This window comes from Chlorocebus sabaeus, chromosome 1, assembly GCF_047675955.1.
Source record: "Chlorocebus sabaeus isolate Y175 chromosome 1, mChlSab1.0.hap1, whole genome shotgun sequence".
NCBI classification, from domain to species: domain Eukaryota; kingdom Metazoa; phylum Chordata; class Mammalia; order Primates; family Cercopithecidae; genus Chlorocebus; species Chlorocebus sabaeus.
Genome location: NC_132904.1, coordinates 99,409,115 through 99,481,203, shown reverse-complemented (window position 1 = coordinate 99,481,203; position 72,089 = coordinate 99,409,115). Strand labels below are relative to the sequence as shown.

The following is a 72,089-nucleotide window of genomic DNA, read 5'->3' as shown; positions in this document are numbered from 1 at the left end:
AGGGACTGGTGGGACGAAGCATGGGGAATGACACATTTTTTTGTGCAGTGAAGATTAAAAGGTTTTGGAATTCAATATACATGGCAATTCAGTGTAGATGGTAAACATTGTAAATGCACTAAATGCCCCAGAACTTTAAAATGATTAATTTTATGTGAGCTTCACCTCAATAAAAAAAGTTGGTTAAAGACAATCTGTACATTTCTTTACTTTGAGAAACCTTGTAGTGTTTTCACTTGGGCTTTGTAAAAGGACACAATTTATCCTAGTGCCAGCAAGGTACAAGAATTCCAGTTTTATTATATACCAACAGTATTCTTTGCAAATAACACTCCAGTTAAAAATTCATTGGTTATTTGTATCTCAGCCACATTTTCTCTTCTAAAAATTGTTTCTTTTTGTCTTTTACTTCTTTGTACTGAAGTCTGATGCTTCTATGATAATTCCTTATGTCCTTTGTAAAATAAACACAGTATCTCTTTTTCTGTTTTCTGTATCATCATGCCTGCTTGTCTTTTTTCATTGTGATTTATTCTTTTACCTCTAAGCTGAGAGAGTCATCCTTTTCAGGAAGTCTAGTTAATATTTAATTGCTTTTTTTCCTAGCTTTTGTATGGTTTGATCCATCAGGAATTCATTTTTAATAGTTAAAAAATTCTTTATAAGGTTTCCTCCATTTTTTTTTTTGAGACTGAGTCTCACAAAAAAGACTCAGCCTCCCGAGTTGCTGAGATTACAGGTGTGCACCACCATGCCCAACTAATTTTTGTATTTTTAGCAGAGACAGGGTTTCGCCATGTTGGCCAGGTTGGTCTTGAACTCCTGGCCTCAAATGATCCATCCACCTCGGCTACCCAAAGTGCTGGGATTACAGGCGTGAACCACCGTGCCTGGCCCAAAAATTCTTTATAAGGTTTTCTATAGGCAGATGAGAAGTTCTAATTTCTTGTTTTTATGAGAACAATATCATTTTGAGCATAGTTTCTTAAAATTGAGCAATATGCAGACCCCTTTTTAAAAAAGAATATTGTAGTCTTCAATGATAAAAAAATTATTATGTAAATAAATTCCTGTTATGGGTTGAATTGTGTCTGCCCCCAATTTTTATGCTAAGGTCCTAACCCCCAGAATCTCCGAATGTGGTCTTGTTTAGATATATGGTCATTGCAGAGGCAATTAGTTAAGATGAGCTCACACCGGAATAGGCCTCTGATTCAATATGACTCACTGGTATGCTTATAAAAGGGGAAATTTGGACACAGACATACGCACAGGGAGAATGCCATGTGAAGATTAGAGCTATGCTGCCACAACCAAGAAACTACCAGAATCTAGGACAGAGGGCTGGAACAGATCCTTCCCTAGCTCCTCAGAGGATGCATGGCCCTGTCAATCTTGGACTTCTAGCCTATAAAACTGTGAGATAATACATGTACATTGTTTAAGCCACCCTGTTTTTGGTACTTTGTTAGAGCTGCCCTAGCAAACTAATACACTTACATACGCACAAACTAATACTAGTTATACACACCATGAACCTATAACTCTTTTACAGCATCAAAGCAAAGTACATTTACAAAATACATAAGGCCAAGTTGAAATGAACTCCATTAAGTTGACATGACGTTCAGTGCAATTTGCTGAAACTAGATTATGGCTCCCAATATGAACATGTTTCTGACTTTCCTTATTCACGTATGGGTGTAATGCAATTCTCCCACCCTTTCTCTACCCTAGAATCTTCCTTCACACAATGCTTATCACATCATTTAGTTTTTACTTTGCCTAGTCAGTTCTCTTCCGTTCTTTCTTCAGTCATCCTCAATAATTTTTAAACGTAACAGTAATAAACATGGACCCTGAAATTATGTCATAGTTCCTAGTTACAAGGTGGTCATCCGGACAATTTAGGTTATACGTATGTTGATTACTTTTAGCTGATCATTAAAATGAAAATGTAAAATAAAAAATTATCATGGGAACATTGCAGACCCCTAAGAATACATGCACAAATTCCCAAGCATTCAGAAACCTGGATTTGGGAAAAGTGCAAACCTGAGAGATCCTTTTATTTGGTGAAATTTACCCTGGGAACACTCTCTCTACTCTTCTTTTCAATAATCAACTGGATTATTGGGGCAGAGAGATTTCCTGCATGTTCTCACCCTGGTTTGCTTTTCTATGTTATGGTTGATGACTTGAAGTCCCACCTCCCTCTCAGAGAATTCTGAAGATGCTGTAATTGCTTCCTCAAAGCCAGCTTTTTTGCCACCACAAGGCAGTAAACACCTAAGCTGTGAATAGGGTTCAATACAGTGTTCTCATGACCTAATGCAAAGGCCTATTTAAAAATAAATAAATAAATATATTAACTTCAGGCCAGCCAAGAATGTGAGCTGAAAACAAACCAGTCAAAGACCAACAGGAAAAGATGAATTCATATAAGCATTTACTGAAAAAAAAATTAAAATCCCAACAATGTAAATCTAGACTGCTGTGGTCTCACTTCCCAAAACACCCAGGGCAGGAACCGGAAAGCCAGCAAACCACTTCTCATGCTCTGTAATTTGGAAGAGGAGAGAACTAGATTTCACAGCATTTGGACACCTTTGCTCAACTGTACTATAAGCACTTTTTTTCCTCTTCAAATTTCTGGGAAAACTAGCATTTCTCTAAAATAAATGCCAGATTTTACCCAAACCTGGGCCAAAAGAAATAATAATAATAATAAAAAAAAACACTTGAAGAATTTATTCAAGGCTTCTTGTAGAAATAAGCATCACAATCATTAAAACATTCTAAGTTAATTTCACCAATGCTGGCTAATGGGATCAGTAGACATGGGATGTGCTGACTTATTCCTTTGTGTGGTGCCACATCCTGGGGCAGGATGAGAGAAGTGATATCTTTAAGCTTGAGAACATTTAGCTGATTGCTTCCCAAGGCAGCTTTGAAGTTGACATGATTCAGCCAATCAAATAGTTTGCATCATGGGGAGACTAGAGAGAGTATGTGGCATGGAAAGGAAATCTAAATTTGAATCCTGGAGGACTTTAGATAGATAAGTTCTTATATTTTCTTAGCTCTTGCTTTTACATGTGTAACTTGAAGAAACTGACCTCCTTTATAGGATATTATAAACATTAATTGAAGTAAAATATGTAAACTACTTTGATCTCACACACACACATTATATACATTATATACTAAAACACAAATATTAGGTAGAACCATTAGAAATGGATATTAGTCATTGTTGACCTACAAAGCAATTTCATGTGGTTTGACTTAATATGTATGTAAAGAATTACAGGCAGTAGCAAAAAAGTAAGGAACATCACCTCTTTGAGTTACACATGATGTTTAAAATATGAAGCACCCATACTTTAAGACATAATGGATAGTGCAATAAGACATATAGGTGCTGCAGTGGGAGAAGAGAAAACAAAAGGGCAGAACAATAGCCATGTGTCCATTCCTAGTGCATGTCGAAGAAAGGGCATAGCAAGAGAACTGAACTAGGCCTAGGCCCATTTTGGCATATATATGCTGTGCTAACATCAACTCTTCAAAAAAAAGTAATTTATGAGCTGAAAAAATAGAATATGCCCAATACACAAGGCAAATTAAAAATACACTTTGATTTGTCTTGATACTTATTTTTTAATTCAATTAACCCTGCGGCGTTGTTTAATGTTGATGCATGTTGATGCCAGGATGTGAGTCATAATATTTTGCTCATTAGCCCTTATTTGCTATCCTAATGGAATGGGCTAGCCCTGAGACATGCAAGATTACAGTTGTTTTTCAGCTTTTCAGACTAGTAATGAACAATGTTCTACCAATTTGCCACCCCCACATTTGGTCTCCTGGAAATAACTTGCCCCTCTCAAGTTTTGTTTCCAGATTAGTGGTTCAGATCTTGACTTTTCAATTAGGTGACTTTCCTACCTGGTGACCGGATGAACCCTGTGGCTTTTTCCAGTTAGGAGACAGGGTGACCACTAACAGGAACTGGGTCAAAATGGTGAGAGAGAGTATGTGGCATGGAAAGGAAATCTTATTTATGGCAGACAGCAAAACTAAAATGAGGTCAGAAGGTCAGTTTAGTAGCTGACTGGGAGTCTTACCTTTTGGGCTTAAGAAAAGTTCAAAAAAATGTAGCTTCATGGGAGCTGGAATAGGGGATGATCTATTAGAACGAAGAACTCAAGAGTGGTTTACATCCCTATATTCATTAAATTCATGAGTTCTTCTGGAATTATGAGTTCAGGGAAACCCTCCAACAGTTTAGAAAATACAGAGATTTCATCACGTTTCCCACCAGACAAGTACAGACCGATGCATTGCTCAATGTCTGTATGGTAAAATTATATGGTGTGGTATATGTAAAAGAGGAAAAGCCGTAAGTGGAGGACATTTTATTCCCCAGTAGAGTGGTGCCAATTTTGGTTGGTAGCACCACTGTGGCTTCCAGGAATCTAAAGAAAAATAAAAATATTATTTTAAATGGTTTCCCTAATGTGACACATTTACTCAGAACAGAAACAGTAAAATATTTGACTCAATAATGATATTCTAGACCTTATAATGGAATCTTGATGAACTTTTAATTATTATAAAATTATTCTCTAATTATTTTTGCTTATTTTCTCTTCTTTTCTCCTGATTGGCTTATTATGGGGTTTTTGTTTTTTGTTTTTTCAAGACAGAGTCTCACTCTGTTGCCCAGACTGGAGTGCAGTGGCAACCTCTGCCTCCCAGGTTCAAACAATTCTCCTGCCTCAGCCTTCGGAGTAGTTGGGACTATAGGCATGAACCACCACACCCAGCTAATTTTTCGTTTTGCTAGAGATGGGGTTTCACCATGTTGGCAGGCTGGTCTTGAACTCCTGACCTCAGGTGATCTGCCCACCTTGGCCTCCCAAAGTGCTGGGATTACAGGCCTGAGCCACTGCGCCAGCCTTATTGCAAGTTGTTTTATGAGAATGAGATCTGGGTAACAAGCCATCTTTATTTCGACTTGGAATTTTTTTCTGCCCAAGATTTGAGAAACTCTGCCCCAGTAATTATTTAGGATACGTTTACCCAGAGGTTGATTAGAAGTATTGTGTGGAGATAACATGTCAAATATAAATGAGTATCCACTTTGGCATGTTATTTATTTATTTTATTGATTTTGAGACAGAGACTCAAGGTGTTGCCCATGCTGGAATGCAGTGGTGCAATCTCAGCTCACTGCAACCTTTGCCTCCTGGGTTCAAGTGATTGTCCTGCCTCAGTCTCCCAAGTAGCTGGTACTACAGATGCCTGCCACCATGCCTGGCTAATTTTTGTATTTTTAGTAGAGATGGGGTTTCACCATGTTGGGCAGGCTGTTCTTGAACTCCTGACCTAAATAATCTGCCCACCTCAGCCTCCCAAAATGCTGGGATTACAGGCGTTAGCCACTGTATCTGGCCTGGGATGTTACTTTTTATCTAAACAAATTGGCTACTCCATAAGACAAAATCTGTAGTAGTAGTAGAAGTAGTAGTAGTAGTAGCAGTAGTAGTAGTAGTTAGTAGTAGTAAAGACATGGTCAATTTCAGAAATATGTAATACAATTAAATGCACACTTTATTTTCAAGATGCCTATTGGTGATTATTATAAAATGTTTTACTGTGTATCAGTAGGTGAAAAGCATTGGAGTAACACCTTACTTAGGAAGTTGCCTGAGCCCAGGACAACTTTCTTTTTCCTCTAGCTTGGTCCTTGGGATCATTTGTTATTTGCTGGTGAAGGGCAGCAAGGTATGCCACACCGAAATATGCCACTTTGACATAAAGATTATTTTTAGCTAAAGGCAGTTGAAAAGAAGCAGACACAAGAAAGGTCTCTGCCTTTCTCCTATCTGCTTAAAAGTGGGATATAAATTTGTCAAGGTGTTTCCCCATACCTCTCTACCAGGAAAGACAGAAGTTAATCACCAGAGACCACTCTAGGCCTTTATCATCCTGAAGACTGCACCCAGAGTAGTCTACATAGCAAACCTTACTAACCAGCCTTTTTCTGTAATTAATTTCCCTATATATTTGCTCTCCCACAATTTGCCACCCCAGAAACTCAAAGTACTTTTCCTTTGTTTTGTCACTTCTCTACAAATTGTTCTTTTGTTAAGATGTGATCTAACCCCAGTTGTAATCACCTCTTTGAATTACTCATCACTGACTGCTCCTTTGGGTACATACAATGCGCATGCTAGCAAACTTCTGCTTGTTTTTCTTTTGCTAATCCGTCAATTGCTAGTCTAACTTACAGGGCGCCATTCTCCCCTTCATTGGTCTGGGACTCTCTAAGCAAACAACTCCATTGAGTTATCTGTATGAATTGTTAACAACAAGCAGAAAGTGATTTGGCTGACTTTTGTCCCCAGATGGGTTAAGAGCACCAACCAAATGTTATATACAGATCTGAATCTTTCAGTCTTGAGTGTTTACTTCTTGATATTTTCCCCCTTTTGACCTTTAGTTTCACGTTCTTTCTGTGGGATATGCCCCTCTCTCTCTCTTTTTCTCCTCAAACTCTGAATTTCAGTTTCCTTATCTGTAAGAAGGAAATAATAATATTTAATCACACCCATTAAGTATTATTATATAACTAAATGAGGTTATTCAAGTTACAAAATAAGCATTAGCTATTATAACCATTCCTCTTATTTAATGTCTATGTCAGTGTATATAATGCAGAGTAGTGGTAGAGGGACAAATTCGCCAAAAAGAAACTTTCTTAAAATAAAAGTGATTGATTTAAGGACTATTCTTCTGGTCAATTTCAGAAAATATGTAATACAATGTACACTTTGTTTTCAAGATGCCTACTGGTGATTATTGTAAAACATTTTAGTGTGGATCAGTAAGTGAAAAGTGTTGGAGTAATACCTTACTTAGGAAATCAACCTAAGTGATTTGGGAATTGTTAACTTTGACTTTCTCCCTCTTTGTTCATCCTGCATTATCTTTTATATTCTTTTTTTGATATATTTTAAGTCCTGGGATACATGTGCAGAACATGCAGGTTTGTTACATAGGTATACATGGGTCACGGTGGTTTGCTGCACCCATCAACCCGTCATCTACATTAGGTATTTCTCCTAATGCTATGCCTCTCATTGCCCCGGCTCCCCGACCAGGCCTCAGTGTGTGATGTTCCCCTCCCTGTATCCATGTGTTCTCATTGTTCAACTCCCACTTATAAGTGAGAACATGTGGTGTTTGGTTTCCTCTTCCTGTGTTAGTTTGCTGAGAATGATGGTTTCCAGCTTCATCCATATCCCCGTAAAGGACATGAACTCATTCTTTTGTATGGTTGCATAGTATTCCATGGTATATGTGTGCCACATTTTCCTTATCCAGTCTATCATTGATGGACATTTGGGTTGGTTCCATGTCTTTGCTATTGTGAATAGTGCTGCAATAAACATATGTGTGCATGTGTCTTTATAGTAGAATGATTTATAATCTTTTGGGTATATACCCAGTAATGGGATTGCTGGTTCCCATTAATGGTATTTCTGGTTCTAGATCCTTGAGGAATTGCCACACTGTCTTCCACAATGGATGAACTAATTTATACTCCCATCAACAGTGTAAAAGTGTTCCTATTTCTCCACATCCTCTCCAGCATCTGTTGTTTCCTGATGTTTTAATAATCACCATTCTGACTGGCATGAGATGGTATCTCATTGTGGTTTTGATTTTGCATCTCTAATGAACAGAGATGATGAGCTTTTTTTCATATGTTTGTTGGCCACATAAATGTCCTCTTTTGAGAATTGTCTGTACATGTCCTTTGCCCACTTTTTGATGGGGTTGTTTTTTTCCTGTAAATTTGTTTAAGTTCCTTGTAGATTCTGGATATTAACCCTTCGTGAGATGGGTAGATTGCAAAAATTTTCTCCCATTCTATAGGTTGCCTGTTCACTCTAATGATAGTTTTTGCTGTGTAGAAACTGTTTAGTTTAATTAGATCCCATTTGCCAAGTTTAGCTTTTGTTGCAATTGCTGTTGGTGTTTTAGTCATGAAGTTTTTGCCCATGCCTATGTCCTGAATGGTATTGCCTGGGTTTTCTTCTAGGGTTTTTATAGTTTTAAGTCTTACATTTAAGTTTTTAATCCATCTTGAATAAATTTTCATATAAGGTGTAAGGAAGGGGTCCAGTTTCAATTTTCTGCATATGGCTAGCCAGTTTCTTCAACACCATTTATTAAATAAGGAATCCTTTCCCCATTGCTTGTTTTTGTTAAGTTTGTCAAAGATCAGACGGTTGTGAGGGAAGAGAGAGACCCTTTCATATTGTTTTATACTCAGAAAAGGAAAGAGAAGCAAAACTAAAGGCAGGTATTCCCGCGCCTAGGAACCAGACCAGAAACGAGGCCTCGGTCTGCCTGACCTAAGCCTGATAGTTAAAATTCCACCCCTGACCTAGCAACTGATGTTATCTATAGATTCCAGACATTGTATGGAAGGACATTGTGAAACCTCCTGTTCTGTTCTGCTTCACTCTGACCACCGGTGCTCGGTGCTCACAGCCCCTGTCACATACCCCCGGCTTGCTCAATCGATCATGACCCTCTCATGCGGACCCCCTTAGAGTTTTGAGCCCTTAAAAGGGACAGAAGTTGAGCACCTGAGGAGCTTGGCTCTTGAGACAGGAGTTGTGCCGATGCCCCTGGCCAAATAAACCACTTCCTTCTTTAACTTGGTGTCTGAGGAGTTTTGTCTGCAGCTCGTCCTGCTACATTTCTTGGTTCCCTGACTGGGAAGCAAGGTGATTAATGGACGGTCAAAGCAGCTCCTTAGGCGGCTTTAGCCTGCCCTGTGAAACATCCCTGTGGGGGATTTCAACCAGCCGGAGCGACACGGATCCTGACAGTGCTCCCGGTAGACATTTGCCCCGTGGGAAGCCTTGCCAGAGCAGGCCCCCGTGGAGGATCAACGCAGTGGCTGAACACCGGGAAGAAACTGGCACTTGGAGTCCCGACATCTGAAACTTACTAAGACTAGTCTTTGGAACCTGCCCACTCCATTTGAGTGGAAGTGTGGCCTGATCACCCATGGTGTGCCTTTATCGGCACTTTGGTTTTGGTTTTGACTTGGTTTGAATTGCTTGACAGGACTGGTCTTAGGAACCTGCCTACTCCATTTGAATGGAAGCGTGGCCTGATCACCCACGGTGTGCCTGTACACTTTGGTTTTTGTTTTTGACTTGACTTGGATTGCTTGATACTTTGGTTTTGGTTTTGACCTGGCTTAGATTTCTTGATACTCTGATTTTGGTTCTGATTCTGGTTTGTCGTAAACTGTAAAAGTGTGTGTGTGCCCTTTTTACGTGTTCTTTCTTTTGTAGGGTGCGTGTGGCGTGAGCGTGGTGTTTTGTCTCGAGGAGACATGGGTCAAGCACAAAGTAAGCCCACCCCACTAGGAACTATGTTGAAAAATTTCAAGAAAGGATTTAAGGGAGATTACGGTGTTACTATGACACCAGGAAAACTTAGAACTGTGTGTGAAATAGACTGGCCAGCATTAGAGGCAGGTTGGCCACAGGAGGAAGCCTAGACAGGTCCCTTGTTTCAAAGGTATGGCACAAGGTAACCTGTAAGCCAAGGCACCCAGACCCGTTTCAGTACATAGACAGTTACAGCTGGTTTTAGACCCCTTCCCCCGCCACAGTAGTTAAGAGACACAGAGAGGAAGAGACAGAGAAACAAAGAAGGAGTCAAGAAAAGAGAGAGAGAGAGAGAGAAAGAGAGAGGCAGAAAGAGAGGAAGAGACAGAGGCAAAAGGAAAGTCAAAGAGAGAGAGACAGAACATCAAAGAGAGAAAGAAAAAGAGAAAGAGAGAATTACAAGTAGTTAAGAAAAAAACAGTATATACCCTATTCCTTTAAAAGCCAAGGTAAATTTAAAACCTGTAATTGATAATTAAAGGTATTCTCAGTAACCCTGTAACACTCTAATACCACTTTGTTGTCATTGTAAACAAGGGCATATGCCGAAAGCACTGAGGCCTTCCTATAAAAAATCCTTAACCAAGTAACCCACGGATGGCCCAGATGCATTCAATCTTTAGTGGTAGCTGCTTTGCTAACAGAAAAAAGAAAAAAAAAAAAAAAAACCAGGGGAGGCAGAATTTATGTAAAAAGAGTATTATATGGTAAATTCTTGTCCTGACATAAATTAACTGGTTGTTTAAGGAAAGAAATGTTTGTAATAAATCAGAAAGTTCAGACATGTCAAAGAATTGTCTGCGAAAGTCGTGAAAGAAAAAATGTTACAAAAAAAATTTTATGCCAAAAATGTTGCATAATTTAAAAGTAATAAGGCCTCCTGAGTACTATTGAAGGAACAGTTTATGTGCAAGGTGTATAAGGAAAGTAAAATACACCTTTGGTAAAATAATTATAAGGAGGCATAAGAATGTGGATTTTTACCTACATTAAAATGTTTTAAAAAAGTATTCCTTTGAAAGTTTAAGCAAGTTTTAAAACGTTCATGGTAAAGAAAATTCTGTGTTAAAGTTAAAAAGGTATGATCCATTTTTTCTGTGAACTGGACATTAAAGTAAAACGCAACAGGTTTTTCTTAAAGCACTAACCTGCTCTTTAACAAAGATTAAGGGAGCCACAGTGGCTCAGGCCGGTTGTCCTGGCACTCGGGGAGGCGAGGCTACATGTTCACAGCCAACCTGATTGGAAAAAAAAAAAAGATTAAAAAAGGTTAGAAAGAGTCTATGAATATCTTACCTTGTAGTCCAACATTAAAAATTGAATAAATGTGTATACAAAGTTTTATTAAAACTAACATTAACCGGGGCGGAGCAAGATGGCCGAATAGGAACAGCTCCAGTCTCCAACTCCCAGCGCGAGCGACACAGAAGACCGGTGATTTCTGCATTTTCAACTGAGGTACTGGGTTCATCTCACTGGGGAGTGCCGGACAGTCGGTGCTGGTCAGCTGCCGCAGCCCGACCCGCGAGAGCTGAAGCAGGGCGAGGCATCGCCTCACCTGGGAAGCGCAAGGGGGAAGGGAATCCCTTTTCCTAGCCAGGGGAATTGAGACACACAACACCTGGAAAATCGGTTAACTCCCACCCCAATACTGCGCTTTAAGGTAACAGGCACACCAGGAGATTATATCCCACACCTGGCCGGGAGGGTCCCACGCCCACGGAGCATCCCTCATTGCTAGCACAGCAGTCTGTGATCTACCGGCAAGGCAGCAGCCAGGCTGGGGGAGGGGCGCCCGCCATTGCTGAGGCTTAAGTAGGTAAACAAAGCCGCTGGGAAGCTCGAACTGGGTGGAGCTCACAGCAGCTCAAGGAAACCTGCCTGTCTCTGTAGACTCCACCTCTGGGGGCAGGGCACAGTAAACAAAAGCAGCAGAAACCTCTGCAGATGCAAACGACTCTGTCTGACAGCTTTGAAGAGAGCAGTGGATCTCCCAACACAGAGGTTGAGATCTGAGAAGGGACAGACTGCCTGCTCAAGTGGGTCCCTGACCCCTGAGTAGCCTAACTGGGAATCATCCCCCACTAGGGGCAGTCTGACACCCCACACCTCACAGGGTGGAGTACATCCCTGAGAGGAAGCCTCCAAAGCAAGAATCAGACAGGTACACTCGCTGTTCAGTATTCTTCATGGATAGGAAGAATCAATATCATGAAAATGGCCATACTGCCCAAGGTTATTTATAGATTCAATGCCATCCCCATCAAGCTACCAATGAGTTTCTTCACAGAATTGGAAAAAACTGCTTTAAAGTTCATATGGAACCAAAAAAGAGCCCGCATCTCCAAGACAATCCTAAGTCAAAAGAACAAAGCTGGAGGCATCACGCTACCTGACTTCAAACTATACTACAAGGCTACAGTAACCAAAACAGCGTGGTACTGGTACCAAAACAGAGATATAGACCAATGGAACAGAACAGAGTCCTCAGAAATAATACCACACATCTACAGCCATCTGATCTTTGACAAACCTGAGAGAAACAAGAAATGGGGAAAGGATTCCCTATTTAATAAATGGTGCTGGGAAAATTGGCTAGCCATAAGTAGAAAGCTGAAACTGGATCCTTTCCTTACTCCTTAATGAAAATTAAGTCAAGATGGATTAGAGACTTAAATGTTAGACCTAATACCATAAAAATCCTAGAGGAAAACCTAGGTAGTACCATTCAGGACATAGGCATGGGCAAAGACTTCATGTCTAAAACACCAAAAGCAACGGCAGCAAAAGCCAAAATTGACAAATGGGATCTCATTAAACTAAAGAGCTTCTGCACAGCAAAAGAAACTACCATCAGAGTGAACAGGCAACCTACAGAATGGGAGAACATTTTTGCAATCTACTCATCTGACAAAGGGCTAATATCCAGAACCTACAAAGAACTCAAACAAATTTACAAGAAAAAAACAAACAACCCCATCAAAAAGTGGGCAAAGGATATGAACAGACATTTCTCAAAAGAAGACATTCATACAGCCAACAGACACATGAAAAAATGCTCATCATCACTGGCCATCAGAGAAATGCAAATCAAAACCACAATGAGATACCATCTCACGCCAGTTAGAATGGCGATCATTCAAAAGTCAGGAAACAACAGGTGCTGGAGAGGATGTGGAGAAATAGGAACACTTTTACACTGTTGGTGGGATTGTAAACTAGTTCAACCATTATGGAAAACAGTATGGCGATTCCTCAAGGATCTAGAACTAGATGTACCATATGACCCAGCCATCCCATTACTGGGTATATACCCAAAGGATTATAAGTCATGCTGCTATAAAGACACATGCACACGTATGTTTATTGCGGCAGTATTCACAATAGCAAAGACTTGGAATCAACCCAAATGTCCATCAGTTACAGACTGGATTAAGAAAATGTGGCACATATACACCATGGAATACTATGCAGCCATAAAAAAGGATGAGTTTGTGTCCTTTGTAGGGACATGGATGCAGCTGGAAACCATCATTCTTAGCAAACTATCACAAGAACAGAAAACCAAACACTGCATGTTCTCTCTCATAGATGGGAACTAAACAATGAGATCACTTGGACTCGGGAAGGGGAACATCACACACCGGGGCCTATCATGGGGAGGGGGGTAGGGGGGAGGGATTGCATTGGGAGTTATACCTGATGTAAACGACAAGTTGATGGGTGCTGACGAGTTGATGGCTGCAGCACACCAACATGGCACAAGTATACATATGTAACAAACCTGCACGTTATGCACATGTACCCTAGAACTCAAAGTATAATAATAAAAAAATAAATAAAAAAATTAAAAAAAAAAAAAAAGAAAACCAACCCAAAAAAAAAAAAAAAAAAAAAACTAACATTAACCTTAATAGCACACTAATATAAAGGTGAAATTTAGCTTATCTGGTATAAAAATCATACAAGAAGCCATATTAAATATAAAATGGTGTTTAGCTTTCTTTGGTCTAAAAATTAATAAAAATAGGTGCTAAAGAAAATATTCATTTTACTAGAGGATCATAGAAGTTAAAGACTTGAAACAAACTTTGGCAATTAAGAGAGCATACCAAGATGCAAATGCCTGGTTGGAATGTATCAAATATTCCATCTACACGTTAAATAAAAGCAATTATTATGCCCATGCACATGGCAGGCCAGAGGCCCAGATTGTCCCCTTTCCACTAAGGTGGTCCTCCAGTCGTCCAAGCGTGGGCTCCATGGTAACTCTTTTCCAGGATTCTACAGCCTGGTGTAATAAGTCATGCCAAGCTCTCTCTGCTATATCCCAAAGTCCGGCACCCTGCGGGTCACCCCCAAAGGCCATCCAGCCCATTCCATCTCCCAACACTAAGTTCACTTTGTGTCTCTCATGACAGGGAGGAAACTTAGCATTACTTGGAGACCTGAAGGAATGCAATGAGCTTAAGAATTTTCAAGAGCTTATCAATCAGTCAGCCCTTGTTCATCCCTGAGTGGATGTGGTGGTATTGTGGTAGACCTTTACTTGGCACTCTGCTGAATAACTAGAGGGGCACTTGTGCTTTAGTCCATTTAGCTATCCCTTTCACCCTGGCATTTAATCAACCAGAGGGAGAAAAAATAGGACATCGTAGAGCGAGAGAAGCCCCTTATGGGTCTTTCAACTCTCACATCTATTTAGATGCAATTAGAGCCCCGCAAGGAATACCAGATCAAGTTAAAGCTTGAAATCAAATAGTTACAGGATTTAAGTCATTATTTTAGTAGGTGACAGTTAATAAAAATGTAGATTAAATAAACTACATCTATTACAACCAACAGCAACAAACTTTTCATGAGTTAAAAGAAAAACTCATGTCGGCTCCAGCCCTGGAGCCCACTAATAAAAAGTGACAGTCTCAAAGAGGGGAAATGAGGGAAGAGAGAGACCTCTCATATTGTTTTATATTGTTGTATACTCAGAAAAGGAAAGAGAAGCGAAACTAAAGGCAGGTAGCCCGGCGCCTAGGAACCAGACCCAAAACCAGGCTTGGGCCTGCCTGACCTAAGTCTGGTAGTTAAAATTCCACGCCTGACCTAGCAACCGATGTTATCTATAGATTCTAGACATTGTATGGAAGGACACTGTGAAAGCTCCCGTTCTGTTCTGTTTCACTCTGACCACCAGTGCTTGCAGCCCCTGTCACGTACCCCCTGGCTTGCTCAATCGATCATGACCCTCTCACATGGACCCCCTTAGAGTCATGAGCCCTTAAAAGGGACAGAAGTTGAGCACCTGAAGAGCTCGGCTCTTGAGACAGGAGTCTTGCCCGATGCCCTCAGCCGAATAAACCACTTCCTTCTTTAACTCGGTGTCTGAGGAGTTTTGTCTGTGGCTTGTCCTGCTACAGTTGTAGATGTTTGGTGTTATTTCTGAGGCCTCTGTTTTGTTCCATTGGTCTACATATCTGTTTTGGTACCAGTAACATACTGTTTTTATTACTGTAGACTTGTAGTATAGTTTGAAGTCAGGTAGTGTGATGCCTCCAGCTTTGTTCTTTTTGCTTAGGATTTTCTTGGCTATACGGTCTATTTTTTTGGTTCTATATGAAATTTAAAGTAGTTTTTTCTAATTCTGTGAAGAAAGTCAATGGTAGCTTAATGGGAATAGAATTGAATCTATAAATTACTTTCAGCAGTATGGCCATTTTCACGATATTGATTCTTCCTAACCATCAGCATGGAATGTTTTTCCTTTGGATTGTGCCCTCTGTTATTTCCTTGAGCTGTGGTTTGTAGTTTTCCTTGAGGTCCTTCACACTCCTTGTAAGTTAATCCAGGAGCTGATATTTTGAAAAGATTAACAAAATACATAGACCGCTAGCCAGACTAATAATGAAAAGAGAGAAGAATCAAATAGACACAACAAAAAATGATAAATGGGAGATCACCACTGATCCCATAAAAATACAAACTACCATCAGAGAATTCTATAAACACCTCTAAGCAAATAAACTATAAAATCTAGAAGAAATGGATAAATTCCTAGACACATACACCCTCCCAAGTCTAAACCAGAAAGAAGTCAAATCCCTGAATAGACGAATAATAAGTTCTGAAGTTGAGGCTATAATTAATAGCCTACCAACCATAGAAAGCCCAGAACCAGACAGATTCACAGCTGAATTCTACCAGAGGTACAAAGAAGAGTTGGTACCATTCCTTCTGAAACTATTCCAAATAATAGAAGAAGAGGGACTTCTCCCAAACTCATTTTATGAGGCCAGCATCATCCTGATCCCAAAACTTGGCAGAGACACAACAGAAAAAGAAACTTTCAGGTCAATATCCTTGATGAACATCAGTGCAAAAATCCTCAATAAAATACTGGCAAACCGAATCCAGCAGCACATCAAAAAGCTTATCCACCATGATCAAGTTGGCTTCTTCCCTGGGACGCAAGGCTGATTCAACGTTTGCAAATCAATAAATGTAATCCATCACATAAACAGAGCCAATGACAAAAATCACATGATTATCTCAATAGATGCAGAAAAGGGAAAAGGCCTTTGATAAAATGTAGACAACCCCTTCATGCTAAAATCACTCAATAAACTAGGTATTGATATTTCAAAATAATAAGAGTTATTTATGACAAACCCACAGCCAATGTCATACTAATTGGGCAAAAGTTGGAAGCATTCCCTTCGAAAACCGGCATAAGACAAGGATGTCCTCTCACCCCTCCTATTCAATATAGTATTGGAAGTTCTGGCCAGGGCAATTAGGCAAGAGAAAGAAACAAAGTGTATTCAGATAGGAAGAGAGGAAGTCAAATTGTCTCTGTTTACAGATGACATGATTATATATTTAGAAAATCCCATCGTCTCAGCCCAAAATCTCCTTAAGCTGATAAGCAACTTCAGCAAAGTCTCAGGATACAAAATTAATGTGCAAAAATCACAAGCATTCCTATACACCAACAACAGACAAACAGAGAGCCAAATCACGAGTGAACTCCCATTCATAAGTGCTACAAAGAGAATAAAATACCTAGGAATATCTTTTATATTCTAATTAGCCAACCCTAGTGGAGGCTGTGAAGCAGCTGAGTATTTTGGGGAAGTTAATGATTTGCTCAGCACATACCATGCCTGCAGCCCCCTTTCCAGGAGTGACTCCTTAAACGCTGGCTTTACATGTCTATTGACCACTGTAACGTCATCCTGGCCACCTAATTTAACCAGTACCCCTGACCCAAAGGTAACCATTATAGGCTTGCCAGAAAGCTTTATGCAAGAAGAACAATTCTGTATTGGAGAGCATCTAAATTGAATTAATCAGATTCTTTGTGTTAGAGCACATCACACACACATACACACACACACACACACACACACACACCAGAATAGGTAGAAACAGAAAGGCTGAAAAGCATATATCTAAAAAGGTTTTACAAGCAGACACTTTGAAGCAATAGAAAGCATAAATAAACAGAAACCAAGAATGAAGGAAAACTAGGACAGTCAGGGGTCAATTCAGGCAGTAGAGAGTTAAGCAGGAACAAAGAAACAGAAGAAAAGAGGCATGAGTGCAGCAGTGACTCTAGGCTAGTCTTGGGCTTTGGTGGGAATATCAACCAGAGCTGATTGGACAATGAGAATTGCTAGGGCATTGGGAAAGAACTTTTAATTTTCCATGAGGACTACCTAGATGGTGTAAATATTTTAAAGGTAATGAGGCCTTCGTAACTCCTTTCAAGTATTCCCAGATAGCAGCCACTTGGTCAATCTTTGGGATAAGCTGGCCCTTACAGGCGACCCTACACCTCACATTCTGACTTCTTTCTCTCCCTTTTCTTCCTTTCTTTTCAGCTAGCAGATAACCTGCCAACACTTAGTGGTGCCTGTACCTGAGCATCCCAGCAGCACTCATAGCTTAAACATGTGTCACATCTTCAGGTACCTGTCAGGTTGGCCTTTACCATAAAACCTCAATGCACTGTGTACTCAGAGGTAAAGCCTGATGAGGAGAAAGGTTAAAGAGAGGACTCCTGTGAATATGTCAAAACAAGGAAGAATATGATTTATCAACTGGAAAACAACTTGTTTATCTCTGTATATTTACCATATATGCCATTTTCTCTACTCAGATGTTATTCATCCTTTTTCTGCTAGTCAAAGTCCCTCACCGTTGTTAGTGGCACAATGTCAGATGTAATCAAGTTCATGCACGTCTGTGTGTTTTTACAAGGTCAAGTTTTCATCGATGCTGTTTTCATCATTAAAGTCATGAGCTGCATGAAATTCCCAAGGAGGCAATTTTCCTTAGAGCTGCAGGCACTCAAGCCGATCCACCAAGTCAGTCAATATTGTAAACCATACATAGTAGTGTATTTAATCTATATATAAATATTATACATTAAATAGTTCACATTAAACAAAGTGATATTTAACATAAAGAGAAAAGGGGAAAGGAAAAAGCATTTAATGAACCAACCCAAGGAGAGTAACATGAACAAGAAGAGTGTCTTGGACTGATCCGAATGGTCCTTAGCATCTTGCAAGGAAGAGTCTTTGATTTGGTGACAGCCTTTGGCGGCACAGGCCGGGTTTTGATCATGAGAGACAGCAAAACAGTGTCTGTTAACATGGCCATCTTGAGTTGGTGAAGTCCTGTTTTTTCCTAAATAACCCTGGAGTCCTCTGGTGAGGACTAATAGTAAAGAATGTGTGTAGTTATATCCTTCTCTGGTTGGGTGCAGTCTCTATTGATTAGATGAACATTTGGTCCCTGTTGGCATAATGTCTTTTGAAATGTAAAATTGATTCTTTTTCTAAGATAGAGTTACTTATATCAAGGGTGCTCTATACACTCATGAAATCCCTGCAGTAGTAATTAAAATTCACTACCTCCAGGAAGTGTTTCCCAGTTCACTGATTTCTACCTCTTCTGCCCTTAGCTCTTGATTATTTCTATTGCCTTATATTAGAATGTGTAAGAGAAACACTGTTTGGTAGAAAGGATTCTGATCATTTTTTTCCCCTTGTTTTGTGTCTGAAAGATTATGTCTCCTATTTCTTGCATGTCTCCTAAAACTTTAAGTACTCTGTGCATAGTTAATGCTCAGTAAATATTAACTCATCTTCAGTAATAAACAACAGCAGCAAGTACTGATACCAATGAAAATTATTGAGAACCTATTTTGTGTCAGGTGAGGTATTTTTGCTTGACTTATATTATCTCTATTCCTCATATTGATATTAAAGGTAAATAGTTTTCATTCCTAGTTTACAGATGAGAAAAACGAAACTCAGAAAAAGGTTAAACAATTTGCCAAAGTCACACAGGTTTTAAGTCATGCCATCAAGATTAAACTCAGTGTTTCTTTCCATTACACTACTGGTTAACATTTTCAGGTATTCTCTTCTACTTAAGGTGACTCAGTGTCTCAAGGACTAGTATTACCTATAGCCTAAAACATGAGTTTTCACATTAGTCTACTTTATTTTGAAAATATTTTGTATATCTGAATTAAGAATTTTCTTCCTTAAATGACTTTTGAGGAAACAAGTCACTTATTTATTTTTTATCTATAGTTTTTTTTTTCTTTCTTTCTTTTGTGGTTGTGGAAAATCCAGTGGTGATTCATGAACACAAAATAAATTTCAAAGCTTTTATTAAAGGTATGCAGCACCCTTCGCCCTGCCTCGAGGGCATGACTCACAAACTCTCCTTATCATTTATATTTTAATTTAATGTAGGCCACAAATATTGTCTAGAGTTGAAGCCAGGGAACATGACTCACATTATTCGGTGACTCTTTGTACCTTAAAATCTTTTGAATGTAAAAAATATTGTAAACAGCTCCTTGAAATTGTATGTATTAACGTTAATGGTATAATAATATTTAGCTTACTAATATTTTAATTGAATGAGGCTTCTTACTGTTTAAACTGGATTTGGGTCTAGGTGACTTTTCTGTTTAATCCATCCACCAATCAAGTAATCTTTGAGCACTGACTTCATAAATTCAAGAGTTAAAAATATAATTGTAAGTAACACGTGGCTCACAGAAAAAACAGTTAAGAGGAGGTTAGGTTCACAGAGAACTCTCTTCAGACAGACAATTAAAAATAAATCTTTAGAGCCTCCTCTATATATATTCTCCTCTCTATATATTCTGATTAGAGAGTTGCTTGTGTCATACTACTGTACTTGTTTTCCTGGGACTCAAATATGTGCATACCAAAAAAAGCAATTACATTTGTATTATGAGGCAAAGAGCAGATAAGAGCACGTTGTAACAGGTAATCAGGGTTAGTCTGGTTTAGGATGGCAGAGAAGTTACATAGCTGAACTAGGTTAGCACCATTTGTCTTCTTATATCTCTACCACTCTAATATCCTTTACCCTAAATATCATCTTTAGATCATGGCAATTCAATATAGACCAGAGCTATTTACAAGAAACTGACAAATCAGTGTTCCAATGGTCATTTGGATTGAAAAACACACTGCTAGGCAAAAATATGATTATTAAAGAATCATATCCAATGATATATCTATTCTTTGCCATTGAAAGAAATGTATTAAATATATGATAATCAAGAGCAGGGCTTCTCTTAGTTTATTTGAAGGCAGAATGAAGGGTTATGGGTGATTTTAAAGGGTGGTTCTCTTAGGCCTGCTGTGTTACTCTTTCCTCCCTTACAGGCCAGATATTCCAGGGAGAGCATGCTAGGTATTGCTGCAGACAAATCTGTCTGTATGTCAATCCTTAGTCTGCTTAAATTATAGAAAACAAATAAAAATTGTAAAACCCTGCAAAAAACAAGAGAATGAGAGAGTTCATTATTACTTGAGAGATTCCAATACTTTTCTGAAACAAACAAAATGATAATATTGATGTTTCAGAGTTGATTTCATAAAAATCTGTGTTTAGTACTGATTTTATTTATTTATTTATTTATTTATTTATTTATTTATTTAAGACAGAGTCTCACTCTGTCGCTCAGGCTAGAGGGCAGTGGCATGATCTCGGCTTATTGAAACCTCCACCTCCCGGGTTCAAGTGATTCTCCTGCCTCCATCTCCCAAGTAGCTGGGACTACAGGCATCCTCCACAACACCCAGCTAATTTTTGAAGTTTTACTAGAGATGGGGTTTCTCGATGTGGACAGGCTGGTCTTGAACGCCTGGCCTCAAGTGATCTGCCCACCTCGGCCTCCCAAAGTGCTAGGATTACAGGCATGAGCCACCGCGCCCAGCCCTGGTCTTTTATTTTTAAAAACACTTTCAGGGTTTATAACATTAAAAAAAAATCATTGAAATTCAGTAGTTAATACATTGCAAATAAAGAATATGAATGCATTATAGAATATCAAATTTATGAACATTTGTTAAATATGTATTATCTTTCTCAATAATTTGTTAAATGTGTATCATCTCTTCTACATTTGTTAAATATGTAATATTTTTCTTAAAATTAGTCATTAAAAGGTATTATTAAAATAAGAAAAATATAACATGAAGAAAATGGAATTATAAAAAATTAAAATAAAATAATAATATTAGATTATTTTTAAAGGCTATTTAAAAAAATCAATTCAAAGGTTTTATGCCTGAGTCATGAAAACTGATAAACTTTCCAGTGCTGAAATAGCTCTTTCAGATTCTACACCAGTTTGGGAACAATTGAGGAGATAGCTATAAGCTGACTCCAGATATTTTCCTCTGATACTCTGAGCTTAAAAAAAACCACTATTTATTTCATAACTTTGAAGATATCTCTATTTATTTTAGTTGAGACTGGGTCTTGCTATGTTGCTGAAGCTGGTCTCAAATTGCTATCTGTGATTACAGGCATAAGCCACCATGCCTGGCACAGGTATCTTTTAAATTAACCTACCCCAGCTGAGATTGCAATTTTTTCACTGTAGTTTTGCTTTCAAAGAAAGTACTTTATGTTCACTTTCATAGTCTTTGATTCATCTACAGATGAAGATTTAGTATATCTAGTTTTCTGTATTAATTTCAATACTACCATGTTCATGCTTTACATTTTTGGAAAATTTTCTACTTTGCTATCATAATTCAATAAAGTGTCTCCACTAATTGTGTAAGATCAGTTATGAGGAATAATAACAAAGTGTTGACTTATCTTAGTAATTTACATTTTAACATTTATTTCAGATTCTAGTTTTTTTTTTTTTTTTTTAAATAAAGTCACTCTCACTCCTTTCTAGTATGTTTTCTTAGAGAGAAAGAGGTAGAACGACAGCTGGTGCCCTGTTCAGTTCAAAGACGTGCGCACATGTCCCATCACCTGGGACAGCAGAAAATAGGTTGAAAATGAATGAGCTTACTTAGATCTCATTGGAAAACTATCTTTGGTCACCAGTGGTTTCTGGGACCCATTTCTTGAGTTAATGCTTAAGTTTTGAGGGGCTTCATCTTAGTTTTTGGATTGTGATGTGCCTCAAACCCCATCAAGTGACTGGATTTTCTAGAAAATGAGTAATGGTAGAGCAAACAGATTCAAAGTCATTAATTCAATTTGGATATGACAAAATACCCTGAGAGCAAATGAAAATTAACATAAATGTCTCAATTTCTAACAGTTATGCAATATTCTTACATCTTCAAGCTGAAAGCACTCTGAAGTCAGCACAAACTGACAGGTGTAGGACTTTCCAAAATGTGTAAAGCATTTCCTCCTGGAGGAAGAATGGATCAAATTCTACCCCTTGCTTGATCAGATTCATCAATTTGCATATTTGTACAAGAGGGGATCCAATCTGCCTAATCATTTCTGTTTGCCGATGTTTTGGAAAGTTGCGAAATAATTTTGGTTTTGAAAAAATGTAACACAAATCCTCAGTGACGATTTACCAGGCCATGACTGAATTCCCACATCTGGATTATATTATCCCACTTGGGATTAGACTAATGATTAAAATCATCCTGGCAGCAAGGTAAATAGACGAGTTCCCACACTGAGGCAAACTCATAGCAAAGGCCCTTGGGTCATGACTTTTTTGGGGAAAATTCTTCCTAGTCTTATAGCCCTGTCTAGTTCTGTACATATTCGTATCTAGGTGTCTCACTGTAGTAAATAAGAGCGAAAACACAAGGACAGTGTCTGGCCCGTCAGTGACTTGATAATAAATGCCACTTCCCTTCTAAACCATCTCCCTTCCTCCCTTCCTCCCTTCCTCCCTTCCTTTCCTTCCTCTTTCTTTTTCTGTTCTTTCCTTCCCTGCCTCCTTTGCTCTCTCCCTCCCTCCTTTGCTCTCTCCCTTCCTCCTTTCCTCTCTCCCTTCCTCCTTTCCTCTCTCCCTCCCTCCTCCCTTCTCTTTCTCTCTGTCTTTCTTCCTTCTATGTCAAGGGACAAATTACAAGCTGCCTGATGCTAGCCAGTTTTAGAGATGAAATCCTCAAAAAGGCAAAACTTACATTCTACATTTAAGGACATTAACCAAGGAATGAAGCCTTTGTTTTTAACCTATAAAAACTTTTACTTTGGACAAAAGAGTGTGCTGCACATGCTCTGTACTTGAACAAAAATTAGTGCAAATAAAGTAAGGATAAGAAATGAATCTTGTGCCAACCCCTTTGACCCTGTAAAAGCATCTCAGTGAGGCAGATGCCCATATTATCACCCTCCAAGCACTCACCTCCAAATGAAGGTATCTGCTGACCACTAAGTGGCAGAGAAAATTGCCTCTGTGCTCTGGAATCTCATTGTCTGCTGGCTGCTACCAGTTCCCTTATGTACTTCTAGAGAATGAGATATCCTAACCAATGTGGAGTGGAATTGCATCTTGCAGAGGTAACAGGTCCTTCCTATTGGTGTTTCCCTAATTGAGCATGTAGGTTTTTCATTTAACGGCCATGATCGTGTGCTTTCTTTCTAGCATTATTTGAAAGCCTTTTATCAACTTCCTTTGAGATCAACACACAGGCAGAGGAGAAACTCCAAGCTCCTGCAGAACAGACCCCAGCCTATGGCAGGCCTTCTTTGGTCTAGAATCAAATGGCCAACTGGATGATGAAACTTTAGCCCTGGTGACGAAGCCAAAGTGTGAAACTCCTGATGCAGTGGAGTATAATTTTTTTTCCCTCAGAAAATGAAGCAGCTAACTGGTATCTTGACCTACAGGTGAATGTGTTACTCATAATTTTTTCTCTATACAATGTGTCATGTTGCTATAGCTGCCAGGGTTCGCTTTTGCAGATCGCATCTTCATGTGTTAAGAAGTAGTTTGGGGTAATACAGAGCATTCTGGGCTATCCTAGCCAGGTGGCTGTGATTTTAATTCCTGCACCAAGTTTATCACTTTGTGTAATTTTAAGGAAGCTTCTCAATGTCTTTTAACTGTTTTTCAATGTAATATAAAGGAATTAAGCTAGATGATCTCTGGGGGTATTTTGAGGATCTACAAGTCTATATCATCCTCTAATCACTTCTGTGTATTCCATATCAGGCTATATCTCTGCTACTTGAATCCTGAGTTACTAAGTCATTTCTAGGTGGCTGAAAATACCTTTAAAATAAAAATTTTAAATTACAAAATATGACAGAGTACTAATGGTTTTATTTTTTTTCTTGTGTAATAATTATCAGTGAGAATTGAACCTTAGGAAAAAGCTAAAATTAGTTGTCTCTTTACTGTAGTAGCTAGGTACAACAAATCATCTTCCAAATTTAGAAAGTTCAGAATCAACAAATATTAGCCCATATCATTGAGTGGAGCTGATGCTTTCTCAAGTGAGATTCTATAACAACTCAAATGAAGTGAAGGATTAAGACATGAGCTAATTCTAGTAAAAAAAAAAAAAAAAAAAAAAAAAAAAAATCTGTAGATAATCTTCTTGAGCCTTTCCTTTGTCTCCATTTATTTGTTCATTTGTTTATTCATTCAGCACATTTTAATATAGTGCCTGATATGCAATAGGCCTAGGGCTAATCTCTAGGGATATACAGATGAACAAGAAACATTTTTGCACTCAACTTCAAGTACATCTGAAAGATATTTCTCTACTAGTGAATGTCTTTTAAAGAAAAATCTCATTGATTTAAAGGCTGCTAATAGAGTTGAATATTTTATATACTATGCATAAAACTCATTTAGCAAAATGTTGGAGAAAGGATACACTTTAAAGTCTTTCTGTGTTAATGCTTAATTTTACTCAAAAAGCAAATCAAAGAGAGTGAAAACTAATTCTTTCTAAGGGTTTATGAACTTAATGATTCTTTTACCTTTTTTACAACAATTTTTTTTTAATGTTGTGTCTAAGAACTCGGAATACCAATTCAACCTTTTAGTATATCACTAGTTGGTCTGTAGTACAGACTGAATGTTCATTTATTAGTTATACTCAATTATCTCTTGCCTTGTACTTCAATATAATTTAAAATACATTCAAACATTTTATAATAAATGGAATTGTACAACCTTTTTTAAAATTACTAATGACTTATTAAGTTTTTCAACCTTGGGTGATTATAGAACAGTTTAGATTTTCTTAAGCCAAGGACAATCATGAACACATAAAAAATAAGGCTGTCTCTTAAGAAACTAATATATCATGGTGTACCTTAGATTTCTGATTCCCTAAGGAACAAAAATAATCATCAAAAGAATTTATTTTTAAAAATGCAACAATATTTAAAATGTCATATTTGAGGCTTACTGAAATGCCTCTCATGTGTATGTATGTGGGTCAGAATAGTGAATTACATGCCAGATTTACCCTCTGAAACTGTGGACCGCATCGTCCAAGCAGCATTCAAGGTTTGGAGTGATGAGACCTTACTTTCAATAGACTTTTCTGGGACACTGCTGACATCATGATCTTCTTCAGAAGCAGAGATAACAATGAAGAAACGATTTTCTTTATTGAAGATATCCCGAATACCCTCTAGGTGAAGTGATAGGCTTTGTTATTGTCTTGATGATTTTCCCACAGTTATTTTCTGAGTTCTTTCCCTTTTAGAACATGGTGATCTCTCCCCATTTGATGGACCATTTTAGACAGCCAGCTCATGCTTTTTCTCCTGGTAAGGGTCTGAAGGTGATGTTTACTTAGATGATGATGAAATCTGGACAAATGATTCCAAAGGTAAAGATGAATATTCTTCAGTTGAGATTTAATGTGATCATTGAACTTGAAGAGTGGTTAAAGTTACAGAAATCTCCCTTTTCAGAGAAAACTGCTTTGTCCATTTTATGTACATAAGTGGTCAAAATATTGGGATTTCTAGCTCCTATCCCTAAATGGCAATTAAGGCAACAAAACAGAGTCAAACAAAATGCTTTTTGAGGTCTTGGAGGGTTAAGCTAACACCACGGGAATTGTGTGGTAACACTATAAGGTTTGACTTGACCCAGTTTTTTCCCTCAGTGGTTGAAGAAAGTGTAACAGAGTTTACCAATTGTCAATCATTTAAATTGCAGTGTGGTGAAACTATTTACAGTGATTCACAAACAAAACATATTGTCATACATTCAGATATAAGACAATAGTCTTTATTTCATGCTTGACTGTTTTATTTTATATTCCTATTCTTAACTGACATTTTGACTAAGTGTTATATTAAGAGGTAGGCAACACAGACATTAAATATCTATCTACAATGTCTCTACTTTTTTCTTAGGGACAAAAGTGTCATTCTGACTATGAGCTGGCATACAAAATGTTTCTCATAGTAACCTAATGAGCAGTAGAAAAGCTTTCTGTAAAAATTCCCCAAAGTTGGGCAAATGTGGAATTAAGAAGGTGTGTGTGTGTGTGTGTGTGTGTGTGTCTGTCTGTCTGTCTGTCTGTCTGTATCAATTACACACAATACTTATGTTTGCCAAATACTTTCTGCCTGATGGCTTGCTGGCTCAATAAGAATTATTGTAATTGACATTTTTATTGTTTTTATGTGAATATTGCTAAACACTTTGAAACAACCTAAAGCCTCAGATTTGAATTTCTCTTGTGTGTCTATCTATTATTGCTGGAGAATCAGCAACTGTTTTCACAGTGCCAAAATAAACGTCGAACAAACTCCAGTATCATTAATTCAGAATTTAATCTTTTTAGCTATCACACATTGAGCATTTCCCATTTTCCAGGTGCTTTGATATGAATAATGTAAACAACAACAAAAGCTCATTGCTACTGCAGTTATTGAGCTCTTATAATGTGCCAAGTGCTTTACAATTGTATTCTCACACTAACCCTATAAGACTAGTTTTATTATCCTCACTTCACCTTGGTAAAGGAGGGCTCCTGTCAGGATGTATGCAGGCTTTTCCACATCTGTTGGGGCATACTGGTACTGCTAGTCTCAGTTTGCTGGATACATGGAAGCCAGACAGCCCCAATTATGTTCTCCATCACAGTTAGGGTGCCTTTCATCATGTCTGGAATTCCATCATTAGACATTTGGTTCTTTGAAGCTTGGAGGCTTGTTATCCTTTCAACAATTACAAATACAGCAGGTGCAGTGGCTCAAGTCTGTAATCCCAGCACTTTGGGAGGTCAAGGCAGGCAGATTGCTTCAGTTCAGGAGTTTGAGACCAGCCTCGACAACATGGAGAAACTCCATCTCTACAAGAAGTAAAAAAAAAAATTAGCTGGGTGTGGTGGCATGCACCTGTGGTTCCAGATCCTCAGGGGGCTGAGGTGGGAGGATCGCTTGAACCCAGGAGGCAAAGGTTCTAGGGAGCCAAGATTGTGCCACTGCACTCCAACCTGGGTGAAAGAGTGAGACCTTGTCTCATAATAATAATAATAATAATAACTACAAATATTTGCAAGAAGAACAAGGCCTATTTTAAAGTTTCCATCATTGGTTGGTGGTAGTGTAGGGAGGTTAAGACAGCTAAGGCTAATGTTCTCAGATGGAACCTTGAAGCAAATCAGGTCTCTGGAACTCTCTTCCACCAGGAGATTGCTTCAATTTAAAGCTTACCTCTGCCTGCGATGGCTCCAGGCAGACCACCCAATAGATAAGACATCCGAAGCAAGTCCCATAGACCCCACACGTCATTGTTTCCTCCCCTACATGCCACTCATGCCAAGCTCTCCTTTTAAAAGCCCCTGTCTTCTGCCTGAAGACTGAGGTGGTGCCCTCAAGGCAGGAACCTGTACTGACTCCCCTCAGCTAGCTCTGAAATAGGGTCACTTTCTACCAGGACTCCCTCCTTTTAACTGGACTCTGCAAGCAGTGAGCGACTGGACTTGCACTCCATTACAATATGATGGTTCAGCTTATGATTTTTTGACTTTACAATGGTGCAAAAGATATATGCATTTAGTAGAAACTGTACTTCAAATTTTGAATTTTGATTCAAAATTCTTTATTATAAAATGGGCTTTGTGTTAGAAGATCTCACCCAATTTTAGGCTAATATAAGTGTTCCACGCACTTTTAAGGTAGTCTGGGCTAAGCAATGATATTTGGTAGGTTAGTTGAATCAAATGCATTTTTGACTTATGATATTTTCAATTTATGATGGGTTTATTTGGATTGTAACTCCATTGTAAGTTGAGGAATATGTATACACACACATACTATATGTATGTGTATGTAGTGTGTGTGTGTGTGTGTGTGTACGGAGGAAGGTTATCTAAAATATCTTGAGATGTTACAGTAATTTTTTTCTTTTGCGAAAAGTTTTTATTTCCCAAACATTATGTAATAACATTACACTCTGTTTTTGTATATTACTTTTTAAATCAGAGAATTTGCTTTTTTAAAAATATGTAACGACTTCCACTTTAGTGAATTAAGGTAACAAGGTGAGACTAAGTTGTTTAAAAATAGACATTTGCTTCATTGTTTAAACATTAGGGATCCTTAAATATAATAAAATTGCTTGTTGTTAAAACCACTAAAGCATTTCTCCATTTTTCTAACTTGTTTTCATTTCTATTATTCACTACCAAACAATCTAGATTTTTTTTCCTTTTTCAAAGACATTTGGGAGGGATTGGGCTAGAATGTATGTTCTATTCCTGGTTGTTTTCTCTTAGAGTATTTGGTTAATTCTGGCCAAGGTGGACATTCAGTAACCACTCTTTTTTAACCAAACACACAAAAAAATTAAAATTCTTTAGGAGGGGAGTCCAGGAAATTAGGACTTGACTTTCAGATGTTATACTCCAATAAGAACCAAAAATAATTTATTTTACTTCTTGTAAATTCTTTTAGTAACTTTTGTGGATCAACCCAGTATGAGTATAGCATCTCTGAAGAGCGTGCGATTCAAATGTTGAAAGTAAATGACCTCCTAAGTTGCCCAACCTTTTCTTTGTAGCTACAGCATCTAAAATGAGCTCTTCTTTTTTTTGTTTCACACCTGTGGATGATGCCATGACTGCACAAAAGTAGTGCTTAAGTTCAAATTTAGAAGAAATTTAGCTTTCCTTTCTTTCTTTTTTTTTTTTTTTTTTTTTTTTAAATGGGGCCTCCCTATCAGCCCTAGGCTGGCCTTAAACTTCACTCCTGGGCTCAAGAAATCCTCCAACCTCAGCCTTCTGAGTAGCTGAGACAACAGACATGCCCTGTGCCCAGCTAGCTCTCCTTTTTAAGACCATTTAAGCCCAGTTCATGAGGTTATGAAAGACAAAGAGAAATCAGAAGGTAGAACAAAGCAACCATCAGAGAGTGTCTACAAAAAATTATTACTTCATGCACTTGCAGAGTCAAACCACTTACATTTTAGAAAAATAAACATACCACTAAGTGCCATCAACAATGAGTTTTTACTATACCCTACACTGAAGCCAACATCTTGATCTTAATGGTTCTTCAACTTCAGGATTTTTCGTAATTTTAATTCAACTCAGATGACCAGTTGTTCATGTTATTCCTAGTCTGGGACCTCCCTGTGCTTTAGTATCTGGCTGTTCATAGACATTTTTGGTTCCCGTTTGGGTGGCATTTTGAACTCAAAAACTGATGATGACCTATATTGTAAAAAGTCCCATATTGCTAATGTCTGAATCAGCAGTAAATACATAATTTTAATTTAGTCCGGTTTTGTTTGTTCATTTTATAGGTTTTCAAATTTCCCAGTGATTTGGAAGACTTGTTAGAACTGTTTTTAAATACCAGCTCAGCCCAGCCCTGTTGTGTTAAAGATGATCTGAAACCACAAATCATTTCACTGTGGTAACCAGAAGGCTTGACTTTGAGTTTAACAATTAACAACTGATAGAAGGACTTGCGTTGACAAGCAGTTTGCCAACACATTACGACGTGATGACACATCCCTATCACCATCTAAAAACACTTTTCCATGAACAATATTCTATAAACCAGCAGTCTGATTATTTTCTTAATGAATTAATGTTTATTTTAATCTTTGGAGGAATTTTTATTTATTTCTACTTAAGAAAACTACAGAACATATAATAGTATGTTCTCATGAACCTTTCCGTGTTTTTTTATTTTGTGCTGATTATGTTCTCAAATGGAATGAGAAACTAGTAAAATATTACAGTTGTTTGATAATAAACATTATTTTTAAAGTTGAAAAATAGTAGCATGTATTTATTTTTGTTTTTCATTAAAAAGGTTTTTTTTTTTTTTTTTTTTTAATGGGTGAGGTAATATTGTAATGATCCTAAGAAAAAGGCCCTCATCTTACCCTTCATTTCATTTCCATAGAGACTAGCATGGTATCCTATATGGCTGATGCTCAATTAATATATTCATTAAATTGATAGATAAAAAAGCTTCTTCTAGTTTGAAGTGATAACATTTCTACAAATATGTGAAAATCTGTAAGAACAGTTAGCCTACTCGATTCTTTTTCTCCACTTTCAAATGTTTCATAAAATGTCATTTGTTTTCCAGCTTCTTAAGCACTTCTTATTTATTATCTAATGAGATTTTAATATATTATGAAAATTTATTTGTAAAAACAAATGCTTTCTAATAAACTAACTGTTATAAGTTTAGTAGATGAATCAAACTTTTTTGGATAATTTTTCACTCAGTCTCAAAATTAAATATTATGATACATGGAAGCAACTTAAAATAAATTATTGCTTTGCATTTCTGATTGAGCACAAATCTAATCCTGAACTCACTGGAAACAATCTATTTGAAAGGGTATATTTGGCAGTATTTTGTTTGGATAAAGGCATATAGTAAATTTCCCTCAAATGATCACGTATATGTTGTAGGCTTTTCTGATTTTTCTCTAAGGCACTGGCTACTCTAGATTACATAGCATTTTACTCATATGTTAGAATACCCATTTCGTGTTCACCCTAAAGCTGTATTCATGCTCCTTCTCTTTGTCTTAATATGTTTCTGACCTGAGCATCATTTTCTTTCTGACTCTTAGTCACTCAAATTAACTTGCATTTCCAATCATTTATTTAAAGAAGTCCAATAAATCCAAAGATCATGGCCTATATTGCTCTACCCATTTGCTTCCGCAGGGGACCAAAGATGGCACTTTGATTTCACCGTACTGAATGTGTGATGTTCTGAAAGGAATAATAGGCAGAGGCTCCTATGACTATTTTCCTGAGTGGTTGGACCAAGAGTACTTCTATTATTCAAACTTAAAATTAAAAATTGAGAAACTTGAAATTGGCCTACTGTAGCCCTAGTTTTCTTGGGCACTCCCTGAGGTGTAGGAACCAAACAGCTCAGCTTTTAAGAAAATATCTGAGAATGGAAAGGGTGGAGGTTATAAGTAGACAGGGATGGTGGTCAAGAACATTGAGTTTTGAGTTATTGGCCTGGATTCAAATCATGGTATCGTTTATAAACTATATGACCATATACAAGTATTTAACTTCTCAGTGTATCAGATTATTCATATGTAAAATGGAAAACAAGCTTTCTGACAGCACCTATGTGGCTATTGTAAGGATTAAATGAGATAATGCCTTTTAAACCTAGAATGCAGTAATCCGTGTTTATGCTAGCCATTACAGTTGTTGTGTTCCAATGTAATTCTTCTACCTCTGTCTGGATCTGTAGGGAACTTATGCAGGACTACTTATTCGTTGAGAGGTCTTGCCAGTGTGTTTAAATTCCAACCATGGGGCTCAATTCTGTGGTTGTGCTATAGCACCTCCAAGTCTTCTAGCTTGGTTTTGGTCCAATATCGTGGGCTTCACGTAGACACATGATATCTTTCTGTAGTTACTCTAGAGAAAATGCAGTTTATACTATACCAGGCTGTAGTAAACATTCTACAAGCAGTACTAAGTTTCTCTTTATGGAGGTAAACATGCCATCTTGATACACTTATTATTTGAAGAAGTAAAAGTAGCTAGTTTCTTACAGAAGGAAAAAAAAAACATTTTTGCTAAGTGAAGTAAAAAATGTACTACTCTCTGCTTCTTCCCACAGCATCCATAAATATGCAGAGGCCGTTTATTTTGCCAGATAGGTTTTGAGACCCTGCTGAAACAAGAGATGCTGTCATTTATATTTCCCTCAAATTCTACCACAAACCACACTTGGGAGGGAAAAGAAAAAGTCGCCATGTAAGCATGTTTACCTTCAAGTGACTAGGAAGTGGAAACCTATCCATAAGTGATGACTCACCATTGCAGGCCTATAAAAGTAAAGGTATTTTCTGCGGAAGGACAACAGTCACCAGGCATCACCATTCAAGATGCATCCAGGGGTCCTGGCTGCCTTCCTCTTCTTGAGCTGGACTCATTGTCGGGCCCTGCCCCTTCCCAGTGGTGGTGATGAAGATGATTTGTCTGAGGAAGACCTCCAGTTTGCAGAGGTAAAGTATCCTGCCAATCCTGATGATGCGGTTGGTACATCTCAGAAATGTCCTTCTCTTTGAAACGCAGTTCATTTTGGTCTCTTTTCTAGCGCTACTTGAGATCATACTACTATCCTACAAATCTCGCGGGAATCCTGAAGGAGAATGCAGCAAGCTCCATGACTGACAGGCTCCGAGAAATGCAGTCTTTTTTTGGCTTAGAGGTGACTGGAAAACTTGACGATAACACCTTAGATGTCATGAAAAAACCAAGATGCGGGGTTCCTGATGTGGGTGAATACAACGTTTTCCCTCGAACTCTCAAATGGTCCAAAATGAATTTAACCTACAGGTAAATCATAGACTATCTTTCTTGCATATTTGTTAGCTTTTTCTTGTAGTATTAAATGTCTAATATTAAGTAGACCTTACTATTTAATCGGCAGTTAAATTCCAGAATAGCTTTAATGTGGTTGCCGAGATTGCCTCATAACATCTATTATTGTCACATTAACCCAGCATGATTTTTTAGTGGGCATCTCAAAGTATTTCTTTTAGAAATGAAATCAAAAGAGAAGTAAAAGTAGATTAAAGAAAATTTGCAAACGTAGTGCATTAGGTGTATTTATCACAATAGTTCTAAAGATGAAGAGTTCCACTCTTTCTAGAAACTTTACAGAGCTATTTCATTTATTTGGGCTTTATCAATGTAATCCAAACTTTTAGCATGCAAAATAAATTATATTAAACATTGGAAAAATTTTAATTTAGGATGCCACATGGTCAGATATTCGGAGATACTCAAATGTCTGAATTTTTGACTTTTTATTCTGGTATGGCATCATAATTAATACATTATTTGAAACAATAAGCCTCTAGTAGAACTTTCAAAGAAATTATTGCATTTTGAATTGAAGAGCAATATACCAAGAAAATGTATTCTAAAATAGCTGTCACTTTCCAAAAACTTAATTGAAACTTTCTCTGTTAAATAGAATTGTGAATTACACCCCTGATATGACTCATTCTGAAGTTGAAAAGGCGTTCAAAAAAGCCTTCAAAGTTTGGTCGGATGTAACTCCTCTGAATTTTACCAGACTTCACGATGGCATTGCTGACATCATGATCTCTTTTGGAACTAAGGGTAATGATGCACATTTATTTTTAAAACATTTTTATATTCTAATTCTTAGTTGGTTCCATTTTAAAATTATTTCTTTCAGTCATTCATTCCTTTTTAAAGCATTCAACACTAATTTACCAAACACCTGTGCTAAGTACTCCTGGATGTGATAAGACTCCTAACCCTTGCTTTTGTGTGTAGAGCATGGCGACTTCTACCCATTTGATGGGCCCTCTGGCCTGCTGGCTCACGCTTTTCCTCCTGGGCCAAATTATGGAGGAGATGCCCATTTTGATGATGATGAAACCTGGACAAGTAGTTCCAAAGGTAATGTTTCTTATAAAGATATCATTTACGTGTTGTTAGATTAAACAGTGAACACACTGGTATGGAAGTTAAAACACATAAAAGTTAAATATATTTGGTATTTGACTATATATTCTTAAATGAAGTTTATCTTAGACATATTAGTGTCTCTACAAGTGGCATTTCTACAAATTGATATTCAGTATTAAAAAATGAACAAAATCTACTTAATCTGTCACTGTGGCTTGAGGGATACTAATGAACTCTGAAGTAGGACCAAAATGTTTATGTTTGTCAGCCAACATGTTATTACTGCAAATTACCTTTTGGCATGTTGAAGAAGTACAGTTTATTATAAATATATAACTAAAAACTACCAGGGTTGGATCTATGGATCATACATGAATTAGATGTGAAATGAAATAATTTTTTCCTTGGTAGAAATATGTTCAATCAAATTTCTGTTTCCCATTATATAAGTTGCTTGATTCAGTCTTGTCTTATATGATAAACACCATTCTTAAAAATCTAGACAGAGTCTTACCCCAAACAGCATGAAACAGACAAGGTGGCAGTTGTATTTACAAGAGCAAAATGAAATTGCATGTTGAATGAAATCAGTTAGTAGTTGAATCTTCAAGTCTCAAAATAATTGGGAATGTTAATTTAGGAAGAAAAGCCATAGATTGTTCTAACTAGGACTTAGTTATGACAAGTAGAGGTTGTCTTCATAGACAGCTGATTTTATTATTCATTTAAACAAGAAAGATTATTTTTCCAAAGAATAAAACTGGGCCTTACATGTTCAGTGTTTCAACTCTAATACCTAGAATCTGTCTGTGGAGGGAAAAGTGAAAATTTACATATTTATGTTCTGGGTATTTCAGAGGTAAGAACGGTTTCAGGAAGAAGGAATAAGATCCAGCATTGTTAAGGCAGAATCACAATAAGCCTCAAATGTAGGTTCCTTTGTAAATTCTGGGTTTGAAATACTTAACTGAAATGAATGAAAACATCCACAATCCAGTCTGGATTCATTTTTCAGTGGAAGGCCAAGAGCAGTACCCATTGCTAGTCATTCGATGAAGAATTGGCACTCAGATTATGCGACCTCTAGTTGCTCTCATGGTCTTCAAGATTTGCTAGGTTGGTTCATTTTCTTCATGCACAGGCTGCAATAGCAAAGGAAATTTAAGGTCAAATGGAATCCACTGGCTCTAGTTTTCAGGTAATCTAAGCACAAGTAACAACAATCCTATTGCCTTACACTTCTTATTTTTCTTTTAGTGTTTTATTCTCTTTTTTCCAGTTTGAAATACCTGTATTAGGAGGCTCAAAATTGGCAGACAGAATGCTTAGAGGGAATAATGTAAATACAGTGACATAGTGGTCTTCTAGAGTAAAGATGGCTAATCATGTCTAGAGTTTCTGTTTCTCCAAACCCCAGAGTCTAGAGACGTTCTAGAAAGAATCATTTGGTTGGAATTTGCTCCCAAGAGTATACACAGAGAATCTATTTAGTGCATCCTCCATCCTTGGTACGGTCCCTTTGGGTGCTGCCTCCTGATTGGAGGATGTTCTGGGCAGAACCCTAGCTAGGTACCACCCTATGTGATGTTCCCCCTCCTCGTTTAAGGTAATCTCTGTCCACTTCCCTCACCTGACCTGAGAATACTAAGAGCAAATCAGGAGTCCTAGTGTCTTCATGGTAAATCCTTATTAGTTACTAATTACATGAGAGTAATCTGTTGACATTCTAATTGTGTAGGCAGCTATAATCAAAAGAACACTAAATTATTTATAAGAATTAAGTCAATACTTTGAATCTTCCTTCAAGCAACTGAATACTGATATTAAAAAGTAAAAGAGTGAAGAAAGAGAAAAGAAAGAGTATAGAGCGAAGAAAGAAACATACCAAATAGATAAAATGATACTCCTTTCATTACCTGGTCACTGGAATTCCTTTTTTTCTCATTGTTTCTTTATTTTCTTACAGGCTACAACTTGTTTCTTGTTGCTGCCCATGAGTTCGGCCACTCCTTAGGTCTTGACCACTCCAAGGATCCTGGAGCACTCATGTTTCCCATCTACACCTACACCGGCAAAAGCCACTTTGTGCTTCCTGATGATGATGTACAAGGGATCCAGTCTCTCTATGGTAACTCAGTTATAGAAATAGAATATGATCGGTTATAAAAGCAGAAGAAATCTATGCATTTATTTTCTAAGTAGCAGTCAAGCTGCATAATGATGTTTTGGTACAGTGAAGAGCATGTATGACAGAGGTTTCATAATACTATAATACTGTATTTTTAATGTACCTTTCTTATGTTTAGATACACTTAATACTCACCATTGTGTTACAAGTGCCTGCAGTACTCAGTACAGTAATATGCTGGACAGGTTTGTAGCTTAGGAGCAATAGGCTGTACCATATAGTGTATATGTGTAGTAGGCTATATATCTAGGTTTGTGTAAGTATACACTACGATGTTCACCCAATGACAAAATCTCCTAACAACACAGTTTTCAGAATGTATCTTTATTGTTAAGCGACTCATGACTCTACTAATTGAATTCACCACTGCCAATGCTGCTTTCTTGGTTTTGTTACTAAAACCTAGGAAAACACACCCATTTTTTCTTTCCAAATCTAACTACCCACTCAAATAGAAAATACTTAATTCTCCAATTTTTTGCAGACTATAACTCCCTGTATCTGTATTTTATACATTGCAATGTGCATTTGATACCCTCAAAACACCTCTGCAATAAGAAAGAAAAATATTTTATTCCCCATTTAACCAACGAAGAAACAAAGCCATGTAGAATTTAAGTAGCATACCTATAGTAATATGGTTGGTGGTGAAAGTGAGTTCCTAAAGCTTTTAGAAATTCCAAGTACTCTTTCAACTAGTCCAATTTGGCACAGTAGAAACCTCTCAAGTGGCCTGTGGTAGTTTTTAATCAACATCTACAGTAACCATTGTAAAAAAAAAAATTCTTTCTTTTCACTTACCCCCCAAATTTTCAATAATATTTACAAAATAATTAAACCTCAACCCAAATATTTATTTATAGATGACCTGTTATAAATAGAGTTAAAGCCACAGTGCACAGTCATCAGTGTAAACATTTCTAGAGCACATAGTTCAGCAAACTTGCTCACATCACCCAAGCCATTCTTTTCCCTTCTAAATTTGAATCTATCACAGTAACTAGCATAGCCATGGGCATGAACTTGAAGATGGCAAAGGAAATTTGCAAATTTATTTTGCAGTTATTATTTCTATATTATTATGACTCAGGGACTGATAAAAGAACTAATATAAACTAGACAGAAAAAAAAAAAAAACAGTGTAGGATTATTATTGCGTACTGCACCCCCATCCCGTCTGCACTCATGGGAGCTGGTTGGAAAGTTACCAACATTTGGCAAATCACATAAGTGCTGAAGGCCTGACTTGTCGCAGTTGAGATACAGCTGCACTATGGCAAACTGGTGAAGCAGCATTAGCTGATGTTGACAGCTGGTAAAATAGTCAAGAGGAGGAGGCGAGATGAGGGCTTTCGCAGGAGAAATACACCATCAAAAATGGCTTTGAGGGGAGTCTAGTTTTCAAGAGCACTCTGTCAATAGATTGTGCAAGGTGATTCTTCAAAGTCTGTTGCTTTTTTCCCCTCATTTTTATCATCAACCTCAAGAAACCTAAGTTTATAGTTCTAAAGAATCTCAAGAGGTCTTGAAGGATGGAAGTGGAGGGGAGGAAGGAAGGAAGATTACATGGTACTTGCACCATAATGTAGGAGCCCCAGGACCCACTGCTTTTCCTGGAGAAAACCCTCTCCCACTGTCCATCAGCAGATCAGCCTGTTGTGCTGTGACCCAAGTTTTCAGTAATGTTACATTCATAACTTTTCTCTTGCCTTTCACAACTGCAGGTCCAGGAGATGAAGATCCCAACCCTAAACATCCAAAAACGCCAGACAAATGTGACCCCTCCTTATCCCTTGATGCCATTACCAGTCTCCGAGGAGAAACAATGATCTTTAAAGACAGGTACTCTTGAGATTCTTTCATAAAGTTTGTATGCGACAAACATCTGTGAAGCTGTTTCTGCATATCGCCAAAACATCCTGTCAGACTTCCAAAGGCAAAGTTAACAGTAAAAATGGGCAGGCAGCTTACTTCCATATTTCAGACCAAATAAATGACTGACGGATAAATGTTTTACTTTTCAGTGTACAACCCTGGCGTTGTGTAGCTTGTTTTTACATCTCTAGTTATAGTCTTTCTTATAAATATAACCAAGAAAATCTAGAAATCCAATTTATTTTAAAAACAGACAAGCATTGAAAGTAATTGCTGTATTAATAAATGGTTACTCGTTAGGCCCATGCGGATTCATTTTGGCATGGAGAGACTTTGATTCTGGATACATATGTTGGAATTTGAGGGACAGAATGAAATGAACCTAGAAATGCAATATAAAATTTTAATTTCTACATTATTCTAATAAGCATATTTGTTCATTCATTCGTTCATTGATCCCTCATCTGTGATCCAATAGCATGTTTACCCCTCTGTTACAACTCTAACTACATTGTACTCATGGGGCGGGGGTGGTTCTCATGTATCAGTTTTCCCAGGCCATGAGACCATGGAAAACATAGTTCATGTAACTCATATCTTCTCTCTGGAGCCCAACACAATGCCTGGCAAATTTGCTTGCCCCTAGCAAGACACCCAAAATTGAGCAAGACAATTTCAACCCACAAAGAACTTAGAGGCCTCACAAAGGCTCTGCGAGATTTCAAAGTTGAATACCTTACACTAGTTAGGATAGCACAACTTGTCACTGGCACTGAAAGGGTAATGGAATTTTTTCCCCTTCACAGGTGGGAGGTATTGGTTGTATCTAACTTATCTGTGTTGATGTGGAGAGAAGTGACTAGCAGGATAGAAATATAGCACTTAAAAATGTGACAGAAAACTCCATTTTACTTTTGCGTTAGATTCTTCTGGCGCCTGCATCCTCAGCAGGTTGATGCGGAGCTGTTTTTAACGAAATCATTTTGGCCAGAACTTCCCAACCGTATTGATGCTGCATATGAGCATCCTTCTCATGACCTCATCTTCATCTTCAGAGGTAAGCTTTCCACAGAGGAGGCCTTGCACAGGACCGGGGTGGCAGTGCTGAACTTGATGCCAATAGAGATTCAGTGAAATGATCACCACTGAAAATATACCTAAATTAAAGACCAAGTATTAAAAAAATGGAAGCCAGAAAGTACCTGAAACCATTCTACCATGAATCTCCAAATTGAACATATAAAAGGTCTACATTGTTAGACTTGTCATATCCACTCTTTCTTTCATATGAATCATGTCAGTGTTTTCTTAGTTCCTCTTAAAAATTGTTTATTGAGAAAATGTTATAACAATATATATTCTGAAAAAGTGGAAAAAATATTATGAATCATTCTTCCTTCTGAATAGTCAGTTTATTTCATTTGTTCATTTTCATTATGTAATACATATTTTTAAATATTTATTTTCATAGTACAGATACATTTTTATATTCTATTGCTTTCCTTGACATAAAATTATGACCAATTTCCAAATTGTTACTTTGCCTTTATGACCATAATTTAAAATGACTACATAACTTTCTGCTGACACTGTTTCTACTGTTCAACTATTTATAATATTAATGTTATAATAAACCTACTTTTCAGAGAAGAAAATAACTTTCAAACTGGTATAAAATTTGAGTTTTCAATCTAATTAACTCTTCCTACTGTGTTGTTTATTCATGTAGAAATTTTAATGTTTTTTTTTACCTAGCTTTAAACTTAATATTCAGAACCAATAAACTGCCAAGTTAATTGTGATATTTGATTAGCTATATTCATAACTGGGAAATTAAGATCCTAAATTTTATTTTTTTGTTTCAAGAATGCTTATATTTTTATGTTTCATAAACATGACTATAAATACTAAATATTTTATTAATATTTCTAAATGTATAAATGGGCCTGCCCTTAAGCACATGTCTACATATGTAAGTCTTAATAGATTTCCCTGGGTAATAAAACTGTTATTTCACTCATTCCAGGTAGAAAATTTTGGGCTCTTAATGGTTATGACATTCTGGAAGGTTATCCCAAAAAAATATCTGAACTGGGTTTTCCAAAAGAAGTTAAGAAGATAAGTGCAGCTGTTCACTTTGAGGATACAGGCAAGACTCTCCTCTTCTCAGGAAACCAGGTCTGGAGGTATGGCAGCAGTATGTACTGACCCATCTGTGTCATAGCCGCAAACTGCCTCAAACATCTGTCACTACTAGAAAGTATTCCTGCACACTATTGTAAATGTCATACTAGTCATTCATTTTTATTCCATGTCAGCTCTTTCAGGCAGCCCCTCAGACATGCATTAAAAGTCTCAAGCTCTCTTGAACACACACACACACACACACACACACACACACACACACACACACAATACTCAAACATTCCTCTTCTCAAACATTCTTTTCTTAGCCATTTGTTATGCCTCTCAACCATCTTTGGCACCCCCTCTTTCTTTCTTTTTTTTTTTTTGAGACTAAGTCTTGCTCTGTTATCCAGGCTTGAGTGTAGTGGCATGACGTTGGCTCACTGCAACCTCTGCCTCCTGTATTCAAGCAATTTTCGTGTCTCGTGTCTCAGTCTCCCAAGTAGCTGGGATTACAGGCATGTGCCACTACACTCAGCTAATCTTTATCTTTTTAGTAGAGACGAAGTTTTGCCACATTGGTCAGGCTCCTGGCCTCCAGCAATCCACCTGCCTCAGCCTCCCAAAATGCTGGGATTACAGTTGTGAGCCACCGCACCCGATCGACACCTTCTCTTTCTAATCTTTCTCCTGTATTCTCTTTCTTGTCACTCTCTCTTAATTTACATGTAGCTCCATCTTCCATGGCCAAAGAGGATACCAGCATGAGTACAGGAAAAGATTGGTTGAGAGAGAAAGCCCTCCTATCTGCAGAGTTAGCTGATCCACTCAAGAGGTTGACCAGGAAGCTGACAGGCCCATAGTTTATAAAGTGAAACTTTCTGAAGGGCAAGTGAAGCTGGAATATTTAAAACATATGTAAAGATTCAGGCAGCGTTGACATCAACAACATTTAGGAGTCCAGATTCAAGTCTATATTTGGGAACGGGAATATCTCATCAGTACCCTGCATTCGAAATGTTTAAAATGGAAACTTTCCTCCATCTCTACATACACACAGTTACACACACACATGCATACCCACACACACGCACATACCTGTATATATCATCTTTGCCTTCTGACTTATTTCGACAATGACATTTACAACATTCTAGAAATCACTGCCAGCTTCTACCAGGTACTGCATTTCATTCCCTACCCTCCATAAGAAGTATATGGTTCAGTCAGGATTAATTGCTTACTGCAGCTCAGATATGCTGATCTTTTATATCCCCTTACGCTTCTCTTATGCATTTTTTTTTTTTTTTTTTTTTTTTTTTTTTTTTTTGCCAGGAGATCCTTTCCTGCCTCTCTCCCTCTTGAAATTCTGCCCATTGTTTAAAGTTCATTCAAAATATCATTTCATCTACAAAGTCTTCTTTGATTTCCCCATTCAGGGGTTATTGCCCGGTTTCCTGTACCCCCATGGCATTTCATGATTACTCTCTCATGCTTCACTTCTGTTGCCTGGTGTTGCAGTTATGTGTATACACATGCCTTAGTTTTATTGGTAGTTCAGTGGTTGTTTTACTTGTTGGAACATACCTTCAGGATATTCAAAAGCTCTCATCAGTAACAGTAGTGGCACCTTATGGGAGCCTGTTTTCCTAGGCTAATTTTAGGATATGTTTGCTTGGTTAGGGTGTGGCTGTGGGCAGGGGAGAAGGAGCTTGAAATATGCAGTTATGGAAGGGGAAAACTATGCTTCCCTTCCCACTTTTAGTATTACCATATGCCCCTACAACTTTTTACTACAGAAATTAAACCTTAAATATTTTTGTAGCCATTACTGTATTTAGCAAATTGTCTTACACATAGTGGGAAATCAATAGCTAATTGTTTGATGCACAAACATGCATTTATTTCATGCTTAAGAACACGTTCCTAATGACATACTTTTATAACAGATATATCATTTGTGAAATGGAAATGAGCTTGTAACTCTCTTTAAAAAGATGGCCTTCGGGCAAGTCAACAAATACTTATCAAGCAGTCACTGTACACTCAGGATTCTCATTCCTAATGTTAAAAAGCTACCAGACATTTTAAATGGACTTAAAATTTTTAAATTCTTGTCAATTTTGAAAGATGCTATTGTATCTATTATATTATTTCTAAGGTACTTTCTAAGAAATATAACTGACTTAAGAGTTTTTTCTCTTTAAATAGATATGATGATACTAACCATATTATGGATAAAGACTATCCAAGACTAATAGAAGAAGACTTCCCAGGAATTGGTGATAAAGTAGATGCTGTCTATGAGAAAAATGGTAAGTAGTTACATTGCATTGACTTTAAAGAGGAGCTTCTGTAGCCCCTGAAAACTCTTTTCTCTACAAATCATTTTTAGATAGGACCTAGATGTGTTAATAAATGTATGGCAGTTAAGGAATTAATCGTTCCTGTGTGACTACCTACAAAGACAGCAAATCAAAAATATAACATGCCGAGAATAAATAAGAATTTTACTTAATGATTGCTAATTCTATAAATACGAGATGCTAAACCTTCAACACTACCGTAAGCTACGCTTAAAGATGCAAAAATGCAAAATATATTGCCAGAATTCAAACTGGGTGTGGAGTGGGAAGTAATTTATACATAAAGACTCATAACTACCATAACTATGTAGTGACTTTTTACTTTAATTATGTTCTCAGCCTTTTATTTTTATTTTTATTTTTTGACAGAGTCTCACTCTGTCACCCAGGCTGGACTTCAGTGGCATAATCTCAGCTCGCTGCAACCTCCACCTCCCGGGTTCAAGAGATTCTCCTGCTTCAGCCTCCGGAATAGCTGGGATTACAGGTGCCTGACACCATGCCCGGCTGATTTTTGTATTTTTAGTAGAGATGGGGTTTCGCCATGTTGGCCAGGCTGGTCTTGAACTCCTGGCCTCAAGCGATTCACCCGCCTCGGCCTCCCAAAGTGCTCAGATTACAGGCCTGACTTCACTGACCTCCTTTAACTATGAAAAAAGATATTATTGATAACTTATAACAAATATCAGTCTAGGTGCGGTGGCTCATGCCTGTAATATGAGTACTTTGCAAAGCAGAGATGGGCGGATCACTCGAAATCAGGAGTTCAAGACCAGCCTGACCAACATGGCAAAACGCCATCTCTACTAAAAATACAAAAAAAAAAAAAAAAAAAAAAAAAAAAAAAAATAGCTGGGCATGGTGGCATGCACCTGTAATCCCAGCTAGTCAGGAGGCTGAGGCAGGAGAATCGCTTGAATTTAGGAATCAGAGGTTGCAGTGAGCCAAGATCACTGCCAGTGCACTCCAGCCTGGACGACAGAGTGAGACTCTGTCTCATATACACACACAAAATGGATAATCGGCCGGGCGCAGTGGCTCACGCCTGTAATCCCAGCACTGTGGGAGGCTAAGGCGGGTGGATCACGAAGTCGGGAGATGGAGACCATCCTGGCTTAATACGGTGAAACCTCGTCTCTACTAAAAAAAAAAAAAAAAAAACACAAAAAATTAGCTGGGCGTGGGTGGCAGGCGCCTGTAGTCCCAGCTACTCGGGAGGCTGAGTCAGGAGAATGGCGTGAATCCGGGAGGGGAGCTTGCAGTGAGCCAAGATTGCACCACTGCACTCCAGCCTGGGCGAGACTCCGTCTCGGGGAAAAAAAAAAACCCCGATAATCCAAGTAGCAAAACTGTCTAGGAAGATTCACACCTTAAAAGAACAACTAAAAAATAAAAATAAAAAGATAAAAAATTTAAAAAGGAACAACTATGAGCAATACATTAAAGCACTAATAGAGTTTAAAAAGAAAAAGGTTGAGATTCCTACAAATGGGATCTAAGAGATTGAACCGTTAATATTAACTGGATTAAAACCTTATTATTTTCAAACTCTGAAATTGTCTTTATGCTTTTTCCTGTAGGTTATATCTATTTTTTCAACGGGCCCATACAGTTTGAATACAGCATCTGGAGTAACCGTATTGTTCGCGTCATGCCAGCAAATTCCATATTGTGGTGCTAAGTGTCTTTTTAAAAATTGTTATTTAAATCCTGAAGAGCATTTGGGGTAATACTTCCAGAAGTGTGGGGTGGGGGAAGGAGAGCTATCAGGAGAAAGCTTGGTTCTGTGAACAAGCTTCAGTAAGTTATCTTTGAATACATAGTATCTGTATGACTATGGGTGGCTGGAACCACATTGAAGAATGTTAGAGTAATGAAATGGAGGATCTCCAAGGAGCACCTGATTCTTGTTGCTGTACAAAAGCAATGGCTGATGATATTTCCCACACCACAAATGGGACACATGGTCTGTCAATGAGAGCATAATTAAAAAATATATTTATAAGGAAATTTTACAAGAGCATAAGGTAAATCACATTCATATAATGAATAAATCATTCTTACTAAAAAGCATAAAATAGTATGAAAATGGAATTTTTGGAGAGCCATACATAAAATAAATAAACCAAAGGAAAATGTCTGTAATAAATAGACTGTAACTTCCAAATAAATAATATTCATTTTGCACTGAGGATATTCAGATGTACGTGCCCTTCTTCACACAGACACTAACAAAATATCAAAGTCACTAAAGACAGGAGACAAAAGAGCAGCGGTGAGAATAGTAGATGTGGCCTTTGAATTCTGTTTAATTTTCACTTTTGGCAATGACTCAAAGTCTGCTCTCATATAAGGCAAATATTCCTTTACATATTATAGAGGATAAAGAAGGATGATATCTTTTTGTTAAAATATTTCAGGTTTTTCAGAAGTCACACATTACAAAGTTAAAATTGTTATCAAAATAGTCTAAGGCCATGGCATCTCTTTTACATAAATTATTTGATTATTTAAGGCTAACAGTTGCATTTTAACCCTATTTTACCTAGCTAATTATTTTAATTGTTCAGTTTGCCTTGGATATATAGGCTATTTTCTAAAGACTTGTATAGCATGAAATAAAATATATCTTGCAAAGTGGAAGTATATATATATTAAAAGAGAGACATCCAAATTAAAAAAAAAAACACACAGTCTACTAGATTGTGATCCCTTGAGATACGGAACGATGCCTTTTTTCTCTGCATTTAAAAAGGTCCCCTAGCACTTCCCACAGTGCCTATTGATACTTGGGTAGGGTGCTTGGCACTTATTGAATATATATGATTGGCCATCAAGGGAAGAACTATTGCTCAGAGACACTGTTCATAAAAACTCAGGCAAAGAAAATGAAATGCATATTTGCAAAATGTATTAGGAAGTGTTTATGTTGTTTGTAATAAAAATATATTTTCAACAGACAATTGCTATATGGTACATTTTGTCTTTAGGTATAATTTCAATTTTCCTCACCCAAAGAGGGTTCATTGACAATATTTTTATTTTTGGAGACAGAGTCTCGCTCAGTTGCCCAGGCTTGAATGCAGTGGTGTGATCCCAGCTCACTGCAAACTCCACCTCCCGAGTTCAGGCGATTCTCCTGCCTTAGCCTCCCGAGTAGCTGGGATTACAGGTGTGTGCCATCATGCCTGGCTAGTTTTGTATTTTTAATAGAGACGGGGTTTCATCATATTGGCCAGCTGGTCTTGAATTCCTGATCCCAGGTGATCTGCCTGCCTTGGCCTCCCAAAATCCTGGGATTACAGGTGTGGGCCACTGCGCTGGACCCTTCTTCCTTTTTTTTTTTCTTTCTAAAAAAAGATGTTTAGGCCGATGCAGTGGCTCATGCTTATAATCCCAGCACTTTGGGAGACCGAGGCTGGAGGATTGTTTGAGCCCAGGATTTCGAGATCAGCATGGGCAACATGGTGAAACCCAGTATTTACCAAAAAAAAAAAATTAGCTGGGGGTGGTGGTATGTGCCTGTAGTCTCAGCTACTAGGGAGGCTAAGATGGAAAGACTGCATGAGGCAGGGAAAGGTCAAGGCTGCAGTGAAATGTGATCACACCACTGCACTCCAGCCTGGGTGACAGAGCAAGACCCAGTCTCAGAAGATGAAGAAGGAGAAGGAGAAGGAACCAGGTCCCAGCTACTCAGGAGGCTGAGGCAAGAGGATCACCTGAGCCCAGGAGGTTGAGGCTGCAGTGAGCTATGCTTACACCAATGCACTCCAGCCTGGGTGATAGAGTGAGACCCTGTCTCAAAAAATAAACAAACAAAAATAAAAAGGATGTTTAACTTGATTTCAGAAACATTTTCCCTATGTTTTACCATTTTCTTTCATGATATTTCTCTCTCATGGATAGACAGAAAGACAGATATACATAAAGATATATAGATATACAGATATACATAAAGGTATATAGAAAAATATATATAGTCGAGATTGTTCCCTGACTTCCATCTTTACTCCAGTCTCTATTCAAAATTCCAAATCTAATTGGTGTTACCTTGATTAGTGTCCCTGCATGGTAACCAAAGCATCAAATTCAAATTATAGCAAATGTCTATTTGGAGTTTACCACTGGGGATAGAGGTAGTATTAAAGAGAGCTGATTATGAACTGAGCAGATGGTCCTAATAGAATCTTCTATGAAATAGGTTACAGGTAAAATACAGATAGCCAGTTTGTATAGATATTCATGAATGGGGTTGAGAAAACCAAATAAATGCTTTATGAGAACTAATATTATATTCACAAATTAAAGTGAGAGTGCATTTACCTAGAGCTAGTGTACTAGGCAAATGCATGGTCTTCAAATTGAATTGCAGCTAGTAACAGACTCTTCATCAGATAATAAGGGTAAAAGGCTTGAAAAACTCCTCAAAGTGAACCAACAGCATACTTGTATTTGGAATAGGAGAAACTGACAAGATCTTATATTGCTGTAACAAATTTTGCTCTTGGAATTATCCTGGGAGAACTTTTGTATTAAACCAAAAATATTGTCCTGAATTTCCACATCCTCATGTCAGAATAAAAACACCAAAATATATATAGCAGAAAGATAGCCACCATAAAAGCTACCAAGTTTAACTCACTTCCCATTTAGAAAAAAAAAAAAAAGTGCAGCTCTCTGCTCACACAGTTTTGTCCGGGCCAACCAGAGTGGATTAAGCCTTGGTCACAGAAAATACCTTGATTTACGGATTAATCACGAGGCTGTGAGATTTACAATACTTCCACTAGGTGGCACCAGCAACACCCTTTTAGAAAAGGTTGAACTGGTCAGAGAATTCAGTTAAGTCACAAAACCAGTGCTTTGTTCTTTAACATAAGATTGAGGAACTTAGCCACATCGCTGATTGTTTAACTCCTGACTTTACATTACTGACTTTCAAGTAAGATTTAATAGTAAGAACAGCTTGCTCCAGGTTTCCAAGTTTTTGCATATGAGTTCCCCTCACTGATCTCTCAGAAGTGAGCCGGGATTCTGTCATCCTGATTTGGTGGCTTGATGAAGCCACCAAGACCTGAAGCATGTGCCCCTTAGAGCAAGGGCTTGTGAGTCATCACAGGCCCCTGGGTGACAGACTCCAACGTGATCTACAAGATGCACAATGTACACAACCAGTAGAATCAGCACTCCAAAGAGAAAACAAACCAGCACTATTCTGGCACCAAGAGGGAGGAAAATCCAAACTACTAGGCATGATAAATTTTGTTTTCTAAATAAAAAAATGGGCCAGGTGCGGTGGCTCACACCTGTAATCCCAGCACTTCTGGAGGCCGAGATGGGTGGACACCTGAGGTCAGGAGTTGGAGACCAGCCTGACCAACATAGTGAAACCCTGTCTCTACCAAAAATACAAAAATTAGCCAGGCATGGTGGCAGGTGCCTGTAATCCCAGCTACTTGGGAGGCTGAGGCAGGAGAATTGCTTGAACCCAGGAGGCAAAGATTACGAACCAAAACAGTGAACAATTGCGTATTACCTGAGGGCAATGGAGAGTTTAGAGGAAGAAAAGCTTTACAGTTTCCAAAGTTGCTTTCTCACATGGTTTAATTTTTCTAATTTTTTGGACGTTTATAACCGCCTGGTATATTGAAGTATGTGAAATGCTGATTTAAGATTCCTTGATTTTGTTCTACCTTACTGCTCACAAGACACTCAAATTGAACTGCAGCTAATAATGATCTCTGGAAAATAAAAAAATGTGCTGAGTTTATAGCAACAGCATGGCCATTTTTGTAAGAATTTATCATGATGTCTTAATTGACCTGAATTGCCAAAACTGCCAGAGGTGTGTGAACCAAAGCAACTCCATCTTAAATAGGAGCTGGGTAAAACAAGGCTGAAATCTACTGGGCTGCATTCCTAGACTGTTAAGGCCTTTTAAGTCACAGGATGAGACAGGAGGTCAGCACAAAATACAGGTCATAAAGACCTTGCTGATAAAACAGGTTGCAGTAAAGGAGCTGGCTAAAACCTACCAAAACAAAAATGGCAAAGAGAGTGACTTTTGGTCGTCTTCACTGCTACACTCCCACCAGCGCCATGACAGTTTACAAATGCCATGGCAACGTCAGGAAGTTACCCTATGTGGTCTAAAAAGGGGAGGCATGAATAATCCACCCCTTGTTTAGCATATCGTCAAGAAATAACCATATAAATGGGCAACCAGAAGCCCTCGGGGCTGCTCTATGGAGTAGCCATTCTTTTATTCCTTTACTTTCTTAATAAACTTGCTTTTACTTTGCATTGCAGACTCACCCTGAATTCTTTCTTGCGTGAGATCCAAGAACCTTCTCTTGGGGTGTGGATCAGGACCCCTTTCCTGTAACAAAACTATACCCTAAAATTAGATTCTGTGAGAAGGAAAATTTCTCTTTCATACATGAGCCTGAACAGGTAAAATTCTATTGCATAAACGTTATCTCAGTTGTACACACATGGAGAAACGCGCACAAGTATATGCAAAATTCATTGTAACCCACTCTAGAATTACTCATTCAATAACGTCATCACACATCAACTGGGCAAGGAACAATTGTAAGTACGTGATATCCAGAGAATTCTGTCTCTTAAATTTTGGTTGCAATGAAACTGGACTTACTATCCAAATCCACCTGTTATGTCTTACAGTTTTTTATAAGTGAAGATATTGATGCTTTTTTCCATAATTTAGGCTGGATTAAAGGGCATTGCCCAAGCACCCTTATCTGTGTTCCATCTTTTGCGCTTATCTGTGTCCCATCTTTTGCACCAAAAATATGTAAAATTAGCAACTAAAAAGGTTTATTTATTTATTTTTTGTTTGTTTTTAAATGGTTACCTATACCAGTAGCCTTCCTTTTCTGGACAATCTTCTCTTTCCTTTATTAGACTGGGCACTGAAAGCCTGTACAGGTCTCAAGCAAAACCATTCATGTGGCCCTTCCAATTCTCTCTAAAAAGGAGTGTTGTGTTCTGGAGTTAAGAGCATTTGCCTTTCTGGGTTGTATCCTTTGGCCAGCTCGTGCCTCGGCTTAGTGAGTGCCCAGCGCCTTGTGGCTTTGCTTCCAAAACAACGCAGGGAAAAAGAAGCCTGAGCTGTGTTTCTGAGCACATGGGGTACAGTGTGTACGCTAGTGCTGGCTCAGTTTTTGGCCAACTCTAGTTTGGGTTATTTTGAGCTGAGCAGAGGGCTGGGACACAGCATCAACTGTGCCTCCAGCCATATCCTTTTCTAAACCCACTTGCAAGGCTTTATCCCTTAATAAATAAGATATCTCCTAAATACTTGCATTCCTAATTTCATAGGAAACATCTAACTTGTTTTATGGTTTGAATAACAGTGAGATAAGATAAAGGTTAAGGAAGCAGAATCTCAAGGAAGCGAAACAGTGGGCAATATTGTGCAGTCGTGGTAATGGAAGTCAGATACTTGGCAACAAAAATTACCCAGGCATTATGTGGGATTAACTGGAATATGAATTAAGGGCTCAGAGCTATTTCATGAGAATTTCACTGTACGCTCTGTATATGTAATATGCTTCTACTTGGTATTTACTTTTAAAACATTTCCTGAAATCTTTCAATAGGGCAGCTCTGGGGACTAGAGGAATATGGAAATATTTAATGTCCTGTGTTTACATAAGATACTAAAATTTACAGAAACTTATTAGATTATCTGATTTCAATTCCTTCACTTTACAAATAAAAATCTGGGGCTGAGAGAGAGGAAATGATCTTTTCAAGAGCATACAGTAATGCTGAAGACTAGGCCATAAACATCATCCACTTTTCTCCTTCTAGCTTGTTAACTCCTCTACTCTTCTCTAATCAAGGCCAGGGCATAGATTGTCTATCAGGGGGCATGAAATGTAATTCTACTGTAATGATACTATTAGCCTGATGGCATCCATGTCCCAGAGTCAAGGGAAGCTGAGCTGATGTCTCTATATTATCTTGGATGCTCAGCCTTTGCTGACCATGTTCTCCCCACTGCTGAGGTTGCTTGACCGTGACTGACCTTAGTCAAAAGAGATTGAGGGAGTTGAAACTCAGTTGTCTGGGGTTCAATGAAAAATCTTTGCTAGAACAACTTTGACTTTGTATTTACTTTTGAAAACTGGGTTTCTGTGTTTTCTGCAAGATTGAGTCCCCACTTTTGCTACAGCATAGCATACTGGATTTCTCCATTATCCTCTATGCTAGAGTCTCTGCTTTCTATTTTTATTTTATTTTTAACTCTTATTTTAGATTCAAGGGTACATGTGCAGGTTTGTTGTATAGGTAAACTTGCCCCCCGGGGGTTTGTTACAGATTATTTAGTCACCTGGGTACTAAGCTTAGTACTCAATAGTTACTTTTCCTGCTCCTCTCCCTCCTCCCACCCTCTTCCCTCAAGTAGGCCCCAGTGTCTGTTGTTCCCCTTTTTGTGTTCATGTGTTCTTATCATTTAACTCCCACTTATAAAGTGAGAACATGTGGTACTTGTTTTTGGTTCCTGTGTTCGTTCATTTGCTAAGGATAAAGGCCTCCAGCTCCATCTATATTCCTGCAAAGGACATGATTTTGTTCTTTTTATGGCTGCATAGTATTCCATGGTGTATGTACCACATTTTCTTTATCCAGTCTACCACTGCTGGGCATCTCGGTTGATTTCATGTCTTTGCAATAGTGACTGGTGCTGCAATGAACATAGTGTGTGCCTTTGTCTTTGTGGTAGAATGATTTATATTAATTTGTGTATATACCCAGTAATGAGATTTCAGGGTCAAATGGTAGTTCTGGTTTTAATTCTTTGAGAATTGCCATACTGCTTTCCACAGTGGTTGAATGAATTTGCACACCCACCAATAGTGTATAAGTGTTTCCCTTTCCCCACAACCTTGCCAGCATCTGTTATTTTCTGACATTTTGCTGATAGCCATTCTTACTTATGTGAGATGGTATCTCATTGTGGTTTGATTTGCATTTCTCTAATGATTAGTGATATTGAGCTATTTTCACATACTTCTTATCTGCACACATGTCTTTTTTTCAAAAGTGTTCATGTTCTTTGCTCACCTTTCGATGGGGTTGTTTGGTTTTTGCTTGTAAATTTATTTATGTTCCTTACAGACGCAGGATATTAGAGTCTCTGCTTTTTAAATACTCTTTGTCCAGTGGATACTTTTTTTGCAGACAGGAATCTTGCTATGTTGCCCAGGCTAGAGTGTCATGGCTATTCACAGACGCAATCATGCACTACAGCCTCGAACTCCTAGGCTCAAGAGAACCTCCTGCCCTCAGTCTCTTAAGTAGCTGGGACTACAGGCACCTGCTATTGTGCCTAGCTTCTTTCTTTTTGGTTGACTTGAGGGGGTTAAGTTCTGGTTCCTGCCAGAAGTTGGGTCCCACTATTTATTGATGAGAGGCTGGTCTCCGCCTTTAGCGAAGACATAAATATTGAGACAAATACATACAACAATCTTACATTTTACTCTATTTCAGACATCTTATATTTTTCCTCTTCCTTTTGCCTTTAGCCATAAGGTTGACTTGTTTCTTCAGAAAGAAAATAGCTGTCAGCCAGGCGTGGTGGCTCACACCTATAATCCCAGACCTTTGAAAGGCTGAGGCAGGTGGATTGCCTGCAGGAGTTTGAGACCAGCCTGGCCAACATGGGTTTAGTAGAAACTCTGTCTCTACTAAAAATACAAAAAATAAGCTGGGAATGGTGGTGGGCGCCTGTAATCCCAGCTGCTCAGGAGACTGAGGCCGGAGAATCACTTGAACCCAGGAGGCAGAGGTTGCAGTGAGCTGAGATCGTGTCATTGTACTCCAGCGTGGCTGACAAGAGCGAGACTCCATCCCCTTCTCCCCCCTGCCAAAAAATAGCTTTCAATTGCAGAGGCCTGCACCCCCACTCACATGAGTGCACACCCCATAGCCTTGCTTGAGGCATTGTCAGCATAAACACCAATCCCAACCTTTATTCTTCCAGCTCCCTCACTGTCATCTCCTGCAACAATACATGTTCTTTGACCTCCTCAAGACCACTTTTACCAGAGCCCAGGCCTGTCCCTGACACTTATGAGGCCCCTCCTCTGGGCTGGTTCCTCTCTTCCGATCCCTGGCTTTGCTCTGCATTGCAAGGGACCTTAGGTGCAAGGGTTGGACATACCACCTATAGGTCCTTCCACATCTGCTGACCCGGTAGCCCATTGGCCACCACTAGGAGTGTGCACATCATTGAGGGGATCCACCTTTGGGAGAATAAGCCTGTGGAAGATGCCCTCTAAGGCCTTGGAAGCAGGAAATTCAGGGGACCTGTGGTCTAGAGCAGCCCTGTCTAAGAGAAATATAGCACAAGTCACATGCAGAATTCCACATTTTTTAGTGACCACATTAAAAGCAGTAAAAAGAAATAGGTAAAATGAACTTAAATGATATATTTTATCTAATTTTTTTTTTTTTTTTTTTAGACAGAGTCTCATTCTGTTACTCAGGCTGGAGTACAGTGGCGTGATCTCGGCTCACTGCAACTTCCGCCTCCTGGGTTCAAGTGATTCTCCTGCCTCAGCCTCCCGAGCAGCTGGGATTACAGGTGTGCACCACTACACCCAGCTAATTTTTGTATTCTTAGTAGAGACGGGGTTTCATCATGTTGGCCAAGCTGGTCTCAAACTCCTGACCTCAGGTGATCCACCTGCCTTGGCCTCCCAAAGTGCTGGGATTACAGGAGTGAGCCACCGCGCCCAGCCAATGAAGATTTTTTAAAAAGACGGTTTTACATCCTGTTTCTCATATAAAGTCTTCAAAATCTGGTGTGTGTTTCATACTTAACAGCACATCTCAATTCTGACCGGCCACATTTCCAGTGCTCAGTTGCTACCTGTAGCTACAGAAGGGAGCAGTGCAGGAAATGGGTGGGTACAGGCACCCGAAGGCATATCCTTGTACCTGCAGAGAACTGCAGCCTGGGGAGAGCAAAGCTGGCCCTGATACAGGGTGGCGCTCTCACCTTTTCTAAATCTATTAGCCTCCTTTTGTCTCACTGTATTCTGAATCTACCCCAGACCTCTAGACAACACTCCTGCTCCTTTGCCCTTTTCACCACTCTAGCTTACCAACACTTGCATTTGTTTTCAAGATGAGGAACGTGGAGGAGTTGCTGGAGGGAAACACAAAGTTGTCGGAATATGAATTCTCCACCTTCAGGAGTATTGGATTTTATTTTTTTTATTCTTTATTTTTATTTTTTGGGGGTGAGGATGGAGTCTCGCTCTGTCACCCAGGCTGGAGTGTAGCAGCGCGATCTTGACTCACTGCAACCTCCGCCTTCCGGGTTCAAGCATTCTCCTGCCTCAGCCTCCCGAGTAGCTGGGACTACAGGTGCATGCCACTGTGACCAGCTAATTCTTGTCTTTTTAGTAGAAATGGGTTTCACCATTTTGGTCAGGCTTGTCTCAAACTCCTGAGCTCAAGTGATCCACCCGCCTCAGTCTCCCAAAGTGCTGAGATTACAGGTGTGAGCCACCGCGCCCAGTCAGGAGTATTGGTTTGATGATGGGGATGCTGCTTGGTGGCTGCAGTGAAGAAATTGGAGCCAATGTGATAATACAGACAAGAAATTATCTATAAAACATTGTGTAAATCAGCCTCAAGGCAGTTCTTTACCTGCTCCCAGAAGAATGGTGTGAAACACTGAAGAAATTACATAGCCCTCCTGAGTCTCAGTTTCTAAAATATGGTTGATAATAGTAACAAATGTGTATATTTTCTATGTGCCAGGGATGTTTACATGCTTCACATGTATTAATTAACTTATTGTCACAAAAGTTCTATTTTTGTTCTTATTTTATGAGTGAGGAAGAAAGCACAGAGAGGTGAAGTGACGTGTCCTAGGTCACACAACCAGTATGTGGAAGAACTGGAATTTGAACCCAGCCATTCTATCTTTAGAACTACGCACTAAACTCAAAGAATGAATCTACAGCACTTAGCAGACTCCTTGGCACATAGCAAGTACTCAGTAAGTCATAGCTGCTACTTCCTCAGTCCTGAAGACGGCGGTAAGGGTGGGTTATGGGTGGTGGAGGTGTGGGTGAGAGGTCTGACAAAATCACACACAAACCACACCCTCAACACCAGTATCTGAAGTCATTCTTTCAGGTTTGCAGCTGTGGTCCTCAAGTACTTCCTCTGTCTGTACAACCTCAGGGCCACTTCTCAGTTTAGTCAAATAAGTGTTTGTATATCTACTGTGTATTTTTGAGGACATAAAGTTCTGTTTTAAAAATTCAAAAAAAAATCTATCTAGAATTAAAACTAAAAACATGAATCATGGTTTTTTTTATTTGCAACTAATAAGTCTTGCCTGCCTTCATTTGGTTCTGGACAAACAGAGGGTCTTTCCTTGATGGGTGGTGGAATCAGAAGACCCTTCTGCCTTTTGTGAAGACCATTCAACCATTTAGCCAACTACTGAACTATCCACACTAATGGTGATTATTGGCATGGGAATGTGGTGGCTTAGGAAATAGGAACAAATGCCCAAGAAAAGATGCATTATTATTGGTCCACAGAATAAAGTTTAAGCTTTGTTTGAGGAAAGTTTTTCTTTTACTAGATATCTTAGTTAGGCTAGTTTTAAAATTTGTCTATATTTCCTGAGCATATACAAAGCCAACGGAGAATGGCCCAGTGGTTTCTAAAATACAAAGAATATTAGCCAATCATCAGGAATTTCTCTCAGGGAAAGGTGAAGACCAGATGGGATGATGGAAGCACTGTAATTGGGATATAAAACAACTGAGACTAAAATCTTGCTGGATGCTCAAGTGGGCACGGACAAAAAGTGTTGACATCCAACACTTCCCTGAACCTATTTATTCCCATACTTACACAACTTGGCCATGCCATATGACCCAGTCAGCTGAAGTACAAGGTAGTCATTTTTTCCAAACATTTGCCTGACTTTATTTCTACATCACTAACTGAATCAACTCTGAGGATTCATAGAGTTGCTGAAAACACCAAATCCTCTTGAGCCTTAACCCATTGTTTTAAAACCACATGGAGTGGATGTAGTCATTCCACAGACAGCACATCGACATGGCCACACCCTTAGATCACCGGAACGTGTCTCACGCTACCTGGAGGATATGTTAATCTCTCTCTGCCAACTCCAGTAGTAACTGACAGTTGATGCTATCAACTCCCAATTCCTCCTCCTTGAGAAAAGGAAGGAGATAGTTTAAGGTGTTCCCTTCAGTTGTATAATCATTGATGATTCTTTACTTAGTGAAGAAGGATTAAGACTTTGGACCTGGGGGTAAAAACACACCCTGTAGAAGCATAGTTTTATACCAGCTGAATGCATGTTACTGAATATGAAATCACAATCATCAGAATTGAGTCAAGTTTGAAAAGACTCTCTGTATATCCCCTTGAGGCTAATTCCCATAGTTGGAGCTCTCAGGAGGTGGGCAAGCTACCATTAATAAGACTGTCGTCCAAATTTCTTAAAATAAAATTTAACGCTGAGTTTTTGTTCATTGCTTCCTAATTCACTAGGGTTAGTAATACTGTGTGTATAGCAAATCAATTTGATTACTGAAGTTGTTGGTATATTTTTCAGGGAGGAACTAAAATTAGGTTTAGGTTTAAAATGGAGCCAAACCACTCATGTGAGAAGTTTAAGTAAAAAGTGCCAGAATAGCATACAAAAGACACTCAAAAAGAAAAAAAATTAAAAGTAGCAGGACATATTTAGTTCATCATATAAATTGACTGGCAGGTTAGAGTTGCAAGATATCAGATTATTTGGTCTATATAATTCTACAATCTAGGGGTAAACAACATTCCCATGGCAAAGTAGGTACATTCTCATGGTTGCTGACCACTGGGAACATACTTGGTGACCAAGAGTGGAGTAGTTTGGGGAATAACAGGCCCCTGAAATTAATGGGGTCTCCCTTCTTACCCTCAACGAAAGTGCAAAAACTTCCAGTATTCCAGTGACTCCCCGTGCAGCTCCTCTCTGAGGTAGTATAGTTCTGCTGCAATCCCTAGACAAACACCGTGTTAAGAAAAGTAAAGACAGACTCATTTTATCTGTGTGGCACTGAGTAGTTTCATTGTTTACCTGTGACAGAGGATAGTGACTTCAGCATGCCCTCTCAGACTGGCAGTCCCCATTGTGATGGTTCCTGTACCGGAGCTATGGTGATGAGGTGACTGTGATGATCACCCACAGGCCAGGGCCGGTTGTAGAACCTTGAATGAATCCAGCAGGTTTTCTGCTTTGGTGAGCGTCATGTTGGCTACAAAGCTTCCCAGGTTCACGGCTTTATTCTGACTCAGAAACACCCCTGTGTATGAAATGCTGGTCACTGGCTTAGAGGAGGGTTTAGATGACAGGAGCTGATTACAGTGTGCAAGGAGAAAGGGAAGAGAAATGGGAGGAAATAAGGGGCCTTGGATTGGAATAAGAGAAAGAAAAGGCTGCATACTCTGCAGCTATTCACCTGGCTACAAACTGCTATGTCCAAAGGGCACTTGGGAGACATGCCTCCCACCCCAAATGGGCACACATTAAACAGTGCCGAAGTGGAATATGCTGTCTGGAGTGTGTGTGTGTATGTGTGTGCTCATCAGGGGAGCTATTACATCCACCTAGTCCTATTTTCCTGCAGCACGGACTACAATAAGAGCACATGAGTCCTAGAGCACAGTGACTGGAAGATCGACAGCCCAAGACTAGAGGTGGTCCCATAGCCTCTGCAGACCCAAAGATACACATTTAAATTCCCTCTTTGGAGATACCCAGAATTTCTTTTGGTGTTTTGGCCACAGCAGCACAGCAGCCAAATGTGATAATGCAGCACAATAATGCCAAAAAAATAAAATATCGAGGTTTGAATTTGAGCTCTAGCACTTTCAAGCGCCTCTGTGTTTTGCATTCTTGTGCATTAAAATGAAGATAGAAATACTTGCCTTGCCTACTTCACAGGGTTGCTCTAAGGATCATATAAAATAGCATCTTTGAAATATGTAAATTATAAAGTATGTATTAACATGAAGTATTGTTGGTTATTTCTAGATCCCGGCTCCCTCTCCCTCCTTCCCTTCCTTCCTTCCTTCCTTCCTTCCTTCCTTCCTTCCTTCCTTCCTTCCTTCCTTCCTTCCTTCCTCTTTACATTCCTACTATTTTCTAAGATCTCCAAAGGCTAAGTGCTAAGCAATGGGGAGTTTGGCTTGCATCACTGGAAGTTATTATTTAAATCATCTCTGAATGAATTCACTTATACCTCCTCACATTTAAACCAAAGGAATCATCCAGTAACAAACACTAACAGGAGGGAATAGAGGCACAGCAAGTTCATACGGCATATGTAGAGTTCATTTATTATATAGAAAAGCATCTTTCAGATTTTCTAGACTAATAAATATTTGTCTCTTCCTTTAGTTTTTGGTAGTTCTTTAAAATCTATTTCTTCGAAATCTTTTGGCTTTGGAATTAGGATCTCTAAGGTGTTGTACCAATAAATTTAGAAAGAGACTTCTGTCATTACATGATGTCTAAGCCAGTACAAACTAGACAGGGAAAATACAGCCCTGGAACAAGTTGAATCTTGTAGTTCATTTGAGGTTTTAAAATGATTAACTTGTGAGAAAGGAAACCCAATTATACTGTAATAAATCTTATTACATAGAAGAGCTTTAAAGCAAGCACATGTTTAATTAATAACCTAGACATTATTACTCACTCACAGCCTTCCTTGCCTTTCATGTGGTAACATACTTAATTTATTCACCATTTTGGAAAATCTGTTTTGCCATCAAGCTCTAGTTCCAGTAAACGTAATACAATCCAGAGGATTGAGAGAGAGAGGATGATGAGGCTTATAGACTCCTAGTCTAGACTCTAAGACACTGCTCCTATTTCAGTGGGCAAACATTTGAATATCCCCTAGGTTGTCCTTAAGCCGAGTTGAATGAGCAAGATAGGTGGGGAGCCCTCTATTGTGTTATCGATTATAAAGTTGTGCTCTATCAATTTTACTGACTGGAGAAGAGTGCTTAGTAAAGGCCTAGCCAGCCTTACACGTGTAATTGAAATGCCACTTCTCCATTAATTCAGATAGAATTCTCTTATCTTCCTTTTCTACAAAGCACATTGCTTTTACTTTTCTTCCAGCATTTGTATCTCCCATGAGCTTGCAGAAGCATTGTGGGATCACATCTTGTGCCTACACCTCTGCCTTTGACATAGAACATTCTGAACCAAATTGGATTGAAGCCTGACCCTGATATGGAACTATGAGGCTCCACATAACACAAAACTTCTACAACACAATGATGGTGCCAGTGTTTCTAAATGAGTCAAAGCCGCAATCGAAATGGTAACCTGAACAGGTTCATCATTGCCACATTAAACAGTAAACTTCTGGGGGCATGAGTAGTGAATGCATTTGATTCTGACAGACTCTCACACTGTCCTCAGCTTTCCTCTCCCTGTCTCTTCTAGATAATATGTTAGTTGAGGGTGGAGGCACTAATTGTCTCTTATTGTTGATGATCTTTTCCTATCTCTCTACCCAAATGTCAAATGCTGCTATAGCATATGTTAATGCTCAGTTCATACTTTATGAACTGCACTGAACCTACTTCTGACACGTAATTAATAAGCCTTGTTATGTGGCTTCAACCCAAAGTTCTATTATCCTACTGAGACTGTGCTTTCAAAGGTTTTCTGAATAGCTGTGTTTCCTTAACTGTCAAGCATAAGAGTCTTTATTCCTCATGTCTTTGCTATATTTTTGGACATCAGGGAATGGTTAGGGGTGTACGCTTTTGACGCTGCTGACATCTGCCCACTTTTCAAAGGTCCTGGCATCCATGGCTTCTGTAAGGTCACACTTGACTGGTGTTTCACTTAGTTCTCTTAGTTCTGAGATTTTTTTCTTCTGCTTTCCCATAAATGTTCTCTAAGTTTCTCTCTTCAGGCCTTTGTCCTTGTCATACTGCCTTTTCCTGCTTAATGAACTTCTGGCATTTCCAATGGCTCTTTCCTGAGAAGACACTGCCTCATAAGGCTGTATTTCTAGCCCAATCTTGATTTGAATTTTGAGTGGCTGTTGCAACTCTCCATTTGAAGGTCTTGGTGGTGACACTGAACTTCAAAAAGCAAGACAGTGCCTGATTGGTCCCAGTTTGCGTCACCAATGTCATTCACCTCTTGTCGCTTATCTCCTGATTTCTTCCCGTTCTTTGACCACATTAGTGCTTTTCTGTTCTTCCCACCTATCAAACTTATTCCTGCCCCAGGGTCTTTGCAATTGCTCTTCCCCTTTGGGGCCCACCTCCCCTGGTTCTCCACGTCGTTGACTCCTTACTCATAGGCAGCCTTGGGGCAGCTACCCTCTTTCAGGGCACTCTGTTCTACTTCCTCCATAGGGTTTATCACTCTCTCAGTGTGGATCTGATACCTGTTTGTTTAAATGCAAGTTCTATGAGACTGAGTCTTGGTCACATTATAGCCTTAGAACCTAGCCCCCATTAGACATTCCATTACCGAATTCCACATTAGGAAAACCTGGGTTTTAGTCCTAGATCTATTATTGACCAGCTGTGTACCCTTGGACAATTCACTTTGCCTCCTCGGACAACCATTTTCTCTTCTGTAAAAAGATGGAGTGCTGATTTTTAAACCACTTTCCATGTATCATCTAAGAGGCCCGCTTAGGTGTGTGTGGGGGTTGGGGAAGTAATGAGAGGAGGCCTGAGTAGGAAGTACCTGGGACCCTCCCACCCAATCTTACCCCAACAAGAACCGTTTTCCTTTTATTTTGCTACACATACTGGACTCCCATTTAAAATTTCACGTGCAGAAAGATGCCTACATTAAAATTAAACATATAAATTTTAAAATCACTAATTCCGATCATTATTAGGCCTTTTTCATCTTGAATTATGACTCTATCCAAAAGACCTTTCCTGTCCTCCTAAAAGTCAGTTTGAATTTCCTGGTACTATTTTTGGTTTTGCCACACAAATCCAAAACTTCAGAGTTGTTTTTGACAGATTCCTGTTTCTCCCCTCCTCCACCCAGCTTATCAGTTTCTTATCAGTTTCTTATTTTTATTTCTACTGCCTAAGCCCTGGGTCAGGACCTGATAACCTCTTAACCAGACCATTGCAAAAGCCTGCATTCTGTCCTCCCTGCCTCCTATGATGGTCATCCTTTTCCACACAGTTACTAATTTATCTGTCTAAACAATATTCTAGTAGTTTTTGTTTAAAACCTTCAGTGGCTTTTTATTGTCTATACAGTGAATCTAAATGACTTATCTAGGATCCTGCCCTAGACAAAGCACAATTTATGCCTACCATGTCCACAGCCCTCTCCTCACAGTCCCATACACAGGGGTTGCCATGCTCTCTGCCACAGGATCCCACTGTCCTGGCCAAAGCATCTGGCTAGACGTATACAGTCTAGGCAATGACCTCTAAGGTAACCCGGCAAAGAACTTTGCCTAACAGGTGTTCTATATTGGATGGCAGTCGATTGACTAATCAGATACTCTCTCACAGAAAATTTAAATACAAGATTTGAGAGAATCCACAGACATTAGGGTACAATAGAGTGAAGAGATACAGAAAGAAGATGTGTCGAGCAGAAGCTATGAGTCAGGAGAAGTCATGAGTGGGTGAGAAACCATCTCACAGCGAAGGGAGCAGAGGGAGTTCTTTGCCAGCAAGAACAGAAGTGGAAATGGAGAGAGAGTTGCTGACCCATATGGATGGACACATGTTGTATACGCTACTTTCTCCACGAAGCCACCCTTTGTCACACTAGACCAATGTCATCTGCCTTCTGAACACAGCACTTAACTCCTCTATTTTGGCTTTAATTCCATTTTGTATCTTTTAGGGCTCTTTGAATGCAAGTAGTAGAACTGAATTCTAGCTAAGGATGCTGGGGAGTTCACAGAATTGAAAGAAAAGCTCAACTCCTAGATATCAGGAAGGACAGGATCCAACAGAGTCCTGATACATTGGAGCAGGAACCCAGACTTCCTCTGGCACTCCACTGAGATGTTTCTGCTCTCCCGCTTCCATCTTACACTAGTCCACCCAAGACTGAACCTCCAGGAAGAGAGAGCTGCGTTCTCTTGGCTTAAGGCCATCAGCCACTCTTGGTGGGGCAGTGTAGGGATGACTAGACTTACAGCCCATAGCACAGTGACCCTGGGGGACAAGGAAGGGAAAGGTCCTCAGAACAGAAGTTGGATAATTTGCAGGCAAACAAAGCAAAACAGATTTGCAGTACATACCCTTCATATTTTATGATTATTTGCAGAATTGTCTTTTTCTCCTCCTTAATGGAGGCAAGTAATACATTTTCCTCTTGAGGGAAGGATCTATTCTTTTCTTTGATTCCTCAATATGTACACTCTTATTACTAATGGCTAATATTTGTGGAACACACACAATGCACCATGCACTGTGCTGACTGTGTTATGTCTGTATCATCTGATCTTCTCGGCAGACAGATATAGTAATTCTATTATTAAGCTCACTTTACAGGAGAAAAAATCATGGCTTGAAGAGGTTAACAATTTTCTTAGAAACACAGCTAGTAAGAAACAGAATCAGGGTGTGGACTTTTGTGTGACCCCAAAGTCCATGTTCTTAACCACTCTGATGTAGTGACTCCATGGTATCTGAGATGATTGATATAGATTTTCTGATAAAAGTGTTTTCCTTGCTTGTTCAAAAAATCTTTTAAAACTTCATGTAGTCCTGTACATATCTACAACTTAACAGATCTGGTGAAGACTCAGAGAAAAGCTAAGGAGAGGTAGCAAAATGCAGAGAAATCACTGAGGAAAGAAAGCCTGAAAAAAATTATTATCCTCAGTGTGAAAAACCCCAAAGTACATGGTCAAGTGAACCCCAGTGTCCATGGATGAAGAGACATCCAGGTTGTTGAAAATGAGACTGGTCGGGTGCAGTGGCTCACGTCTGTAATCCCAGCACTTTGGGAGACCAAGGTGGGCAGATTACCTGAGGCCAAGAATTCAAGACCAACCTGGGCAACAAGGTGAAACTCTGTCTCTACTGAAAATACAAAATTTAGCCAGGTGTAGTTGCACGTGCTGTAATTCCAGCATTCAGGAGGCTGAGGCACGAGAATCACTTGAACCTGGGAGGCGGAAGGTGCAGTGAGTGGAGATCGGGCCGCTGCACTCCAGCCTGGGAAACAGAGACACACTCTGTCTCAAATAAATAAATAAATAAAATATAAAATAAAAGAGACTGCCTATGAGGACCTTTTGTAGACTGAGAGAACATGGATATTTTTACTGTAACACATAGATCAAAATGTAAGTAAAACCATCAAATTTTAAATAAAGTTTCAGTTCACATGAAGATGGTTCTCTGGGGCTGCCACTGCTTTTGCCAGTTGAAGTTAATGGAGCTCTCCACCACCCTGATCTGCTGAGAGGCCTGGAGGCAATTTGAGCTTGCTTCACTTCCTCTGTCTTCATGTTCTTAGAATGTGACTTCCCCCTCTAACCGCCAGAGAGGTAAAACTGTCAGAATTTTCAGGCTACTGCTGGAAGTGGGTGCTGAAAGGACAAATTTGCTTCAAGGAGATCTCATGTGAGTCATTTGTGTTCCTAGAATGCAGGCCTCAGCAGGGACAAAAGACAGCATGGGCAAAACTGAGCTGAAATGAATGGTATCTGAAGGCTTTTGTGGCTCAAGTGACCGTGTTCTGTGCACTGACTTTAAAACAAAGAATCATGGTTGTACCCCTTTCTGGGTCCCATCCCGGGGATCTCAGCTGAGGGTGTACCCCATGGCAGGGTTACCCACATTTGGAAAAGACGACAATTGAGGGAAGGGAGTGGGATACATGGAAGTTGGTGGCTTCCTCCACACTGTGACTCATTTAACCCATGTTCTGACCATCACTTCCATCTGCCTTCAGGCTCTTTGGATAACAGGGAAATAAAATCTTCAATCCTTTCTTTTCATTTTCTGCAGTACTTTTTAGCAGTTTTTGCTGATGAACACACACTGAGACGTGCTAATTCCAACTCCCAGTTTGTTTGAGATGTTATTTCACATCTGCTTCAAAGCTGCTTTGTTAACCTTTTGAGCGTCTCTGTCTTTTTATCTCCTCTGCCTATGATCTAATTAGATTATAAGTCTTTGAGACCAGGATGGATCTTTTCATTCTCCAGTATCCCTGAAGGTACATCTCACATGTTTACAAGATACGTAGGAGTTCATGATTGACCAAAAGCAAACAGAAACTGTTTCTTCATCCCTATGCAGTGTGCAAGTGTCTGGGCTGGGTTTGAACAAGAAAGAATCACCTTCCAGGTAGAAAGAACCGATCAATCAGATAAGAAAAGTATAAAGTTTTTCAGTACGAATTTATGTAGATGACTCAAAACACACGGAAAATAAAGGAAATATGGAATGTTAAAATATTTTTGTTTTCAAGAAGGTGTTTTTCATCAGTTCATTTTATTTAGAACATTATCTACATGGGGTCAAAATATCATTGCTCTTACCCTATACTTAGGACAGATCTATTGTTTTCCTTTACTATTAATCAAAAATAATTCCAAATTAGGTCCACATTAGACAAAAGTGAAAACATATACCAGAGGCCAAAGTCACCCAGTAGTCTTCATCATTTTTTCAGAGAAAAGAAAAAAGGATCTGGTAACTTCCTCCTTATTTAACAATATGTCACTCCCTTGTTTAAAACCCATCAATGGCCAGGTTCAGTGGCTCATGCCTGTAATCCCAGCACTTTGGGAGGCCAAGGTGCCTGGATCACCAGGAGTTCAAAACCAGCCTGGCCAACATGGTGAAACTACATCTCTACTAAAAATACAAAATTAGCCGGGCATGGTGGCGCACACCTGTAGTGCCAGTTGCTTGGGAGGCTGAGACAGGAGAATTGCTTGAACCTGACAGGCAGAGGTTTCAGTGAGCTGAGATGGCACCACTGCACTCCAGCCTGGGTAGGACAGACTCCATCTCAAAATAAATAAATAAATAAATAAAATAAAACCCATCAATGGTTCTAGTTGGCTTCCAGAATTCAATTGAGACTCTGTAGAAGGCTTATAAACATCCATGTGTTCTGATGCCATGCACCCCATCTGCCTCTCGCTCTGTGGCCCCACATTCTCCTCTCCCCCACCTCCATACCTCCCCATCCCATTGCAGCCTAGGCTTCAGTCATTCTTTCAGTTCCTTGAAGATGTCATGCTCTCTATCCTTTCTGGCCTTAGTATATGACATTCTTCCCATCCCAGCTAACTCCTTCTTCAACCTTTAAGTTTCATTTTAAATGTCACTTCATCTCAGAAGTATTCCCTGGTTCCAGGTTTGAGTTAGGGGCATGGCCTCCCCCAACTTTTTTGGGCTTACAGTTGCCTGTTATCTTTTCTGTATTCTCCCTTAAGACTGGAAACTCAGGGTACGGCAGGGATCATGAAAAGTATATTCATATATGTGTATTTGTACATATCTACATAAGCTTAATGTATACACACATGTATATATAATAAAACGAGTAGGAGAGAGGTAGAAAGATTTGTTTCCCTTCTCATGATCTAGTGTCCTGGAGTTAGGTATTTTCTAGTGCTGGGCACAGGGAAACCCCAGATTACCCAGAAAGCGGGAGTTCATGGTGAGGATGCTCGTAGACATGAGGAAGATAGGTGGAAGCTCTGCGGGCTCACAGCCACGGCATCCTTGGAGCAGGGCAAGAAGGACCCTGAGACGCAGCCCCATACTTTAGAGTGTCTTACATATTAAAAAAACGCTGAAATATAAAGACTTTTTGAATTTGGTATCATAAGAAGGTTTTTGAAATTTTGCTCCCCCTTTGAGTGAATGGCATTATGGGAGAAGGAGGCACAAGCTGCTTTGGCCCACAGAGTCAGTACAGACCAGGCTGAGAGTGCGGCAATATGTGTACACGGAGTGTGGGGTCGGGGTTCAAGTTTAAAAGTATCTGCCTTAAATCACATGAAGTGGGCATCTATGCAGATGAGGACACCCAGATATCATTGCTCCCTTGCTCCTCCCTGCTGGGGTCGTGTAGTTTGGGCAGGTGTTTAGAACCACTTGAAAATCTTACATCAGAAAAGTCAGGTATTGGGGAAGGTCATCTATGCACTATAGGACACTTGAACTAGTCAATTCGCATTCTAGGCTTGGGCAGGTCTAGTCATGCCGTGGTGTCAGAGCCCAGCTTCCAGCCTGTCTTGCCATCAGGGGGCCACACTAACACTCAGGCTGACCAGCTGCTAGCCTGGAGGTTGGGGGCTGGGGGTGGGAGGTAGTGAAGGGATGGGATAAAGTGGAAGTGGGGACGGGAGTTCACGTAATTTTGGCCTCCAGTCTGTGAGGGCCACATCTGAGGAATAAGCTGCAGGCTGTGGGTTGGGAATAAGAGCTGAGCCATGGGCATGGGTTGATGGATAACTTCTAAATGTTTAGACATATACTCAGTAGGTTTCCACTTGCATTCTTATCATTTACTCCCCTCCAGTATTCAGAGTAGTCCTCCACCCAGCCTTGCTTCGTAATCAAAAGTTCCTGTGCTAATTGACTTCTTATAAGTGAACCTCATTACTTTCTACTTTAACTTTCTATTCAAGGAGTGATTTAACTTTTTTTCCATAAAAGGTATAGTTAACAAGTAGGAATTGTATATATTTAAGGTGTACAACTTGATAGTTCCTACGTGTATATATTGAAAAATGATCACCACAATCAAACTAATTAGCTTGATTTATCATGTCCTATAGTTACTATTTCCCTCCTTCCTTTTCTTCTGTGGTGAGAAGACTTTAGACCTACCCTCCTAGCAAATTTCAAGTAAACAATTCAGCATCATTAACTGTAATCACGATGCTATACATTAGATTTAAAAAACTCATTCATCTTGCATAACTAAAGGTTTGTACCCTTTGCCCCACATCTCCCAAATTCCCCGTTTCCCCAGTTCCTGGCAGCCTCCATTCTACTCTCTGCTTCCCTGAACTTGATTTTTTAGATTCCACATTTAAGTGAGAACACGCAATATTTGTCTTTCTGTGTCTGACTTATTTCACTTAGCATAATGTCCTCCAGGTTTATTCATGTTGTTGCAAGCTTTTTTATGTATGAGTACTATTCTGTTGTGTCTCTTTCTGTGTACATATATATAAACATATATATATATAAATTTTATATATATAAAGTATATATATATGAAACTCCACCTCAAAAAATGTGATATATGTATTATATATATATATATATAATCTATATCTCACATTGCCCAGGCTGGAGTGCAATGGCATGATCTTGGCTCACTGCAACCTCTGCCTCCCAGATTCAAGTGATTCTCCTGCCTTAGCATCCCAAGTAGCTGGGATTACAGGCATGCACCGTCATGCCCAACTAATTTTGTAATTTTAGTAGAGATGGTGTTTCTCCATGTTGGTCAGACTGGTCTTGAACTCCCGACCTCAGACGATCCACCTGCCTCAGCCTCCCAAAGTGCTGGGATTACAGGCGTGAGCCACCGTGCCCTGCCTAGCACATTTTCTTTACCCATTTATTCATTGTTGGATATTTAGGTTGTTTCTATAGCTTGGTAATTGTGAATAACGGTACAAAGAACATGGGAGTGGAGATACTTCTTCAAAATCCAAATTTCCAATTCTATGAAGAAACTCGTTGGTAGCTTGATGGGGATGGCATTGAATCTATAAATAACCTTGGGCAGTATGGCCATTTTCACGATATTGATTCTTCCTATCCATGAGCATGGTATGGTCTTCCATTTGTTTGTGTCCTCTTTGATTTCACTGAGCAGTGGTTTGTAGTTCTCCTTGAAGAGGTCCTTTACATCCCTCGTAAATTGGATTCCTAGGTATTTTATTCTCTTTGAAGCAATTGTGAATGGAAGTTCATTCATGATTTGGCTCTCTGTTTGTCTGTTACTGGTGTATACGAATGCTTGTGATTTTTGCACATTAATTTTGTATCCTGAGACTTTGCTGAAGTTGCTTATCAGCTTAAGGAGATTTTGGGCTGAGACAATGGGATTTTCTAAATATACAATCATGTCATCTGCAAAGAGGGACAATTTGACTTCTTCTTTTCCTAACTGAATCCCCTTGATTTCTTTCTCTTGCCTGATTGCCCTAGCCAGAACTTCCAACACTATGTTGAATAGGAGTGGTGAGAGAGGGCATCCCTGTCTTGTGCCAGTTTTCAAAGGGAATTTTTCCAGTTTTTGCCCATTCAGTATGATATTGGCTGTGGGTTTGTCATAAATAGCTCTTATTATTTTGAGGTACGTTCCATCAATACCGAATTTATTGAGCGTTTTTAGCATGAAGGGCTGTTGAATTTTGTCAAAAGCCTTTTCTGCATCTATTGAGATAATCATGTCCTTTGGACATATACCTAGTGGGAGTGACTAAACTTTTTTATTTTTGTGATAGGGTCTTGCTCTGTTGCCCAGGCTGGAGTGCAGTGGTGCCATCTCAGCTCACTACAACCTCTGCCTTCTGGGTTCAAGTGGTTCTCGTGCCTCAGCCTCCCAAGTAGCTGGGACCACAGGTGCCCACCACTACAACTGGCTAATTTTTGTATTTTCAGTAGAGTTGGGGTTTTACCATGTTGGTCAGGCTGGTCTCAAACTACTGACTCAAGCGATCTGCCTGCCTTGGCCTCCCAAAGTGCTGGGATTACAGGCATGAGCCACGGCGTCTGGCCAGGAGTAACCAAACTTTTAAGGTGGACTTGTACTGATCCTATTTCTGTCTCTACTGATTTACCAATATGCCCATGTTCTTTCTCTGAGAGAGAATCCAATTGGTTGACCAGTCATTATTCAGCATGGAACCTCTCTGTTGGGCAGACCTTTTATGACTATGTTCCAGAGACTATTTTCCCACCACGAGTGCCTGGGTAAGGGATCACTCTTTGAGCTAATCATCTGTGGTGGCGTTGGCAGGTCACACATCCGTATCAGCATGGTGACTTTTGCTCGGGAAAACACTTTGGGCAGCAGCTCTGAAGAGGCTGCAAGCAGAGGAGGTGCTCAGTCCCATGCCCTGTACGTGCTCTTTCCCCCATCCCATACCCCTATCTTGGCCACTGAATGCAACTTTTGCACTAATTTTTTTTGAACAGTCGTTTGAGCAATTATCGTCATTCCCACTTAAAATTCACCAGCTGTGAAAAATGTGTGAGAATGTAATCTAAACCATTCTGACTCTTCTGCAGAAGAGGAAGAAAAAAATAAGAACTCTTCCTACTTCAGTGTATGACTTAGAGCCTTTCACATTATTTAGGAAGATGTGGTCAGCTTATTTTACTGTGAATTGACTAGGGTTACAGTCATACATTATGTGTCTGGGTTTCATTTCCTCTGCAATGATCAAAATTCGTCTTAATAAAATTAAGACAGTGGAAAAATAAACTGTGTCTATTTGTAGACAACACATAAACTTCTTTTCATTGCACAAGAGGTCAGACAAGTTTAGTGACTATTTCTCTATAATCTGTAGAGAAACGGAGAAGGTTAGTTATAGAGCTATGTCATCATGTTCTTAAGCTGACCTAAATGCTGAATTGGTCATTTTTTAGTCCAGCAGTTTGGTCATACGGCCCTAGTTATCTTTCATAATGTTATGTGGTACCTGAATGGTGTGCTATGCTCAAAAGTAAACCAGGCTGGGCTCAGTGGCTCATGTGTCCCAGCACTTTGGGAGGCTGAGGCAGCCGGATCACGTGAGGTCTGGAGTTCAAGACCACCCTGGTCAACATGGCAAAATCCTGTCTCTACTAAAAATACAAAAATTAGTTGGGTACAGTGGTGTGTACCTATAATCTCAGCAACCTGGGAGGTTGAGACATGAGAATCGCTTGAACCTGGGAGCTGGAGGTTGCAGTGAGCCGAGATTTTTCCACTTCACTCCAGCCTGTATGATGGAGTGAGACTCTGTCTCAAAAAAAAAAAAAAAAAAGAACCCGTAGGTTGACCTCACTCTTTCACGCCTACTATTGGCTCCTTACTCACCTTTCCTCTGAAAGTATGCAGCAGAATTGGATAATGGGCTTTCCCGGGACGCTTTTCAGTTATGAGTCTCACCTTCCTGAACCTAGTTCTACAAAATGTGGATGTGGTGTCAAAGGTTTCTGTAAAATGACATATCTCAGTCTTTGTTCCACCTTGGGAGAAGAGCAGAAAAGAGATGAGAAAAATTGAAGCTTGAATTTGTTCTAACTAGAGAATTCAAGTTGTCAGAATCAAGAAAAGCTTCAAATATTGGATTTCTCAACTTTGATTATTCATTGGAACCAATCACCAGAGGTCTATGTTTTCTTTTTTTGTTTTTATTTATATATATATTTAGAGACAGAGTCTTTCTGTGTTGCCTAGGCTGGAATGCGGTGGATATTCACATGCCTGATCATGGTACACTACAGGCTTGAACTCCTGGGCCCAAGTGATCCTCCTGCCTCAGCATCCTGAGTAGCTGGGACTACATGTGAGTGTCACCATGCTCGGCCAGAACTACGTTTCAAACACTCACACTTTAGTGCCAACCTGAGGATTCCAATGTCAAAGTCAAGGGTGGAGATTGGCATGTGTTTATATTTTACGTTTCTAATGGTAAATTGATACTTAGGCAGGTTTGAGAACCAGTAACTTGGATGACAGGTTTATAATTTGCTTTTTTCCCTCCTCCGTTAGTAAGCAAGAGTTTTATTTCACTAAACGATAGACAGCACACATTGGTGCTATCCCTGCCTTAGGAGGAGAAAAGTTGGTTTTCAAGAGTAACCTCCTCAATCCACCACAGCCCTTGAAAGAAAAGTGTGCGGAATCAACAAAACAGAATCATCCAACAACAAAGCGGCCTGACTTTGGATATTTACTTCCCTCAGAAATTCTTGTGTTTCCATATCACTTCTGTTTCTTAGGTATTGTGTTTGTTTCGGGGGAACATCAATTACAAATGTTTGGTATAGTATTACATATGGGACTTCAACTGAATTCTTGAGAAAGTCAAAACAAACGGAAATACTACTCAGCAATTAAAAGAAACAAACCATGTACATGCAACAGTAGGAAAGAATCTTAAAAACATACTACTGGTAAGAATTCAGACATAACGTGTTATATATTGCCTAATTTACTCATGTGACATTCTAGAAAGTACAAATGTACAGATCAATGGTCTCCAGGGGCTGGGAGTGGGAGAGAGGGACTGATGCAAAAGGGCGAAAGGAATTTTCTGAGGTAATGGAAATGGCTATGTCTTCCTTTAACCTAGTACATGATGTTTACCGGAGGACAATATGGCCTAGGTTGTTGAAGCAATGCTTGGGTGTCACGTGAAGTTTCAATGCTGGGTTAAACTGTATTCTTTCTTCTGCTTGATCAAGTCTACTGTTGAATCTCTTATCTTAATTTTTTAGGCTACTATAACAAAATATCTCAGACGGGGTGGTTTATAAACAATGGAAATGCATTTCTGACAGTTCTGGAGGCTGGGAAGTTCAAGATCATGGTGCTGACAGATTTGGTGTTTGGTGAGGGTCCAGTTTCTGGTTCATGGATAACACCTTCTTGATATGTCCTCACAGAGTGGAAGAGATAACCTAGCTGTCTGGGGTCTCTCATATAAGGGCACTAACCCCAATCATGAGGACCCTGCTTTCAAGAACTAATAACCTCCTAATCCCCAATATTATCATCTTGGGGATTAGAATTTCAATAAAGAAATTTTGGGGGTGGGACACAAACATTCAGACCATGGCACACTGAAATGCAACTTTACATTTTTTCCTTCCTCTGAGACCCTGGCAAACAATCATTGTTATATTTTCTACTTCTATGAGTTTAACTGTTTTAGATATCTCATCTGAGTGGAATCATGTGGTATTTAATATTTGACTGGCTAATACTGGTTTATTTTATTTAGCATAATCTCCTGAAGGTGCCTCAAGGTTCCTTTTGTATAGCATGATTTCCTCAAGGTTAGGATTTATAACAGGATTTCCGTCTTTTTTAAGGCTGAATAATATATCTTTGTGTGTGTGTGTATATATATATACACAAATGTGTATACACACACACACACACACCTATATACTATGTTTTCATTTTTTTGAGACAGGGTCTCACTCTGTTGCCCAGGCTGGAGTGCAGCAGCACCATCTCTGCTCACTCTCACTACAACCTCTGCCTCCCTGGGTCAAGCGATTCTCCTGCCTCAGCCTCCCAAGTAGTTTAGATTACAGGCGCCTGCTGCCATGCCCAGCTAATTTTCATATTTTTAGCAGAGACGGGGTTTCATCATATTGGTCAGGCTGGTCTTGAACCCCTGACCTCAGGTAATCTGCCTGTCTCAGCCTCCCAAAGTGCTGGGATTACAGGTGTGAGCCATCACACCTGCCCTATAATACCTTTTCTTTTCTTCTTTTCTTTTCTTTTTTTTCTTTTCTTTTCCCTTCTTCCCTTCCTCCCTCCCTCCCCCTTTCTTTGTTTCTTCCTTTCTTTCTTTTTTTCTTTCTTGTCTTTCTGCCTTCCTTCCTTTCTTTTTCTCTCTTCCTTGTCTTTCTTCTTTTCTTTCTTTTCTTTTCTTTCCTTTCCTTTCTTTTCTTACCTTTTCCTTTTTCTTTTTCCCTTCCTTCCTTCCTTCCTTCCTTCCTTCCTTCCTTCCTTCCTTCCTTCCTTCCTTCCTTCCTTTCTTTTTTTTCA

At 39.1% G+C, this 72,089-nt stretch overlaps 1 protein-coding gene across 1 annotated transcript; it reads left to right on the top strand.

Annotated features, from left to right (window-relative positions):
* The first annotated feature begins 30,299 nt into the window (after positions 1-30,299).
* Positions 30,300-45,216, top strand: MMP13 (matrix metallopeptidase 13). The gene is made up of 10 exons (XM_038005276.2): positions 30,300-32,259; positions 32,352-32,593; positions 33,237-33,385; positions 33,566-33,691; positions 35,667-35,828; positions 37,613-37,730; positions 38,687-38,820; positions 39,790-39,949; positions 42,102-42,205; positions 43,837-45,216. The coding sequence occupies exons 1-10, from the start codon at positions 32,140-32,142 to the stop codon at positions 43,935-43,937; spliced, it is 1,416 nt and encodes a 471-aa protein (XP_037861204.1). The 5' UTR covers positions 30,300-32,139; the 3' UTR covers positions 43,938-45,216.
* Positions 45,217-72,089: the final 26,873 nt, after the last annotated feature.

Bases quoted from the DNA above. Each gene is read 5' to 3' on its own strand.
- MMP13 (XM_038005276.2), top strand. From the start codon at position 32,140: ATGCATCCAGGGGTCCTGGCTGCCTTCCTCTTCTTGAGCTGGACTCAT. The intron at 32,594-33,236 runs GTAAATCATAGA...TCTGTTAAATAG, and splicing joins AAAATGAATTTAACCTACAG to AATTGTGAATTACACCCCTG. The intron at 33,386-33,565 runs GTAATGATGCAC...TTTTGTGTGTAG, and splicing joins GATCTCTTTTGGAACTAAGG to AGCATGGCGACTTCTACCCA.